The sequence below is a fragment of the Vulpes vulpes genome, chromosome 11 (genome assembly GCF_048418805.1).
Source record: "Vulpes vulpes isolate BD-2025 chromosome 11, VulVul3, whole genome shotgun sequence".
Taxonomy (NCBI): Eukaryota; Metazoa; Chordata; class Mammalia; order Carnivora; family Canidae; genus Vulpes; species Vulpes vulpes.
In genome coordinates, this window is record NC_132790.1 from 19,514,909 (window position 1) to 19,586,997 (window position 72,089).

At 38.7% G+C, this 72,089-nt stretch overlaps 4 protein-coding genes and 1 pseudogene across 5 annotated transcripts; 2 read left to right on the top strand and 3 right to left on the bottom strand.

The window, feature by feature from the left end:
- Positions 1–12,527: 12,527 nt before the first annotated feature.
- Positions 12,528–13,475, top strand: LOC112910898 (olfactory receptor 2D2). Its single transcript, XM_072725311.1, has one exon. It carries the CDS (start codon positions 12,528–12,530, stop codon positions 13,473–13,475), a length of 948 nt encoding a protein of 315 aa, XP_072581412.1.
- A 2,277-nt stretch (positions 13,476–15,752) lies between these two features.
- LOC112910887 (olfactory receptor 10A4) lies at positions 15,753–16,700 on the bottom strand. The gene has a single exon (XM_025987205.2). The coding sequence runs from the start codon at positions 16,698–16,700 to the stop codon at positions 15,753–15,755; it is 948 nt and encodes a 315-aa protein (XP_025842990.2).
- Positions 16,701–24,873: 8,173 nt separating this feature from the next.
- Positions 24,874–27,987, bottom strand: LOC112910886 (olfactory receptor 10A2-like). 2 transcript variants are annotated; one of them, XM_072727437.1, is made up of 2 exons: positions 27,064–27,987; positions 24,874–24,897 (listed from the first exon to the last, which is right to left on the bottom strand). In XM_072727437.1, exons 1-2 carry the CDS (start codon positions 27,985–27,987, stop codon positions 24,874–24,876), a joined length of 948 nt encoding a protein of 315 aa, XP_072583538.1. The 2 variants fall into 2 exon arrangements, with proteins under 2 accessions (XP_072583538.1, XP_025842989.2); XM_025987204.2 differs by lacking the exon at positions 24,874–24,897 and having other exon boundaries at positions 27,034–27,987.
- A 20,323-nt stretch (positions 27,988–48,310) lies between these two features.
- LOC112910888 (olfactory receptor 10A2) lies at positions 48,311–49,249 on the bottom strand. Its single transcript, XM_025987206.2, has one exon. The coding sequence runs from the start codon at positions 49,247–49,249 to the stop codon at positions 48,311–48,313; it is 939 nt and encodes a 312-aa protein (XP_025842991.2).
- Positions 49,250–66,413: 17,164 nt separating this feature from the next.
- Positions 66,414–70,189, top strand: LOC112910899 (uncharacterized; annotated as a pseudogene).
- The last annotated feature ends 1,900 nt before the right edge of the window (positions 70,190–72,089 follow it).

Consider the following 72,089-nt stretch of genomic DNA (forward strand, 5'->3'; position numbering starts at 1 on the left):
ATGGAGGTTAAAGACCATCCAGCTTTAGAATGGAGGGTCAACCAGGAAATTAGAGAAGAATTAAAAAGATTCATGGAAACTAATGAGAATGAAGATAAAACCTTCAAAATCTTTGGGATACAGCAAAAGCAGTCCTGAGAGGGAAATACATCACAATACAAGCATCCCTCAAAAGATTGGAAAGAACTCAAATACACAAGCTCACCTTGCACCTAAAGGAAGTGGAGAAAGGACAGCAAATAGATCCTACACTCAGCAGAAGAAGAGAGTTAATAAAGATTCGAGCAGAACTCAATGAAATAGAGACCAGAAGAACTGTATAACAGATCAACTAAATCAGGAGTTGGTTCTTTGAAAGAATTAATAAGATAGATAAACCATTAGGCAGCCTTATTAAAAAGAAGAGAGAAAATACTCAATTAATAAAATCATGAATGAAAAAGGAGAAATCACCACCAATACCAAGGAAATAACAAATGATTTTAAAAACTTATTATGATCAGCTATATTCCAAAAAATTAAGCAATCTAGAAGAAATGGACTCATTTCTGGGAAACCACAAGCTACCAATACTGGAACAGGAAGAAATAGAAAACCTGAACAGGTTGATAACCAGGGAGAAAATTGAAGCAGTCATCAAAACTTCCCAAGACACAAAAGTCCAGGGCCAGATGGCTTCCCAGGGGAATTCTATCAAACGTTTAAAGAAACAATACTATTCTACCAAAGCTGTTCCAACAGAAAGGGATGGAATACTTCCAAACTCGTTCTATGAAGCCAGCATCACCTTAATTCCAAAACCAGGCAAAGACCCCACCAAAAAGGAGAATTACAGACCAATATCCCTGATGAACATGGATGCAAAAATTCCCAACAAGATACTAGACAAGAGGATACAACAATACATTAAGAAGATTATTCACCATGACTAAGTGGAATTTATCCCCGGATGCAAGACTGGTTCAACATTCATAAAGCAATCAATGGGATAGATCATATCAGCAAGAGAAAAACCAAGAACCATAGGATCTTCTCAATATGTGGAGAAAGCATTTGACAAAATACAGCATCCATTCCTTATCAAAACTTTCAGATGTAGGGATAGAGGGAACTTTCCTCGACATCTTAAAAGCCATCTACGAAAAGCCCACAGCAAATATCATTCGCAATCAGGAACAAGACAAGGATGTCCACTCTCACCACTGCTATGCAACATAGTACTAGAAGTCCTCGCCTCAGCAATCAGACAACAAAAAGACATTAAAGGCATTCAAATTGGCAAAGAAGAAGTCACTCTCCCTCTTCGCAGATGACATGATACTCTACATAGAAAACCCAAAAGCCTCCACCCCAAGATTGCTAGAACTCATACAGCAATTCGGCAGTGTAGCAGGATACAAAATCAATGCCCAAAATCAGTGGCATTGCTAAACACTAACAATGAGACTGAAGAGAGAGAAATTAAGGAGTCAATCCCATTTACAATTGTACCCAAAAGCATGAGATACCTAGGAATAAACCTAACCAAAGAGGTAAAGGATCTATACCCTAAAAACTATAGAACACTTCTGAAAGAAATTGAGGAAGACACAAAGAGATGGAAAAATATTCCATGCTCATGGATTGGAAGAATTAATATTGCGAAAATGTCAATGTTACCCAGGGCAATTTACACGTTTAAGGCAATCCCTATCAAAATACCATGGACTTTCTTCAGAGAGTTAGAACAAATTATTTTAAGATTTGTGTGGAATCAGAAAAAAACCCGAATAGCCAGGGGAATTTTAAGAAAGAAAACTGTAGCTGGGGGCATCACAATGCCAGATTTCAGGTTGTACTACAAAGCTGTGGTCATCAAGACAGTGTGGTACTGGCACAAAAACAGACACATAAATCAATGGAACAGAATAGAGAACCCAGAAGTGGACCCTGAACTTTATGGTCAACTAATATTCGATAAAGGAGGAAAGACTATCCATTGGAAGAAAGACAGTCTCTTCAATAAATGGTGCTGGGAAAATTGGACATCCACATGCAGAAGAATGAAACTGGACCACTCTCTTTCACCATACACAAAGATAAACTCAAAATGGATGAAAGATCTTAATGTGAGACAAGATTCCATCAAAATCCTAGAGGAGAACACAGGCAACACCCTTTTTGAACTTGATCACCTTCTATTCTTATAGGCCTTTAATGTTAATTTTCGTGAATTCCCTTCTATATACTCTGTGGTTTCTTTTTTCTATTGGAGGTTTCTTTCTTTTCTTATTTCTAGTGTAATGAATGCCTGATATTAAGGTCTTATTTCTTATTTCTTTCACATATTGCAAATATCTCCTCCATTTTCTCCTCTTTTTTACTTTGTTCATAATGTTCTTCATTGATGACAAGTCTCAATTTTTGAGGAAATCAAATTCATCAATTTTTTCATTATGGTCTGTGCTTTGGAGGTTCCTTGCTCTAGGTCAGAAAGATGTTACCTTATGTTTTCTTGCATAATGTCACTGTTTTATTTTAAATTTTAGTTATTTAATCCATTTAGAGTCTACCTTCTGTGTCATATTAGGTAGAAATCAGGTTTTATTTTTCTCTAGATAGTAAGCTAGTATTTAGCAACACTTTTTACTACACTATTTGTCCTCTTCCCAAGGATTATTGGAATTACCTTTGTTGGACCTTAAATTTCAAATAAGTTTATCTATGAACTCTCAATTCTGTTCCACTTATTAGCCTTTTGTTGTTGTTTATCCCCAGCACCATCTGGTTTTTATTTTCGAGGCTTGGCAATATTGCCAATAGAAAAGGTAGAGGTTCTATTTCTAACTGTGGTTTTAATTTGCAATTCCTGAAATGCCTGGTGATGTGCAGCATCCTTTCCTGTTCCTGTCAGCCATTTGTTTATCTTCCTTGGAGATATACCTTTTCAAGTCCTTTGTTCATTTTTAAATTGTGTTGTTCTTCTTTTTTGTTTTTGAGTTGCAGTTCTTTATATATTCTGGATCCTAGATGCTTCTCGGATATATGATTTGCAAATATTTTCCCCCATTCTGTGAGATGTCACTTCAACTTCATGAGGAAACTAAGGTAAACACAAACATGGTTTCAGTAGTCTTTTTCTTGATTGAACATTCAATTGGTTGCTGTAAACTTTTATTTTCCAAAAACCTGATAAAGTTAGTACTTGTCGTGTTTTTTGTATTTCTTTGGTGGGAGGGCCACTTGCAGTTCCCTACTTTAGCATTTTCCCTCTTATATAGAATTTTTGATATGGTTTGACTATTTGGTAATTATTATCAAGAAATATTTGGTATTGTGTTGAAACTATCATATTTATATTTTGGTTTTTTCATTTCATTGATTTCTACCTTTGATCTTTATTATTTACCTGTTTGAGCCTCTGGATTAGCTCTGCTTTTCACGCTCCTGTCCCCAGAAATTTGAATTAAATGCCTAGCTTCAGTTTTTCAAAACTTTGTCTCCCTCTTTTAATGAGGTATTACTGATATACAGAATGTGCACCAATCTACAGTATAACTCAACAAAATCTTATGTATGTATATATGTGTAACTATTATATACATCAGAATGTAGAACCCTCACAGCCACCAAAAGGCTCTCAGTCAACTCCAAATCAAAATCTCTTAAAGGTAACCATTATTTGGAATTCTAAAATTATAAATTAATTTTGTCTGTACTTTAACTTCAAAGAAATGGAATCCAAAGGATATACTTCTTAGTGGCACCTGAGTGGCTCAGTGGGTTAAGCATCTGCCTTCTGCTCAGGGTCCTGGGTTGTAATTCCACATAGGGCTCCCTGCTTAGCAGGGAGAATGCTTTTCCGTCTCACTCTGCCCCTCCCCTACTTATGCAATCTCTCAAAAAATAAATAAATATAATCTTTTTAGAAAAAGAATATACTCCTTAATGTCTGGTTTCTTCTACAAAATATCTTTGTATCTACCTGGTTGCAAATAGTAGCATATTCTTTGAAGAATATTCAATGGTATGGCACTACATGACTGTATTCACAATTTTACCTTCTTTTTGTCGTGGAAATTTATATTGTTTCCACATCCACCTATTATGAGTAATACGGCTGTTATAAAAATCCTTGTACGTACTTCTGATGGATATAAATACTCATATCCACAAGGCATGTATATCACAGAGGAGTGAAAAAACAGGATTGTAGGACGAAAACCATATATTTAAGGTAAGTTTTTAGATGCCTGCAAATGGAATTTTTGAATTGATTGTACCAAGTTAAGTTCCCATCAGCAATGAAAAGTGTTACAAACCTCAGACATTTTAATCCATCCTTATTAGACTTAGTGGTATTTCATGATGGTTTTAATTTATGTATTCTGGTGACTAATTCTGTTGTGTAACTTTTTATATGCTTATTAGCTATTTGTATTCAAAATGCAGTAAAGACATGTTCTAGGCATTTGCCCATTTTATTTATTTATTTTTAAAATTTTTATTTATTTATTTATAAGAGACACAGAGATAGAGAGGCAGAGACACAGGCAGAGGGAGAAGCAGGCTCCATGCAGGGAGCCCAACGTGGGACTCAATCCCAGGTCTCCAGGATCACACCCTGGGCTAAAGGCAGCACTAAGCCGCTGAGCCCCCTGGCTGCCCCTTTTACCCATTTAAATCTGGAATTATCTGAGCATTCCTACTTGTGGCAGTTCCTTATTTATTTTGGGCAGTAAGTTTACAATTTAGCATCAAGTTATTAAAATAACTACGGGTATAAGGAGAGACAAAGAAAATAGGGTTAAATGTTAGTGATTGAAGAATCTATTATTATCTAGGGCACATCATATTCACATTCTACAAATTATGAATTTCTTAAAAATCATATGTAGAATATGTAATACAAGTGAGTTGCAACGTAGAACCTAGAAACCCAGTACTTAATTCCAACAATACAACACCTTTCAAAAAAGAAGACAGGTAAGCAGAACTGATAATGGGGCCCATAAATGGAGATGTGAGTGCTAACTGCATGTTATTTTATGTTCTCCTTCTAATCATTTGGGAACCTCTGAAAAGAAACAGAGCTCAAGATCCACCCTAATGATTCAGAATTCTCCTGAGCACTTCACCCACTTCAGAGACTGCTCCAGTATCCTTCTGGTGACATCATTTAAAGGGAACTATTGTTGCACAGTATGCCTTGATGTCAGTAACACCTTTGGAAGCAACAGGACAGCAGAGTTGTGTGGATTCCCCTTTCTGCCTTGTCTTTGATCTTGGCTTCAGAGATTTTACAGAATTCTTTGACTGAGATGACTTATGACAAGATGCTCACACTCTTGCACTCTCCTCCACCCTGCCCACTAACATGCTAATGTGATCCTTTTTCCTTCCTCAGATGAGAAAATGGTGGTAAGATTATTAAAGGGATGGAAAGAGAAGGCACAAGGTGAACAAAGGTAATAACCTGGTAATAACCTGAGAGAGAACTAGAATTTGGCCTTTAAAATTCAACTAAATTTTTCCAAACAATCAGATCCTGGTAATAACCTGAGAGAGAACTAGAATTTGGCCTTTAAAATTCAACTAAATTTTTCCAAACAATCAGATCCTTACGGGTAAATCTCTTTCATATATCTATCCAAGGTGTTTTCCACAGTGGATCTTCCTTATCAAACCACAACTACAATGCCAAATTCCTTGTGAAGAGGAACCGTGGTCCTCACCTAGAGTGGACATAAGCAGAACTTCCATGGAATCAGTATTGATCCTCTGAGTGGTGACATTGATGCCTTTTTGGGCTGGGCTTGAAAGTGGGTATGGAGGATAGCAACCAGGTGATTTTGAGCACAAAAGATCTTGAAATCAGAACTGAAATTTAGTATTTTCTCTTGATTCCTATGGATTCCTTCAGAATCTTCTTCCTAAAAGGAACATCAGATGAGAATGTACATGGCTCCATGACCCTATCATCTTGTTTGATCATCATCTAATGCATTTTTAGAGAAATGAACTTAAAGTTGATGTCCAAGCTAGGGTAAGGGCAGAATGATGGGAGAGAAAGGTTGGCAGTGCACATGATTTCCTTTCAGAAGCTTCCTGACTCTGGGGGCAGGTTCACAGTCACTTGGGGGAACATTTTCTCCTCCAGGGTTTGCATTAGAGAATAATATGGTTTTAAAAACAAATCAGGAGAGGCCAGGGGTGTAGTCTTCACTATTGTGCCAGAGTTGGTGAGAGCTCCTATCATCTGACAGATCACAAGTCACACTCATCTCTGATTCACATTGATCTCTCTGTCTTCAGTATTCTGGCTCAGGTCAAATCAGCTCAAAAACCGTGTATTGTACACTTATTCTGTCTCTGCTTATTCTTTGCTGAATTAAATTTGAGTCAGATGCAGTTCTTGCCCTTGAAAATCTTACTGTCATGGGAAAAGAAAATAATTTCAATGTAATGTTATCAGCTATAATAAAATTAGGTACACAATGCTGAAGGTATACTAATGTATCTAGTCTCTAGATGTGTGCGAATGTGTTTACTTGTATATGTATATACGTGTTGGAGTGGATGGGAGTGGGGAATGGGGAACATGTCGGGTCAGGAAAGAAAGTGTTCCTGGCAATATATTTCCTAAATGGAATCTTTAAAAACCTGTAGTTATTAGTCAGTTGAAGGTATAGAAATCAGCAAAATCCTCAGCTGCCCTTCATTAAGTTAGCCACTGATTACAGGCATCACTTAAAACTTTGAGACAAGTGTTCAGTTTTATATTTTCTATTTCTTGTCATCAAAACATGCATTAATTTCTACTCTGGATATGGTGTGAACTGTGGTAGGTTAGTAGCAAAGTCTCAAGGACTTGGGGATACTTTAAGAACTAACCAGGTAATACCTTCTGCTAGATGGATGGTAATTCCCAAAGTACCTAAATTAAAATAGAATGTGGTCTCAAAATTTATTTTTATGTCAGGTTTTGAGCAATAGACTATATTTTTCTTTAGAAACTATTCTTTTTTAGTTTGATTTAAGTAATTGTTAGGTCATATGGACTCACTTGAGTCAGTACATTCATTAATTTTACTATTATTTGCCTTGAATCTATGATGTTCTTGGGACCACACTGATATTGAGGATGAAACTTAACTATAGTTTTTCCTTGAGATCCTTTGGTCTCAGTAGCTGGGTCTTTTTTCAATATCTCTAGTACCAAACACATGCTTGGCCAATGACATTTGATCCACAAATAAGCCAAGTGAATATTCAAAGTGTCGTGAATGTTCAAGAAATTGATACTAAATCTAGTAATGGGCACATCTCTGAATAAAGGGATTTTGCCCAGCAAAAATCAGTGGAATATATAAATACAATGTGTCCTAGCTATGTGAAAATGCCTGGAAAGGTGGCCTGCGGTCAGATAAGAGAACCATCAATGATGGTTGGCCAGAGGTATGATTGATTATATTAATATTTTATTTAGTCATGCATTCTTTCATAATGAATTGGAACCTTTCATCACTTTAACTCATAGACCTATCAGGTGACTAAGACTCCATTATCAGATTACATAGAATGTGACAATGTCTTTTGAAGAAAAGTGGGCATTTCTTTAGCCTAGGAGTTCTTTTTTTTTTCAGATTTTATTTATTTGAGAAAGAGAGAGAAAGAGCTAGTAAGAGAGCAGGGGCAGGAAAGAGAGGAGAAGCAGTCTCCCTGATCTGCATGGAGCCTGATGTGGGGCTGGATCTCATGACCCTGGATCATGACATGAGCTAAGGCAGACGCTTAACTGACTGAACCACCGAGGTCCCCCTAGCCTAGGAGTCTTAAGTTGAACTTCAGAGTGCTCTTCAATTAAGTTGTGAATGCCACTTTTTTATTTATTCTTTACTCTAACTGGAATTCAAAATATCCTTCTTGTTTGAATGTTGTTAGCCAAGCCAAACTATCATTAGCATTATCTATGACTTTATCATATCACCAACAGAAATCACGGGCATTTTTATATCATATTGTAGTTGTTGAAGATATCTAAAAAATATCCCTTAAGCTAAATAATTTTCCAGTCAACGTGGTTATTAGGCTTGCCACAACATTTAATGTGGCAACATTTAATGAAATTTAATGTGTTAATAAAGAATCACATGTATCATTATATATATCTGCTTCCTAAAACTATTGTAATAAACTGTATGTTAATATGACTGGTCTCCTTGGTAATCCTATACATTCTATATGCTGCATTTAAACCATTATTTTGAGGCAACTTTACCAAGCAGATAAAAGCTCAAATGCCTAAACTTTGCATAGGGCCTTAATCTTTAGACTTTAAATTTTTCTCCCTTCTTTTTGAACGAAATTTTATTATTACTCTCAGAGTCTTGCAAATCTCTCTAGGCATAATGACAGTCTTCCATCCTCTACCCACTCAGTTTTATTGAGAAATGATTGACATATATCACTATATAAGTTCAAGGAATATAACATGATGGCCTGATTTACATATATTGTGATATGATTACCATTACCATAATAGGCTCAACTAATATCCATCTTCTTTTACAGAAACAAGAAAAAAAAGGAAAAAACAAAAAATTTTCCTTCTGATGAGAACTTAGAATGTACTCTCTTAACTTTCTAATATACTATAAAGCAGTCTTAGCTATAGACATGTTCTATATTCTATCCCTAGTATATATCTATCTTATAACTGGAAGTTGTACCTTCTGGTCCCCTTCTGCCAAATTTCCTCCCCACACCTCTGCCTCTGGTAACAAGTTTAATCACTTTTTTACATTGTTTTTTGTTTTTTATTTGTTGTGTTTCAGGAAACATTTAAGTCTAATCCATTGGAAGTTAATTTTTGATAGTGGTACAAAAGATGAGTCTGGTTTCAGTCTATTGCATGTGACTATCCAATTACGCCAACACCATTTATTGAACAGACCATCTTTCCTCCGTTGAGCATTCTTTGTTCCCCTGTCCGATATTATTTGTCTCTATATGTTCGAATTTATTTATGCTTTCTCCATTCTGTTCCATTGGTTTATTTGTTTGTATTTATGCCAATATCATACTGTTTTGATGACTATAGCTTTATAATATAGCTAGAAACCAGGAAGTGTGATGCCTCCCACTTTGTTCTTTCTCAGATTTCTTTGGCTATTTGTGGTTTTTCATGGTTCGATATAAACTTTAGGAGTGTTTCATTCACTTTTGTAAAAATACCATTGGACTCTTGATAAGGATAGTTTTGAATCTATAGCCAGCGTTTGTTGGTATTGACATTCTAACTGTTAAAATTCTTCTAAACATGAACATAAGATAGCTTTCCATTTCTTTGTGTCTTGGATTTCTTTCATCAATGTCTTGTAGTTTTCATCGTAGAGAACTTACATCTCCTTAAATTTATTCCAAAGTATTTATTGTTTTTGATGCTACTACAAATGGGATTGATTTGTTTTTTAGAAACTGTTATGATGGTGTATAGAAATGCTACTGATTTTGTATGTTGATTTTGGATCCTGCAACTGTACTGAATCCATTAATTAGATCTAACAGGTTTTCTTCTTTTGATTGAGTCTTTAGGATTTGCTATTTATAAAACCATATCACATGTAAATACAATTTACTTCTTCCTTTCCAATTGTGATATATTTTATGTATTTTTCTTGCCTGATTACTCTAGTTAGGACTTTGAATATTATGTTGACTAGCAGTGGTGAAAGTGGGCACTTTTGTCTTGTTCTTGATCCTAGAGGAATAGCGTTCAACTGTTTGCCATTAACTATGACAATAATTGTGTGCTTCTCACATATGGCCTTTATACTGAGATATGTTCCTTCTATGCATGACATGTTGAATTTTTATCACAAATGGGTGTTGAATTTGGTCAAATCTTTATTTTTTTTCTGTGCCTATTGAGATGATCATATGATTCTTTTCTTTCATTCTATTTATGTGATGGGAGGTGTGCCACTGGCCAAGAACATTTGGGTAGGACATCTATCTGTCTTAGTTTCATACTGAAGTGAGGTTGTAGGATGGGCTCTGTGGCTGCCTGGATTCTCTGGTCAGACTTAGAGGATCAAGGCTGGGTACTATATTTAGTAATAATATATGAAATTATTATTAAAATTAAATTATTCCTCTGGCAGGACAGCAAGACAGAACACAAAGCCTGTACAGCTCATTGTTTAAGGACCCCAATCCATCCTTCAGAGGGTTCACTGAATTCCCTGGCCAAGTGATGTCATCAGTTTTGCTCTGCAGATGAGGGACGCTACAGTTGTGCTCTCTGCTCTAGTGCCACCATACATAGGGCCATTGGATGGGCTAGGCAGCTTTCAGTGTTCTCTGGTTAGGTTCTTTGGTTGCACAAGCTGAAGGCTGTATTCAGTGATGAGTAGAGCTACACAAGATTTCTTGCCTAAGCACAGTGAGAAAGCAGCTCTAAAGCTGGCTAATCTCTTTGTTGTTTTGTCTTGACACACCCCAAGTTTCCTGACGGAACAGAGCCACTGGCTTTGCTCTGCAAACTTTCAGTTCTGTGCACCTGCTTCTTAGCTTGAGTGTCCCTGGGATGCACTGCTTCTAGGAGCTGTCACCAGCCCTTCTAATCAGATGGGGCCAGGAGACACTCCTGATAGTAGGTGGAGCTACTATGCCCTAGCTTCCTTGCCTGGGTGGGAGGGAGTTGAGTCACTTCAGGCTACTCTCAATTTCCCAGGCAGATTCTCCAGTTGGGAGGGGCTGGGATTTACCTTCAGTCTAGGCTATGAATTATTGCCTCTGCCTGTATGTAGCACAGGAATGTTCCTCTGGTACTGGCTTTGCTCTGGGTGCAATCAGCTCTGCCCACTGACCTATCAGCTAGAGCTCTGCTGGGCTCTACTGCTTCTAGGAGTTGTCCTCAGCCATCTGGTCAGATGGGGCCAGAAGACACTCTTCACAGCATGCAGGGTTGTGATTCACCCCCCTGCCTGAGCCTGGGCAAACCAGTCTCTGAGGTCAGCAAAACTCCTTTGAAGATCTGAATCAAGCAACTCTGCACCCCATCTGTTCCCTGGCCAGAGTACATCTGAGCTAGTCCTGCAGATGAGCAAAGCTACAGGTTGGGATTAGTCCTTGGACACAGCAGGTATGAATTTGGTCTGCCAAGATCTGTGTACCGATTGTTGCAAGCCTCTCTCCCTTCTCTATCACAACCAGATTCCAGTGGTAGAGCCCCATTGTTTCCCCTGCAGTCCCTATGGTATGGGATCAGAGCAGGGGCTCCTACAAAGCACCCACAATGTTAGGGCAGTACAGATCATCTCCCCTGGGTTTTCTTTTCCTATTAGAGGAATAGGAGGCTCAGGGAAGACCTCACCACATGGTGTTGCTATGGTCTGGGGGAAGGACAATGCATTCAACATGTAGCTACTTCTTTTACCTTTCTAATGCCATCTCTCTTGGTCTCTGTGGTGCAGGTTGCTTCTCAGTGATGTTTTATTCTGGAATAGTTGTTGGTTGTTCTTGTGAGGGTGAACAAAGTCAGAAACAACCAATGTTGCCTCCTTAGTGACGTCAGAATCTGGTAGGCTTTTTAAGCAACTCTACTAAACCATATGATCAAATTGTTTTTTTAATTTGACTTAGTTAATGATAATTGATCAAATAACTTCCTGTACCATGTTTATAAAAGGTCACAAAAAGGAAAAAGATATAGATTTCAAGAGGTTTTAATCTCTGGCAAGAATAGACAAATAATGCAAGGCAGTGAGAGACGATGGGCTAGAAGTGGTGGATTAGTGCTGTGTAATCTGCACACAGAAAACTAGTCAAAGTATGCTGAAGAACTGACATTTTTGCTGGATAAAATAACCTGCCAATTCTCCAAGGCCCTTTTTGATTTCTTATATCTTAGTGACTGTCTTTTCAGGGAAGAGACAACAGTCATATGCCCAAAGAATAGAAAAAAATCTATGCCATTATAAAATAAGGAGATGTGGCAAAAACAGCATAAGACTCAAGAGTTTTAGTTGATAATAAAGTGAAATAAATACCATGATTTATAGATTAATTGAATCTTTTTTATTATTAGATGTTTGGTATTTGGATTAAGGAAGATGATACTTTTGATCTACTCTACACTTACAGATGACACTAAATATGAAGGCGCCATCTTAAAAGTATGTTTTACAACACTGAAAATACTCCAACTAAAGCAGCATATCATCTTTTATATAAAGGGGAATTTTGGAATGGTTGATAGTGATTGAGAGCGATTCAAAAGCCCTCCAAGGAATCCCTGGATGGCTCAGCGGTTGAGTGCCTGCCTTCAGCCCAGGGCATGATCCTGGAGTCCCGGGATCGAGTCCCACATCAGACTTCTGCATGGAGCCTGCTTCTGCCTCTGCCTATGTCTCTGCCTCTCTCTCTTTGTCTCTCATTAATAAACGAATGAAATCTTAAAAAAGAAAAAAAGAAAGCCCTCCAAATCTGAGGTTCTATGGACCTATGTTTAACATGTTGACTTCTTCCACAAACAACAAAGTATGAGAGAGGCAAATCAGACGCAGGTGACAGAGTTCCTCCTCCTGGGACTCTCTGATGACCCCCATACTCAGAAGCTCCTATTTATTTTATTCCTGGTTGTCTACCTGGTTACTGTGCTTGCAAATCTGCTTCTCATGCACCTTGTTCAGGCTGACTCTCGGCTTCACACACCCATGTATTTTTTCCTCTGCAACTTATCTTTGGCTGACCTCTGTTTTTCTACCAACATCGTTCCTCAGGCCCTGGTTCATCTGCTATCCAGGAAGAAGATCATTTCATTCACACGTTGTGCAGCTCAGCTTTTACTCTTCCTCATTTTTGGGGGTACACAGTGTGCCTTTCTGGCAGTGATGTCCTATGATCGATACGTGGCCATCTGCAACCCTTTGCATTACCCTAGAATCATGACTTGGAGGGTGTGTGTTCAGCTGGCTGCGGGATCATGGACCAGCGGCATTCTGGTGTCTGTGGTAGATACCACTTTTACACTAAGGCTACCCTACCAAGGCAGCAATAGTATCGCTCATTTCTTTTGTGAGGCCCCTGCACTGTTGATCCTGGCATCCACAGACACCCACACTTCAGAGATGGCCATTTTCCTCATGGGTGTCATGATTCTCCTCATACCTGTCTCCCTAATTCTGGTATCCTATGGCCACATCATAGTGACTGTGTTCAGGATGAAGTCAGCCATTGGTAGGCGCAAGGCATTCTCTACCTGTGGTTCCCACCTCATGGTGGTCATCCTCTTTTATGGGTCAGCAATTTTCACTTACATGACACCAAAGTCTTCCAAAGAACAGGAAAAACTGGTGTCTGTGTTCTATGCAGTGATGACACCCATGCTCAATCCCCTCATCTATAGCTTGAGGAACAAGGATGTGAAGGGAGCTCTGAGGAAAGTGGCCACAAGGAATTTCCCATGCAGGCTTGAAATCTGCCCCTGACTGTGAGACTTTAGCTCCCTGCATATAAGATTTGCTGAGTAGTTTTCCTCAGCAAGGTTGGAATATGGCAAGATCCTCATCCTGGGACCTTGTTGAGACCTACCCTCCATCCTTCATCCAACACTTCCTTTGTAAAAGAAGAAGGATAATAATTCATGGACCAATAGAAGGAGGGTCTGCTTCCTTCTTGTTGGTTTTTGGCACCTAAGAGTTTGGAAATCCTGAAAAAACATTTACATTTTATAAACCCTGGAGTCTGTAAATCTATCTTTTTTTTCTTACCATGTTATGTATTATTATCAATCTATCCCAGATCCTACTCTAATTCTTTTATCTCTTTGTATTTCTGAATCTCTTTGCAACATTAAATAATAAATAAATTTACAAACATTACTTAATCACTTAGGTGAGCAAGGGGCTACATGCATGTTTACTGGCACATGCATTCTGTATATGTATTTGAAGTGGGTAGTGAAGGGCGTGGGTACAATGAAGACATATATATGGTGTCTGCTGTCCTCACACTCTTATTAGGGACATGGATATTTTATCTACCAGATAAGAGTAAAGACTGTATTTTGGAAACTAAGAACAAATAGTGACATTCCAGGGCTAGCAAGAGTGAGGAAAATGCTGATACTAAGCCTGGGCCTAAAGGACAACTAGGACTTGGAGAGGGTAGGTCTATATAGAAAGCAGAAGACAGTAGTTGTGGACTTAGGTGTATAGAGGCAAGAAAGCTACAGAAATAAATATTTCAGGTTCATTCTGTACATACTTTCTGATTACCTATTACTGTATTAAAAAACAATCAAGGATAACCTCCCCATCTGAAGTTATTTATTTTAATTCTGTCTACAGAGTCCTCTTTCCTGTATAAGGTAACGTATTTATAGGTCCTGGGGATTAGGACATGGACATCTTTATTCTGCCTACCATATAAGGACAAATAAAATGAATGTGAAGGAGTGATTAAAGTTTGGCTAAAATTGGAGATTATAAATGTATAATGGTGCCAATACAGTTAGTTGTGTGATTGCTATCACTGAAACAGAACCTCATGATCTACCTTTTAATATGCAAATTCTTATAGTGATAATTAGAATGTGCTGCCTTTCTAGGTCCTTGGTACAGGAGAGCTGAAGGATACACAGTGTGGGAGACTGAACTGGTTGATACCTCTATGGCACACAGAGAGTTATTTATAGAGTTTGTGGAGAAAACATGCCTATGCAGTAGATGTGATTTTACTCTGTTAATTATCAATAAATTCTTATGAATAGTTTACACAAAGCTATGGTGCCCACATCCCAAGTCTGCTATTTTTTCAAGAGTCCACAGTTGGTCTATATTCACTAGACAAAATCCTAAAGATGTGCTACTACACTGGTTGAGCGATAGGCAAAATTATAAGAACAGTTGATATCATCTAGTCACAATATGATTACATAAAAATCTAGTAAACAAAGAATCTTGGAATATTAACAGCCGTTTCCTATATTTTTTGTCCACTTAACTTAGGACATTCTTTCTGTCAAACGACTCTCAGATCCAACGTGACTAATTTGAGATTGAGGCAGTGTCCATGTGGAGTAGTCATTCTCCATACGAGGCACATACCAATTATAGTAGCAGAGGAAGAAGTTATCATTTGCCAACCTAATAGTACATGGGTACTTTATAAGCCAGTGGAAGTTATTAAGTATTGCTTTATTATATCTCTTCTTCACTAGAATATATATTCCACAGGGAAAGAAATCACCTATTATATTCAGCACTGTGTCAAAATGTGTTGAAATTTTGAGTTCCAAAAAAAAAAAATAATGAAGAATGAAACAAAACTCTATTTATTTTCACCATCATCAAAACTTTACTTTGAAAGGAGAAAGATCCTGGAAAGTTGCACCCAGAGTTTTTGGACAAATAGAAAATATAAAGGAGGAGATCATACAAAGATATGGATGAAGAAGTTCAAGAAGAATTAAAATAAGTAAAGAATGGTGAGTTGTAGTGTTGTTACTACAACAATTGTAAACTTTCCCAATCTGTGTAATCTAGCAGCATCCTCAGATACATCGGTCCCACAGAATCATGGGCCTACAGAAGTTCTCCTTTATCACTCATGTTCTTTCATTCAGAAACAGACCCTACTAAGTCCAAAATCCTAATGGGTATATCACAGCTCTTAGAATAAGTAGGGACCAAAACCCATGGGAGGAGTTATTTTTTCTTTCCTTTGTCCTTGCATTTCATCCCTTAGGTTTGCATCTCACTCGGTTAGATTTTCTGAGGGCCCAGGGTCCTCTGGAGGACTCGCCTCAGTGCAGCCTTCACTTCACTATTCCTTAAGCTGTAGATGATGGGGTTCAACATGGGAGTCACCACGGTGTAGGAGAGGGATAGCAGTTTCTTGCTCTCAGGAGAGGTACTCGATCGGGGCCGGAAGTATGTGAGGATGGCAGTGCTGTAGAAGAGGGAGACAACCAGGAGGTGGGAGGAACAGGTAGAGAAGGCCTTACGTTTCCCCTCAGCTGAGGGCATCCTGAAGATAGTGGAGAGGATGCGGACATAGGACCCCAGGATCAGCAAGAATGGGAAGAGGATAAATAGGACAGTGGCTGTCAGAGCCTCCAGTTCAAACAGAGAGGTATCGGCACAGACCAGTGCAATGACAGGGGGGCTGTCACAGAAAAAGTGGTTCACTCTGTTGGGGCCACAAAAAGGGAAGCTAAAAATCCATGTGGTTTGCACAGTGGCCACTGGAAATCCTGAGAACCAAGAGGCAGCTGCTAGCTGGGCACAGGCTCTGCGGTTCATAATGATTGGGTAACGCAAAGGGTCACAGATGGCCACATAGTGGTCATATGCCATTGTGGCCAGGAGACAGCACTCAGCAGCCCCAAAGAAGAAGAAGAAATACATCTGAGTGGCACAGCCAAGGAAGGAGATGGTTGTGTCTTGGATGATCAGAGTATCCAGCATCTTGGGCACAATGACTAAGTTGAAGCCTATCTCCAAGAAGGACAAGTTCCTGAGGAAGAAGTACATAGGATTTTGTAGAGCAGAGTCAGCTGTAGTGACCAGGATGATGAGAACATTGCCCATTAGAGTAACCAAGTAAATAGTCAAAAACAGGAAAAAGAGCAGAGCTTGAATCTCAGAGGACAAAGTTGAAAAGCTCACAAGAACAAACTCACTGACAACTGTCCAGTTTCCCCACGTCATTCTTCTGCCCAGGATTTCACTGAGCATTCATGTTCCAGGAAGGCAGAAGGCTCCATATGTTATTTAGACCTCTAATACACACTGGGAAAGAAAAGCCCCTATGGACTCATTCTCTACCTTTTTTATTCTAGTTGTTGCAAATCAGAAGCTGTACCTTCCAAAATGTAAAACAAAAAACAAGAACAAAACAAACAAACAAAAACCCGCTGGTCTATGGGATTCACAATTTTTGGGAAGAATACTAACCTAATTTTTTCAGACTGAAATGAGGCACATCATATATATCTATACATCATCCCTTGACTTTTCTTTGCTCTATAGATAATGTTCAGTATCACATCTTCATTTATGGACTCCTACTCTCTTTCTTCACCAGTAATTGGTACTAAAAAAGAAGCCAGGTCAAACACTTCTGAAGAGAGGGTTTTCAATGCACAATGAAAGGTGGTGAGGTCAGCCATCATATGACTTCTGAAAAATGAAAGGGCAGGAAAGGGAAAATCAAGGAAAGTGAACCAGCAGTTACCAATGATCCCTGAGGAAGAGACCTGAATATGTCCTAACCTCAAGCAGCCCACACTCATGATGATTTTAGTAGATGCCAGGAGGAAAACCTATTCAGTCATTGTTGTATCTTTTGCAACTAGCAGAATGCTTAACTCCAAGTGCTTGGTAAATGATGTAGCCTAAGGTTTTATTTTTACAGCAGTTTGAGGATGCTAAACAGTCTATATAGTTAAGCTTACAGTTAAGTAAAACCTCTAAAGTATGTGTGTTTGCGTTTGTGCATATTATAGGTGGTACATTCAGTTTTGTCTTCCAATATATATTTATTTTAAGTGTTTTGCTATGTTCTGAGAAGATATTTTAAAAGCTTTGTTATAAAAGCTCTGTCACTCACTATGCCACAGATGTCCATTCCCCTCAAATATTTAATCAATGTTTCCTAGGACAGAGCCTCGACTCTGGGGCAGATCACTTAAGCCATATCCCAAAATGAGTTGGCATCAATTTTTTAATCTCTAACTTTTTGGGCTATTTATCAAAGTGATCTATTTTTTTTTATCTGTGACTTTAAATCATTTGAGACCTGGGTTGTGTATCAATAAACAGTTATATGTACTATTACATGGAATATATCTTAATGTAATAACAAATATCTCAGGAAAGTGTTCATTAAATGCCTTAGTGAAAGGCCGATAAACCATATCAAATGCTCATTCTTTTATCTAAGATCTAATGTCAACTTCCTTGTGAAGCTTTTTCTATCTCCAACCCCAATCAGTTTAAGTTACTTTCTCCATTGTGTTCCCCATAGCATATTTTTTAAGAGAGAAAGAGAAAGCGCACGCGATTGGGTGAGGGATAGAGGGGAAGAGAGAAAGAGAATCTTAAGCCGTCTCCATTCCATGCTCGGCAAGGAGCCCAATGCCAGGCTTAACACAGGGCTCAGTCTCAGAACCCTGACATCATGACCTGGGACACAATCGAGTCAGAAGCTTAACTGACTGAGCCTCCCACGTGCCCTATTCCTCATAGCATTTTAAAATATCCTTATTGTAATAATGGTTTTGTCATAGTTATTTTTATATTTGTCCTCTCCTACAAATTGTGTATTCCTTGAAGACACAAACCAAATGATATACATCATTCTATCCATATTATATTGCCTGCTGCTTATGAAGTAACAATAAATGTTTGTTGAATTACTAACATTTATCTTAACAACATCAGTTCATTGACTTAAGATGCTAATATTTATCTTTAAAAAGTAATGAAGTTCTTATTCATGAAATTCTTAGTGAATCCATGATGGAGGCATCACTATTATTTTTTAAGTGTTTGTTAAAAAAGTTAAACATTGTCTCTACCAACAAACAAATGTTTTAAATTATCATCTGCTAAGAGATGTGGAAATAAATGTACAATTGTAAAACATGGCACAAATTTAAATTCTGCTTGTTATTGTCATTATCATCAATATTATTATAGTTTTTATAGTTTCAAAAAGACTCTAACCCAAACCTTTTGGTAAAGCAGTAGATAGAAAAGAATCCAATAAAGTGTAGCTGAGAACCCATGATAGTAGAAACTAGAGGAACACCATGTAACAAAAGTCTAGGGCAGAAAAGATTCTTTTTTTAATAAATTTATTTTTTTGTGGTGTTCAATTTGCCAACATATAGAATAACACCCAGTGCCTCATCCAGTCAAGTGCCCACCTCAGTGCCGGTCACCCAGTCGCCGCCACCACCACCCCCCGCCCACCTCCCCTTCCACCACCCCTAGTTTGTTTCCCAGAGTTAGGAGTCTTTCATGTTATGTCTCCGTTTCTGATGTTTCACACTTATTTTTTCTCCTTTCCCCCTAATTCCCTTTCACTATTTTTTATATTCCCCAAATGAATGAGACCATATAATGTTTGTCCTTCTCCGATTGACTTATTTCACTAAGCATAATACCCTCCAGTTCCATCCATGTCGAAGGGACAGAAAAGATTCTTGGGCAAAAAGTTCAGATGTTATCAAAGAAAATCTCAGCTAAGGAAGCAGAGATGACTTTCCTTTTTCTTTCAAACCACATCCTGCAGAGAGTCTCCACACTAAGTCCAATGAAGATGAATAAGGGGATGGGCAGAGGCTCAGATTCCCACTTACTTGGCTTTCACTTTTCTCCTGTCCCCTGAAACAGCCCCTTCATGCTTCCTAGGCTCACAAAAACAACTTGCCCCCCTCCCACAATTGTAATTCCACATTTTCCATCATCTGTCTTGATCCTTCTCCAATCATCCCTTTATATTGCCTTCTTTTGTTCTAGCCTTTCTTGTTTTTTTCTTCCATCTTTCACCTTTCCCTTTGGTTTTTTAATTTTGTTTTTTTAATAATAAATTTATTTTTTATTGGTGTTCAATTTGCCAACATGCAGAATAACACCCAGTGCTCATCCCGTCAAGTGCTCCCCTCAGTGCCCATCACCCATTCTCTCCCACCCCCCGCCCGCCTCCCCTTCCACCACCCCTAGTTCGTTTCCGAGAGTTAGGAGTCTTCATGTTCTGTCTCCCTTTCTGATATTTCCTACCCATTTCTTCTCCCTTCTCTTCTATTCCCTTTCACTATTATTACTCAGCCATTAGAAATTACAAATACCCACCATTTGCTTCGACGTGGATGGAACTGGAGTGTATTATGCTGAGTGAAATAAGTCAATCAGAGAAGGACAAACATAAGGTCTCATTCATTTGGGGAATATAAATATAAATAATGGTTTTTTAATTTTTATAAGTTTTCCTCTCCTAAGCAAGGAAGAGATGGTGGAGGGGATGTTGCTAGGATGATATTCTGAAGAACTGATCTTCCTGTAGCTGCCTGCATGCAATTGTGGTTATCAGGATGTTATGGATGAATATAATCCAGCTGCTTTTTTACTACTGGTCTTGCAACCACAGAGCCTCAGATAAATGGAGCTGTGTTTGCAGCCATCAGAGAGAATCTTATGGAAAGGGAACTTATGCAGAAACTTAGCTGAGGTCGTCTGGTCAGCTACACTTCTACCCAGAGTATCTCCTTTCTGAGGTAACATCTTAGAGATTCCATGCACTGTTTGAACAAGAAAGAACTAGGTAACATACTTAAGAAAACTTTATGAAACTGGGGGGCGGGGTGTGTCTAGGTGGCGCAGTGTGTTGAGCTTCTAACTCTTTGGCTTCAGGATTGTGGGATGGAGTTTGGTCTTGGGCTCCCTGCTCAGTAGGCAGTCTGCTTAAGATTGTCCCCTTCACACTGCTGCTGGCATTTTATATGCAGTAGTGGATGAGTGAAGGACTATAATCATAGCTCACTACTTGCTATTGTTTTTGTTTTAATATTCAACTATAGCAGTGTTTTAAAAGTTAAATGAAGAATAAACTCGAATATAAAAGCTCTGAAAAAAAAAAGATTGTCCCCTCCTCCGTCTGCCCCTCTCATTCTTCTCTCGCTCTCTCTTAAATAAATAAATAAATAAATAAATAAATAAATAAATAAATAATTAGAAAACTTTGTTATACTCTCACATAAATAATAGTTTCAGGCCACATAGTTATAAGGCAAAGACTTCAGAGTCATAAAATCAGAGTTAAAGTACTGATTATTTTTTAGCTGTGAGAAACACAGCTACTGACATGATATTTTCTGAATTATGGTTTTTCTCAACTATAAAATGACTATGATTATGGTGCCCAAATCATGTGGAATGAGATAATACATATGTAAATGCTTCAAATATTCTAAAGCCCAGTACATACATTATCATTGTTTTCATCCTTTCCCAGATTAGTTAATTTGTCCAGTCTTATAAAACTACATGTTTTTTTGTTTGAGACCTCTGATATCCCTTTTTATTTCCTAGAAATGTGTCAGAGAAAACATGTTTTCATGGTAATAAGCCATCATCCTCTTTACAAATGAGTTCACATCTGTGCTCTGTCCACTTTGCTCTTTACTTACCTCCTGTGAGTGATATTTGTATCACATTCCAGAGAATCTCTGGTCTGTGTTAGCCACTGTAGAGTACCCTGAGACTCTGTCCAAATGAGCGAGTCCAGGGGAGCCCTAAAATATGACTATTTGTGCAAATCCTTTCAGAAAAGCCCTGAATTATATCTGTGCCAGTCATTTCAAAGGTACTCTCAGTCCTCATTGCTGGTGAACTCTGGGTTTCCACCTTGTCACATTCTCAAAGAAGCTTTGTCCAGGGTTGTGCCAGACACCCCGGGTAAAACCTAAACTGTGGCTGAGTCAGTCCCTGTAAAGGAGCTCTGAGCTGGGCAATCACTCTAGAGGAGTGTCAATCACTCTAGAGGATTCCAGGCTGAGTCTCAGGACTATTTTTGGTCCCTGCTGTTTACTGTAAGGGAATGATTCTCCCAATGCTTCCTCTTCCTCAAGTCAAGTCATAAGTTCACTTACTGACAGGTGTGAGTTTTGAGGAATTCCTAAAAGTGCAGAAATTCATAAAGATTCTGCAATCTCATAAATGGAGGAGATCTTTGCTGCAGCTCCAACTTTTCCTGCACTCATGAGGCTACAAGAGCAAAGGGGGGAAAAAAAAAAACCAACCTTAGCAGTCTGTCTATTCTCCAAGGTTTGCACCAGAGAGAGATTAGAAGAACATGCTAGCATTCTTTTTTTCCCTCGGCTTTATTGAGACAAAATTGACATCTAACATTGTGTAAATTTAAGGTATATAATGTGATGATTCGATACATGTATTTATATTCAACTAATTAGCACAATAGTTAACATGTCTATTACTGCACATAATTACCTTTTTGTATATGTGTGTGGTGAAAACACTTAAAATCTACTCTTCTAGCAATTTTAAAGTATATAATACAATATTGTTAATGATAGTCACTATGTTGTACATTTGATCCCCAGAACTTATTCATCTTATAACTGCGTTTGTACCCTCTGACGAATATTACTCTACCCCAGCCCCCAATACCCACTATTCCACTCTTTTTCTTTGATTCCACATATAAGTGAGAGTCCACAAATAAGTGAGATCAAACAGTATTTGTCTTTCACTGTCTGACTTATTTCACTTAGCATAATGCCCTTGAAGTCCATCCATGTCGTCAAAATGGCAGAGTTTCCTTCTTTGTTATGGCTGATTAATATCTCATTGTATGTATCTATACAAATGCCACATTTTCTTTATCCATTCATCTGTAAATGGGCACTTAGGTTGTTACCATGTCTTGGCTATTGTGAAAAAATGCTACAATGAACTTGGAAGTGCAAGCATCTCTATAAGTCAGTGATTTCACTTGTATCATGTCAGCATCCTTTTACATCTCCCCTCCCTTTTGATTATCATTGGGCTGCTTCTTTGGGAGTGTTTCTAGCCTGGGCTCAGAAGTTTTCAGGCATGGAGAGGAGAACTCATTAATTATTGTCTAAGCCAACTGAAGAATATTAATGAAAACCACAATAAATTGGTTGGGGAGCTAATAACTCCTGGTTATGATGAAAAGAAGAAAATCTGACTAACAGTCTCAGAATGCTAACCCTTCTGGAATAAGAATTGATGTTGAGGGAGTAAGATGATGTCTATGCTTGTCTATGCTTTGAGATAAATTTCTCCAAGCTGATTCTAATGTACATCTGAACATTTCTTATAGAGCTTCTGAAACAGGAATTTTATTGCATGTTTCTTTTTTTTTCTTTTTTTAAATAATAAATTTATTTTTTATTGGTGTTCAATTTGGCAACATACAGAATAACACCCAGTGCTCATCCCGTCAAGTGCCCCCCTCAGTGCCCGCCACCCAGTCACCCCCAGCCCCCGCCCTCCTCCCCTTCCACCACCCCTAGTTCATTTCCCAGAGTTAGGAGTCTTTATGTTCTGTCTCCCTTTCTGATATTTCCTACCCATTTCTTCTCCCTTCCTATTCTTCCCCTTGAGAATAATTCTTCAAACTTTTCTCTTTGTTTAGTATATAATATAAATTCCTGTTCCCATATTTACTCGGGATTATAACCAAAAGCAGTGAGAGAATAGAAATAGCTACATGACCTCTCTCTGCTATTCTTCCTCTCATCCTTTCTCTTCTCAAATGCTGCATATTTGCATTTGGAAGAGGAACAATTGTATTACGGGCTCCAATGGCCAATGAACAAATGCACAAAATCCACTTGAATGTTCATTTATTCATTTAACAAATAATTCTTGGATACCTAACATGATCCAGGCACTGAAGTTTCAGTAGGAAATTTTATAAACATTGTTCCTGGCCTCATAGAACATACAGTTTAAGTGGGAAGACAAATATTAAAGAATTATATAAAAATGTGAAATTACAACTGTATTGAATATGTAATTGGAAGAAAATGATGTAGCTGCAAAAATAGTACCACCATTCCCATTTCTTTGGATGTAATTGACTTGGATTACAGTTTAATAAAGTTAAATAAAGCAGCAATCCCAAAGTTTCAGCCATGTCTTTGCCTAAAACAAAAGCCTTAAAATATAAATTAATCATCTTGAGCTATTTTCTCAGTCCCAGCAATCTCAAAGGGGCCCCTGTATAAATGGGAGATGAAGTAAAGTACTATCATTGCCCTATATAATGATTTGTGGTTCTGAGTCCATTGTGAAAAACAAAGATGCCTTTATGCATTAAAAAAGAAAGTATTTATTTCATACTTCTGTGTTTAGCTCCTTTGTTTCTGATGATCAATGCTTTTGGATTTGTCTGTTTGATTCAAACTACTCCTCTGGAAAAATAAATTATCAGAACTCACACTGCTGGGCAGGTGTTGAATTTGGAGAGATTGCGGTATGTTGAACTGAGCTCTAGATTTAGAGTTTCAGCAGTTATTTTTTCAATGACCACTTTTTAATGTTCTGATTAAAGACTTGGGGGTTTTTCTTGACTCAAACACTCCAATGATGAAAAGCACTTCTGAAGGGCAGACTGTAGTAGAGACTATTGAAGTTTTTCCTCAATCCTCCTCAGTCATTTTGACTAGCTCTGAGCATCCTTTGTCAGTTTCTGCAAGGTTTACTTCTAATAGCTTGGACCAGAGAACTTCAGAAGAATGCCCTAGGGCACTGGGAGACAGTGGTGCCTGGGAGTTTTAATTCCCCTTCTTCTCTACCCCACAGTCTGCCAATAGCCAGTGGATGAGTGAAAGGGAAATACAAAAGCCTACATCTTATGGATGAAGCAGAACAAACTAAGCTTTATTTATGCTCTGGAGTTTCCTGCTGGATCAAGCTGAGTCTGGGATTGCACCTCAAATTATATTTTTGCTTAGCTTCTCCTCCATTCCAACTCTACTTTGGTCATTCATTTAATGGTTCTCCTTAATAATTCACTTGCACTTGAGTCCTTGGCTCTATATCCAGTTCTGGGATAACCTAATGAAAGTGGCTGGTCCCAAGGCAAGGTCAGTTACTCCAAGTTTGGGAAGATGTTTCCCCAAATGATAAAAAGAGATTCATAACAGGGATGTGAAGGAAAAGGCTTGACCTTTCTAAAAAAAAAGTCTCTTTCATACCTCTTTTACGGATCTCCTCCAGACTTTCAGAACACCTACACTCTACTACAGGAATTGGTTTTGCTCTAGAATCAAGTCCTTTCTCTTGAGCACAAGCAATCTACCATCAAGTCCTATCAATTATTCCTCTAAAAATTATTTAAAATTAATTTCTACTGATACTTGATAAATTACTCTCTATTCCAAGTCACCAGCATTTCTCAATTGGATTATCCATTCATTTATTCATCTTTCATAGACTATTGAAAAACTGGAGAATAATTTCATTATAATGTAAAGTTTGTACCAGGCAAAGCAAACCAGAATAGATAAAGTGATAACTTTCAACAATGAAATAAATATCATAAGACCTTAGCACTTCTTAGCTGTTTTAAAGAAATTTCAGAAGTATGCCTGTACTTGAGGTTCCATTCACAAAGAGAAGCATCCCTTGTTTTCTGCAGCTTTTGGCTCCAGTAAAGTGTCACTGACTCTCATGACCAGATAAGGGCAGCTCCATCTGGTTCAGAGCATCACATCCTCTGCATTATCTCAGCACCACATACCCATTTACTAAATAAGCCATTATTAACATTTTCATTCTACTGTTACTATGCATGTTTAATACTTACTCTGGCAACCTCTGCTATCACCAGACTGCATGTCTGAGCCGTCTATGTTGTCTCTCTAAGTACTATCTGTGTTTCTGTTAATGCTCTGGCTTCAGATTTGCATATATTCGGGGTGGTCTGCCCTAACCCTATTTTCCCATAGTATTTTCAGTGCAGAATTTTTCAGAACATGTTTTTCAGGAATGCTTATGTCATATAAAACAGAAATACTTGTGCAGCTTCCATTTTCAAAGAGTTACAGATACATTGGGGGAAGAAAACATGTAAAAGCAAGCACAGCATAGTATATACAAAAATTAACTTATCTGTTGATAAAATTGGAATAGATACATATAGGAAATAATAATTTATGCTCCTTGAGGGATCACAGTGGGACCTTGAAAGATGAGATGGATCTGTCTAAAATAAAGATGGAAAGAACCTCTCAAGTAGAGAAAACAAAGTATCAAACATCACCAGCTGCTAATCTAAACTATTAACTCCAAAGCCTCAATGAAACTTACAATTTTCTCTAATTTACTCAATTATTTTTCCATATTCTTCAAAATTTATTTCCTTCAAATTAAAATTTAAGTTATTTTTCTACCTATTAGTTAAGCAAAATTTCAAACGTTTGATAACAATTCTTATTGATGTAGCTGTGAGGAAACAAGAACCCTTGTAAACTGCTGGTGAGAATGTAAAATGGTACAATCAACTTGGAGGGAAGTTTGCCAATATATAACAACATGTTACACATATTTACCCTTTGCCCAATTTCTAGATTTCCATTTGTCAGATATCCTGGCAAAAATATGAAAATGCTGATATATAAAGCTATTTTTATAACATGATTTGTAATTGTAAACACTTGTTAAGTAAGCTATGGTATACCTAGAAAAAGAGTACTATGAAATTATAAAAAGAATAAGAAAATTTTTGTGGGTAAAGAAGAGCTGTGCTGAAGTTAGCTAGATCCATTTTAAATTTTGATGAAAACAGAATCACAATAGAAATTTATAATATTATCTCAATGAAGTTTAAGAACCTGAATATGGGATAGAGAGGGAGCCCAAGAAACCTCATCTCATTCTTCCTGGAAAACATTGAGTAAGGAATAAAATAATTGTAGGGCTATAAAGGTGTAAGTATGGGAATTATCAATACACTTTTCTATATTCATACCACATACCAGTGAGCTTCCAAGAACTGCTTTAAGGCCATGTAAACAGAGGTAAGACAGTGATGAAAGTTGTGCATTGGGAGGGGTCATAGGATTTTCTATCGGATAAATAGAGTTAGATCTGCCCAAAGGAAGAAAAAGTGACATGAGGATTTTTGCTGATTTTGCTCTGTTATTAAATGTATTCCCACATTAGGATTATAAGCGGTTTCATGCTGTTCATAATGTGGACACAGGAAAGCAAATACCTGGAATTACTTGGCACAAAATTGTGAAATGCTAATACAAATTATTTTATTTTTCATAAAATAAGCCTACAATGAGCACAGGAGTTTTTCAGGTGGTAGCAATAGTTCTAATCTACTTCTGTGCTCTATTCCCACCACTGAGTTTTCCCGGTAGTCATTTCAGCAGCTGGGTTTCATCCCAACAGAGATGAGAAGAGAATCAGAGGAAGCCCAGATAGGAAACTGATTGCTCCCCATTCAGTACACTTTATTCTCATTTCTCAATGCCTATGGGATGCAGTTTCTAAGGCCTAAAGCCTTACGGAAGGTCCGGCCAAGGGCATTCTTCACTTCATTATTTCTCAGGCTATAAATGATGGGGTTCAACATGGGAGTCACAACAGTGTAGGACAATGACAGCAGCTTTTTGCTTTCAGGAGAATTATTGGATTTAGGCCGGAAGTAGGTGAGGCTTAAAGATACATAGAACAGGCACACAACAAGGAGGTGAGAGGAACACGTAGAGAAGGCTTTATGCTTCCCTTTAGCTGATGGAATTTTGAGGATGGCAGCAGCAATGTGAGTATAGGAGCACAGGATCAGCAAGCAGGGTGTCATGACGACCAGAATAGTTCCAACAATTGCATAGATTTCAAACAGTGCTGTGTCTGCACAGACCAGCCTCAGCACAGGTGGACTGTCACAGAAGAAGTGGTTCACCTTGTTGGTGCCACAGAATGGAAAACTGAAGAGCCACGTGGTCTGCACGGTAGCAACAGGAAAGCCTGGAAACCAAGAAGCGACAGCCAATTTGGCACGTGTCCTTTGGTTCATGATGACTGGATAGTGCAAGGGACTACAGATGGCTACACAGCGGTCATATGCCATGGTGGCCAGGAGGAAGCATTCATCAACTCCAAAGAAGAAGGAGAAATACATCTGCGTGGCACAGCCAAGAAAGGAGATGGTTCTGTCCCAGGCAAGCAGAGTCCCCAGCATCTTGGGCACAATGACTAGGTTGAAGCCAATCTCCATGAAGGACAAGTTCCTGAGGAAGAAGTACATGGGACTGTGCAGCATGGGATCAGCCAAAGTAACAAGAATGATGAGGGTGTTTCCCATCAGGGTGGCCAGGTAGATGATTAAGAATGTCAGGAAGAGCAAGGACTGTATTTCAGTAGGTAGAGAAGAAAAGCTTATGAGGATAAACTCCTCAACTTTTGTCCAGTTTCCTCCAGCCATAGATATAAAAGTGAATCCCAGCTGTGGTCATGGAGAGAGATTTTTGTTTGGAAGTGTCAGAATCTGGGTTTGTTTTTCAGACTCATTTTTAGTGTCAGGACAAAAGGCAAGGTCAGGATCTCAGTTGGAAGAGGAAGGGCCTGTGTTGTCTAAAAGTAAAGACACAAAGAAGAATGGCCAGAGATTAAACTCAGAGATTAGGCATGGGCCAACTTCTAGAGGATTTGATATTTCTCTATTTGTACATTAACATATCTGGAAAAGTCATACCAAATCAGAACCATAAGTCCCTGAAGGGGCCACCAAATGTCACATTTTAGGAGGGAGAAGTAATATTCATGAAAACAACTAAACTTTTGAGAAACAAGCCCAATATTCATGATTTCATTAAACACACATACACGTGAATTTATCAAAGTTTAGAAATATACTGATTATAATGCAGAATGATGCATCTAATAATTTTTCTACTCATCATGAATCTTTCTTACTCATTAAAATTTGGGAGGTGAATAGCCAAACTGTGGAAGGAGCCTCGGTGTCCATCGAAAGATGAATGGATAAAGAAGATGTGGTTTATGTATACAATGGAATATTACTCAGCGATTAGAAACGACAAATACCCACCATTTGCTTCAACGTGGATGGAACTGGAGGGTATTATGCTGAGTGAAATAAGTCAATCGGAGAAGGACAAGCAGTGTATGTTCTCATTCATTTGGGGAATATAAATAATAGTGAAAGGGAATATAAAGGAAGGGAGAAGAAATGTTGGGAAATATCAGGAAGGGAGACAGAACATAAAGACTCCTAACTCGGGGAAACGAACTAGGGGTGGTGGAAGGGGGGAGGAGGGCGGGTGTTGGAGGGGAATGGGTGACGGGCACTGAGGTGGACACTTGACGGGATGAGCACTGGGTGTTTTTCTGTATGTTGGTCAATTGAACACCAATAAAAATTAATTTAAAAAAAATAAATAAATAAAATTTGGGAGGTGAGTATGTACTGAGGACAGTTAACACATGCCTGTGTTTTGTCCTTTTACAATGCATTTTATAGGTGAGGAAACTGATCTTTAAGAAGTAAAAGAACATGAATTAAAGCGGTAAATCTCAAAAGCAAACAAATTTGTTGGATTCCAGAGTTCTCAGATTTCCACTGGACCATGCTTCATCAGACTAGTCTGCCTTGATCTGAGGACTAACTCAATGCTTAAGAAAATTAAAACACAAATTTCTGCAAAATCATGTTTTGTATTATTTGTTTCTAATTTGCAACTTTTTTTTTTACTTTTTATTTATGATAGGCACACAGTGAGAGAGAGAGGCAGAGACATAGGCAGAGGGAGAAGCAGGCTCCATGCCATGGGAGCCTGACATGGGATTCGATCCCGGGTCCCCAGGATCGCGCCCTGGGCCAAAGGCAGGCGCTAAACCACTGCACCACCCAGGGATCCCTGCAACTTACTTTCATATGCACTTCTTGTTATCTTGGTAATCAGAATATTGAATTCTAATGGAAGAATTATTAGATAAAATTGGAAAATAAATTAAAAAGGAATTGGATGTGGATAGGGAATTACTGTACAAAAAATACAAGCTCAACAACAGAAATAAAAACATTTATTAAGAGCAGTAGAAACCAGAATTAAAACAAAGTAGAAGAGAAACAAACATGTGGTCCTTGTTTTGGATACATTCCATCAATAGACTTTTATTCTATACTGAGGAATTTGGACCTTATCCTCTAAAGACAGCCACTTGAATATTGGAAGAACAGGAGTGAGATGGTTATATATGTCATGTAGAAAGATTACTATGACATTGAGAATGGATGGTATATCAAAATCCTAGAGGAGAACACAGGCAACACCCTTTTTGAACTTGGCCACAGTAACTTCTTGCAAGATACATCCATAAAGGCAAGGGAAACAAAAGCAAAAATGAGCTATTGGGACTTCATCAAGATAAGTAGATTCTGTACAGCAAAAGAAACAGTCAACAAAATCAAAAGACAACCTACAGAATGGGAGAAGATATTTGCAAATGACATATCAGATAAAGGGCTAGTTTCCAAGATCTATAAAGAACTTATTAAACTCAACAGCAAAGAAACAAACAATCCAATCATGAAATGGGCAAAAGACATGAACAGAAATCTCACAGAGGAAGACATAGACGTGACCAACAAGCACATGAGAAAATGCTCTGCATCACTGGCCATCAGGGAAATACAAATCAAAACCACAATGAGATACCACCTCACACCAGTGAGAATGGGGAAAATTAACAAGGCAGGAAACCACAAATGTTGGAGAGGATGTGGAGAAAGGGGAACCCTCTTGCACTGTTGGTGGGAATGCAATATGGTACAGCCACTCTGGAAAACTGTGTGGAAGTTCCTCAAAGAGTTAAAATAGAACTGCCCTACGACCCAGCAAATGCACTGTTGGGGATTTACCCCAAAGATATTGATGCAGTGAAATGCCGGGACACCTGCACCGTGATGTTTCTAGCAGCAATGTCCACAATAGCCAAACTGTGGAAGGAGCCTCGGTGTCCATCGAAAGATGAATGGATAAAGAAGATGTGGTTTATGTATACAGTGGAATATTACTCAGCCATTAGAAATGATACATACCCACCATTTGCTTTGACGTGGACGGAACTGGAGGGTATTATGCTGGTGAAATAAGTCAATTGGAGAAGGACAAACATTATATGTTCTCATTCATTTGGGGAATATAAAAATTAATGAAGGGAAATAAAGGGAAAGGACAGAAAATGAGTGAAAATATCAGTGAGGGTGACAAAACATGAGAGACACCTAACTCTGGGAAACAAACAAGGGGTAGTGGAAGGGGAGGTGGGCAGAGGGTTGGGGTGATGGGTGATGGGCGCTGAGGGGGGCACTTGGTGGGATGAGCACTGGGTGTTATGTTATATGTTGGCAAATTGAACTCCAATTAAAAAAGGACAAAAAACAAAGAGAATGGATGGTATAGGGTGTAATTAGTGGAGCTATCAAATCTGTATACTTGGGATAAAAAAAACAGGTGGTATGCTCATCTTTCTTTTACATATATAATCCATTTTAAGAAGTAGACTAATGAAGAGAGGCTCAATATTAGTCAGGTCATGGTGAGTAATTTGGACTTCAAGGATGTATTTAAAACCCCAAAGTATCTATTTAAGAAGAGAAAATCATTCTTGACAAAGAATAATGATCAGACCAATCTAAGATTTCTCTGAAACACTAAAAATTAAATAAAACAATGTCTACAGTTTTGAGCTCAATTTCAGAAAACCAAATATACGTTTCAAATTAAAAAAAAGCCAACATGAAAGGATCATCGATGCAGCGAACATAGAATCTTAAGTAGAAACACCTACTGTCATTTAATACAGCCGAGCCCTGCGCTTTTAGAAAAAGTAAATTGAGAAAGTCATTAGAGCTATGAAGACAATTCAAATTAATGGGATAAATCCAAGACATCAGAACAGTTGTTTCCTTTCTTTAAAAAGAATCTGAAAAAAAAATAAAAAGAATCTGAAACAAATGGAAGACACATTGAATTGTTTTTAATATGTACTCTCAAAAAGGCTCTATGAAATATTAAACAGTGAACAAGTATTTATTAAAATGACAGTCTTAGGTCAGAAAAGACCATGGTGGCTGGGGTGGGGTGTGAGTGAGTATAGTGACCATGATTATCAAATTAAAAGGCAGTGGAGCATAGTGTTAGAAACTTAAGAAAACTGATTTGGTGAATTAGAGTACAAGTTTGAGAATTATACTCACATTACTGAGACAAATTTTGAAAATATGAAAATAATAATAAGAATAGTAAAGTACAGGAAATAAAATCAATTTGTTAGGCATTCCAGAATGACATGACAAAGAAAAGAGGGACAATACTCAAAGAATTACCAGGGAAAGAACAAACATCTCTGAGCTAAAGGAAGGCAAAGCTTTTTTAACTGAAAGAATCTCCACGTACAAAGCAAAATAAATTTTAAAAGTTTACACAAACCTTTCTTTATATTAGTGAAAGTTTTTTTTTAAAGAAAGAAATGCTGTTAGTTGGACTGGAAAATGATGAAAATAAAACAAAATGAATCTTAAACACCCCTATAAACCACAACCAAACAAAAACTTGAGCCCAACTGCAAAGGAAAAAAATACATCAGAGCACTCTATTTCTATGAAGATGGGAGAGATGTACTTTTCCTTATTCCTTCCTCTAAAACCCCTAGATATTATATGTAAAGAAGCACAAGAACATTCTGAAAGATGAACAGAAGTTAGAGGAGCTAGGTATCTCAGACCCAAGGAAGATCATGGTAGTAAGTCCCTTGGGATTTCATTTTGCTTCATATAACTCAGACTACTTTCTCAGTACAACCTGAATATCTATGTAAAAATAACAGCCAATACTACACTTACAAGTAAAACACTAGAGCAGAGATTCTTAAATTTGGGGGATCATGCGATCTTTTGAGAATCTGACAAAAACTATGAATTCTTTGTCCTTTAAAAATTATATAATATTGAAGAACCACCTGTGGATCCCTCACACAAGGAGCTCATGTCTAGAGCAGGATAAACAGTTGACTATTCACATGGCGATATATACTGCAGTAAAACTGGACCTGAATGGGCACATTCCAAGCCAGGAAGTGACAGAGAAGTCACCATGCTTGGCAGCAGGTGGATGGAGGTTTGGGTCTCAGAAAGAAGGAAGGAGCTGGGGAGGCGCCTGAACCCGAGCTGGCATGGCTGCACTGAGCTGCACCTGTATGTTTAGGTCTGTGATGAACATGATAGAGGTGAGAGAGATTGGGGATCTCTCGGTAAAGGAGTTGCCAATAAGCTAGAGAAGGAGAACAATCTATGTTCTTTCTATACTGTGTCTCTCATAGAACCCTAATTTCCTTTCCTCGGATGATCCTTCTCAGCACTCACCCTTGATGGCCCCAGTTTCATGGGGGCTCAGGAGGCTCATCAAGGTGTAGAGTCCCAGGACCAGCCCCCTACTGAGGACCATTGCCCTGGTGCTTTAACCAAATAAGTCTCTCACTGTGGGGCCAAGGCAGAAGGTAAAGAAAAGAAGAAGGAAACAGACTCTAGGATGGGGAAGACCCCTGCTGCAGAGTAGGAGTGATGAGGCCGTGAGGTTTTGGGAAGGTGGGCGATCAGAGATAGGATCCCACCATTGTGAACTTGATCATATGCTTTTTACCACTTTAGGTAATGAGCCTTCCGAGAAAGGATTGTGGGAAATGCTATATGGATTCCTTGCAAGTTTCTGACAGCCTTTGCATACTCAGTGCCTCAGTCTACTAAGCCTCAGTCTACTGTGCTGACTTTGGATGGGATCAAATCTGTGCTATAGGTCTCCTCTCTTAGACCTGGTACTCACTGCAGGACTGGTGGGGCAGCAGCTAGCTCCCCTTCCCACCCCTAACACGTACACACACTTACACACACACCTCTTTCTTGCTCTACCCAAAGCTCTGGTTTGTGGCAATAAATTTTTAAATGGTGAAAAAAATTATATAATATTATGCGTATTTTGGAGGAAGTCACAGATTCCCTGAAGTCCTTCTGGAGACTCCAATCTTAGTTTCATAGTAAGTTTTGGAGATTTTGGTCAATGTAATAAGAAGCAAATAATGTAAAGGAAAATATAACATTTTATTAGAAGAAGATGAGAAACTATCAACATTAAGAAATTAAATTGGTTGAAAAAAAAAGAAATTAAATTGGTTGGCTAGTTCTAGGATTGATATATCAAATAAGTGGTTTTCCAATATTCATTTTAAAAGAGCTAACAAGGGGAAAGTTTCATTAAAATATAAAGTACTTTAGAATAAGCATGTTAAAAATAGGCCTTTAGGGAATATAATGCACTTAAATAATGTTAGAATAATGCCTTGGACAAATTGAGAGCCATATTGTATTTACAAAGAAAACAATAGTATTGTAAAGATGTCAATAACCAACAAATTAAAAAGTAAATTTAATGTAATTCCAAAAACATTAAGAAAAGTAGAACAAGAAGTATATACACCATCAGATTTTTAAACATGTTATAATTCTACTTTATAATGCTTTATTATATTGTCTCAATATTAAAATGTGTTATTATATTTATTTGTATTTTCTTTGAAGTATTGTACTTTAGGCAAATAATTGAAACTGAATCCTAGCAGCAGTGCATATATAAGACAAATTCAATAATCAGCTCTAGAGCAACCTGAGGGGAAAATAAATGTTATATTCTCACCTTAAGTAATACAACAAAATACATCAAATATGGATGATTTAAATGTAAATAGGGAGTGGTAATTGAGTTTGAAAAAAATGTATGTTAATATTTACATTAGCTTTCAGAAGGTCTTTCTCAGCATAAACTCTAAAACAGAATCTAAAAAAGATTCATTGATTTTGAACATATGAAATTAAATGATTGAACATTAAAAGCCTAACATAGAAATTATAAATTTCTTTTTTTGTTGTTTTTTTGTTTTGTTTTCAATTGATTGTTGCAGTTTATCCAAGAAAAAACTAGGTAAAGCTATAATCATTCAATTCATATCAGAAATCAAATGTCAAAAAAACCATGAAAAGTTTTCAAAGTCATCAGAAATCAAATACAATTTTTTTAAAAAAAAAAGATTATTTTTCTTAAAAATTTAAATTATTATGTATTTATTTTGGGAAAAGTGAAAGAATATAAACATTTGAACACCATAGGTCCAAATGATAGGTGGATTTCACAGTATGTATCAGAGACTCTTTGAACTAGGAATTCAATGTCTACAACTATAGATGAGGATTATATGTAAATTTTATCTACTCAAGTGAGATGCCCCTCTCAGTTCTATTTACAATAGAGTAATTGAAACAAACAATAAAGGTTAGTCTAACTATATAAAAATGTATCAGTGAAATAAATTGTACTACATCTGTACTATGGAATGATATGAAGTATTTTTTTTCATTAGTTTCAGAGGTAGAATTTAGTGACTCATTAGTTGCATATAACCCCCAGCATAAATGTCCTCCTTAAAGCCCACCTCATAATACCTTCCTGATCTCCGCCACCATCTTCCTCTCTAACAACCCTCAGTTTGTTTCCTAGAGTTCAGCATCTCTTATGGTTTGCTCCCCTCTCAATTTTCATTTTATTTTGCTTTTCCTTCCCTTCCTCTATGCTCATTTGTTTTGTTTTTAAATTCCACATATGAGTGAAATCATATGATATGAAGTAATTTTAAAGTATGTTGTAAGAATATCAAATGGCATAGGAATATATTCAATATGTTTCACTAAGTTGATAAATTAGGCTACAAAATAGTATGCTAAATGTAAGATATTTATTTCAAAATGAAAATTTATATATATACATACATACATACATGCATAAATATACATATAGAAACCTTCAGTCTTATTCCTCTGTTAATATCTTAGTGGTACAATTACAAGTGCTTCAAATTTCTTCTTTGTATTTATTTTTTTATACTCTCTACAGTGAAATATATATATTTTTAAAATTTTAATTTATTTATTCATGAGAGATGCAGAGAGAGAGAGAGAGAGAGAGAGAGAGAGAGGCAGAGACATAGGAAGAGGAAGAAGCAGGCTCCCCTGCAGGGAGCCTAATGCGGAACTTGATCTCAAGACCCTGAGATCACGACCTGAGCCAAAGGCAGACACTCAACCACTGAGCCACCCAGGTGCCCCAAAAATATATTGGCTTTTATTTGCAGAACAAATACTTGGACATAATAAAGAATAAAATACTTATAATACAAAATAACCCATAAACAAAAGGGAAAGATAAGTGAAAAATAGGAAAATATTTGTAATAATGGCAAGAAATAAAAAGCATTTGACTACTTAATAAATAAATGAGTCATATAAATAATTTTTTAAAAGACATGATCTCCCCAAAAGATAAATAGAACACACAAAAATTTATTTCACCAAAAGGTGTCAATGGCCAATAAACATATAAAAATTGTCCTATTTTGCTTGTAATAAAATTAAAAATTAATTGAAATTCAATTTTTTCATCAAATTTGAAAAACTGAAAAATATTCAGTGCTAGTCAGGGGTCATGTAGTAAGCAATATCTTATTTTGTTTAGGGCTGTGTGAATTTGTTTAATATCTCTAAAAATCAACCTGGCGCAATTGTGTGAGAATCTTTGACTATTCATACATTTTGATGCAAGAACTCCTGTGCTAGAAGAGATGGAGGCACAGATTTTACATGTAAGTTTGTTGAGTGCCAATCATTATAGTGATAACTTGAAAATAACCATTAATAGGTAAATGAATGAATGGCTCAGTTATAAAGAATGAATTTAAGGAAACATCATACAATCATTTAAGTAATTTTGAAGACTATTTAATGCTGTCATGCAATAATCACCATATAATATTAAATGAAAAAAGTCAGCGCTGCACACATATGATTAATTTTTAATTTTGTAAATATAGGCCTATAGAAAGAGGCTGAAAGGTTATATGCAAAATTTAAAAGTTATCTACTTCAACTGGTAAGAAGTGAGCATTTATTTTATTTTTATTTCTTGTATTTCTAAATTTTCTATAGTGATTTACATTTGTCATATAATAGCAATAAAAACATTACAAATGAAAGTGTTGATAATCATACTGATGACCAATTTGGAAATGTTGACTGAGCATCTAATAGATTCATGCTTTGTGCTTTACATTCATTCTCTCATTTACTTTTTACAACTATGATTTAAATACCATCATTATCCTTATCATATCAGAGATGAGAAAATGTAAATTTAAAAACAGATTAATAATTTTGTAGTTAGGAAACTTTGTAATTGGGTGGAAATTAAGCAACAGAGCCACAATCCGAAAAATTTACGATGGAGCAATGATGGGGTTTTCAACAAAGCATACAGAATGAACATAACCTGAACTTTAAGTGTCACCTCTGGTCCCTCATATCCATCCATCCTTCCTCTGCTTCGCTGTTGAGCTTCTTACCACTTATTTGACAAGTCAATTCCCTCTGTCTCTGGGCCTTTGCATTTGACACCATTTCTGCCCACACACAGTCCCTTCTCCACCTGGATGAACTTCCTTCTGATCCTCAAAATTCAGCTCTGTCTTTTGTGTGATGCTTACAAAGGAACTAGTCATCTTCTCTACTTCCCTATGCCCTCTAAAAAATTTCAATTATTCAGATATTATAATTACCTATTTACATCTCTATCTGTAAACTCCTTCAGAAAATTAACTGTCTTAGTCATCAATACAGGAAGAAGTCCAGTGTCTAGCCAGGTACATTATTAATATGTGCTTTGGGATGACTGGATGAATGAAAACCTGAATCTGACACAGTTCATTCTCCCCAGAGTTTCCATTCATCATTGAAATTCCTACTTTTCTCAATGACTCTTCTCCCTTTAGTCAGAACTCTACTTTCGGTAGAAGCTTTATTTCAGGACAAAGTGTAGTGTTTGGTGCTGGTAAAGAGGTTTGGAAAGGTAGAGGGAGGAGAGATGAAAAGGCCATTAGGTTCCCATAGAAATTCTGGAAACTACTAAAGAAAAAGAGATGGTACTCTGGCTCAAGAGTAGGAGACATCAGAGAACCTGGTGGCTCATGGTTGGCCCACAGCTCTGTCCCACCCAATGCCTCCAGAACTTGTGCAGGTACATCACCTTGTTAATCATTTGACTGAGTGCAGAAAAGTAGAAACCCACTCTTCCAGGCCTTCTGCAACCATAAAATTGCCCTAAATAAGTAGTATACTGTGATGTGCTCTGCCTCATCTATGTTCCATTAAGACAAGTCTTCCTTGAGTTAGTCAGAGGAAAGTCAAACTTGGAGGTGTATATGTCCTGTAGAGGCTGCAGGGCTGGGTCAGAAAGCTTTAGAGGATAGAACTAGGGGGGAAAAACTAGTAACTTCAATCTTTTTTGTGGTCTCAGATCTCATTTATGACATAGCAAGAGAGGAACTGATAAGATCTTCCCAATGTGGACACAGGAATAGAACGAGGTGTCCCCCCAGCCCTGCTATATACATGGTCCAGTTGAGCACCGGTTGGAGAGGGGTCCTTGGCTAATCTGACCCTTGGTAGAAACCTTACCTGTGTCCAGTAGGGAGATCTGCCTTGTTCAGCTCTGCCTGACACCCATACTTCATGCCTGCCCTTGAGTTTTGGAAAGCTCTGGCTCTGTTAGAAGAAACAGAAGAGGAACCAGGGAAGTCTTATTCTCTATCTTGGATGAACCATTAGTGGCTGGACTCAACGCCAGGTCCCTACTACTTTCTTTGTCGGACACAAGTGAGCCCACTACATGGGTTGGCCATATACCCAGTCCTGATTTAGGAGAATTATTCCCAGCTATGCCTCTTTTGTCCTCAGAGCCAGGTAAAGGGCTGGCACTTGTATTTTCCCTTAGGTGTTATTGGGCTCACCTTAGTTCCTCTTTCTTCCCTTCCTCAGCGGTGCCTGACCTTTCTTGAATCTATTGTCCTTTGAGACCACAATGAATTTTAGATGACAACAGGATGAATTTCAAGAAAGAAAAAAAAAACCCAAAAGCCCAAAATCTCTTGGTTAGAGGAAGCAGCATTTTGTAGAATAAAGCACTAAATTTGAAGTCAGAATGACCTAAATTTAATCCTAGCACTGGAGCTCTCTGGTTTATGATGCTTAGCAATTTTTATTTATTTATTTATTTTTAAAAGATTTTATTTTTAAGCAATCTCTGCACCCAAGTTGGGGCTCAAACCCACAACCCCAAGATCAAGAGTTGTAAGCTCCACTGAGTGAACTGGCCAGGCTCCCCGATACTAAGCAGTTTTAAAAGTGTATTTTAAAAATTAATATGAAGAATATAATATACACGTGAAACTGCATATATTTTATAAAAAGAAAATTTCAAATTTATAAATAAAATTTATCATAGAAATTTTCTATAAAGATATAGAGAAAATTGATAGTAGTTGCCTCTTAGCAGGGAAATAGGGTACCAGAGGTCAGTATTGAGGCAAATATCTCGTTCTGATTGTATATAATTTTATACTGGTTGAATTTTTTACTTAAAGAGTTGCAAAGATAGTAAGAATTCTTTTTTATACTCCATACAGACTTCTTTAGTTTTAACATCTTAAATGACCATGGATCATTTCTCAGAACTTAAAAAATTACATTGGTACAATACTATTTAGTGGACTATAGCCCTTATTTGAATTTGATCAGTTTCCCACAAATGTTTTTTTTCTTTACCAGGATTCATTCTGGGATACTACTTTGCATTTATTTGTCATATCTGTGTTATCCTCCTGTTTTTTCATGATTATATATATATATATATATATATATATATATATATATATTTGTTTGTATGTTTGTTTGTTTTTTGGTTTCATTGGGTTGGGTCAGGTTGGGTTTGGATAGGTGGGAATAATACACAGAGTGAACTGCCTTTCTCATCACATAACATTGGAATGTGCATAATATAAACATGACTTATCACTACCGCTTTTCCACAGTCTATTCCTTAGAAGTGAGTTGCTAAGTCTGAGCCGCATGCAAGAAAGGGAAATTTATCTCCACCTATAAAAGGAAGAAATTTGGTTGACTTTTTATTCTGTTCAAGTATTGGGTTGTTTTTTTTTAATAGAAAAGAGATATCTGAAACAAAGCAAAACTGTTTCCTCCACTGATTCCTGACCTTGTGACCTGGAGAAATTTATTCTATGTCTCAGTTTCATATGTAAGATGCCCAGTAACTGTTGTGAGAAGGAAATGAGATAAAGTATACAAAATATGGTAAGCCCTGACAAATGTCATATTATGGTAAGATTCTATTAAGATGCTATTGGACCTGGGACTTGAAAGTTGCCATCAAAGATGGGAAGGAGCATTCCAATTGACTATATGATGAACGTCACTACTAATATTGCCACTAACACCATTCCTGCAATTACTGACTTAGATTTTGTAAATACAAACCATTTTGCTTTGCGTATTAGTCCTCTTTATTTTTACTTGGTTAACTCCTATACACCCTCTTGGTACCAGTTTAAATGGTACCAAGAGGGTGTGCAATAACATGGATGGAAATAGAGAATATTCTTCTAATTGAAAATCTAATCTTAACGCAAACCCAAACTGTTAACCACTGATGGCTAGCCACTAACCCTTAACCCTGATCATAACCCTTGCCCTAAATGTATCTCTCTGGAGAGGTTCTGAACTGTAGGATAACAGGCCTATTATCCTACTGGCAATAACCCTAACCCTAACCCTATTCTAGCCATAAATTGAACTCTAATCCTAGATCTGAGGTGGGGAAATATATATATATATATATATATATATATATATATATATATATATACACACACACACACACACACACACACACAATGGAATATTACTTAGCTATAAAAAAGAATGAAATCTTGCCATTTACAATGACAGAGATAGAGCAAAAGAATATTATTCTAAGTAGAGTAGGTCTGTCAGAGAAAGACAAATACCATATGATTTCACTCACATGTGGGATTTAAGAAACAAACCAGCAAAAGGGGGAAAAAGGGAGAGAGGCCAATCAAGAAACAGACTCTTAACTATAGAGAACACATCGATGATTACCAGAGGGAGGATCAGTTAAATAGGTGATAGGGACTAAGAAATACACTTGTGAGGAGCGCTGGGCATTGTATGGAGGTGCTGAATTACTATATTGCACACCAGAATCTAATATTACTATATATTAATTAACTGGAATTAAAATAAAAACTTAAGAAAAAGTCACTTTCTTGCCACAGTCTCTAATCCAAATGCAAATTAGGACTCCCTCCTTTTATTCTTTCTCAGAGCACTGTGTTCTTTTCCTTCATAGCAATGATATCAATTTGTAATTATATACTTATTTGTGCATTGCTTTGTTTGATATCTCTCCTTTCCATTGGACTATAATGTCCCCAAAGGCAAGGATTCTGTTTTGCTCATCTTTGTAAGTCCTGTACTTAGCAGTGGATGTAAAGGAGGATTAGGAAGTGAGGATGGGAGCAATGAGAGCAATGATAAGACTCATAATAATAGTTTAGAATTAAGGGCCTGGCTTATGATATGTAATGGCAGGGACAATGAACATGGAAATTGAGCTAAGGTTCGAATAAGAATTTTGCCAAGAAAGAGTGAGCATGATTAGGAGACCAGTTGAACATTTCTATGATAGCATTTATCAAAGTGAAGAATTATGACATAATGCATTTTCATTTCTTTTTATTTTTGTTCTACAGCTGTTTGTATATTTGTCTACTTCTATATAGCTGTGTTATGTAGTTGTCAAGAGCTCTGTGAGGGAAGCACCTTGTTCATTCTTATATTTTCAAGATTCAGCAGGTAAAAATTCACTGATTAAATGAAAGAATGTCAATGAATAGTGGGGTTAAAAGGGAGAAGAAGTAACAAGAATTTTTTTTTCAAGATTTGAAGATTGAGAGAATAAGTTTGTCTAGAATCATAATGCTAGACATATGCCTTGATACCCAGGCATAAGTGTCTCAGAAGAAGCAGTTGGAAATATGGAACTCACATTTCAGTGAGAGGAGAGGGTTATGGAAATCCTTTAGGGATTGTGCATTCATATGTTCATTTATTTTGCACTTACTGTATACCAGGCACTGAATTAGGCCTCAGAAATACAAACATGAATGATAAATTGTCCTTACTGTGGAAAATACACTATCACTGCCTTTAATGCTAAACGGTGATATATGCAAGACACCATATGTGTACAAAGGGGAATGAACTTGGATTTGCCTAGAGGAATCAGGGAGAGACTCATAGAAGAGAAAATGTCCAAGCTGAATCTTAAATGTACATAGAAGTTAACTTAGTATGAGAAGTAGGGGGTGAGGGGCAAGAATTGTAGACAGAGAAAGTGAGTAGAGATATAAGGATATAATAATAATGTCTACCTTTACTTGAAGACTTATTTCCAAGTAGCTTTCTTTAGAGAATAAAAATAACTTCATTAGTGCTTTCAGTGAGTTCAAAGAAATAGTTCACCATATACACAGTATATCCTCTATTTATATATATTGGACTCAAAGGTTTTTTTCTCTTATGATCTTGGAACCTCTTGGCTTTCCATGTTACCTATTATTCTTTTCTTTCCTACTAACTTCTGTATAGTTTCTGCCTTTTTATTTTGGAGAAGGCATATGCTATACTGAAAAGAACATGACATTTTGGGTACAGGTAGACCTAGATTCACACATAAGCTCCAACACTTATCAGTTGTTCCTTTGTGCTATTCTATACATCCTGATAATACCTGTGAAGAGTAAATGATATTTTATTTATAAATAGGTAACTCATATTTGACAGTAAATACATGGTAATTCCTTTCTTTGCTTTCTGGGAAAAGGAGGGAACCTAACAATTTACCTATGTTACAATTAGTAGCAAACTAATTGAGAATTCTGCATGATTGATATCCTACTTTAAACTGCAAGAAATACTAAGGAATAAACTCATAAACCTATGCAAGTAGATGTGGTTGCCTGCATGATGACTCTGCTGCCACAGGATGATTGGTTTTAACACCTTCACAGTAGGTTTCATTGTTCTCATTGTCATCTTTGTATCAAATCCATGTCTTAGGTATTATCACATCATTCACAAATGAGGAGGCAATGGGGTAGAAATTTAGAGTGATTTGCATAAACAGACATAGCTGGTAAATAGCAGACATGAAATTTGAACTGAGGTTTTTCAAAATGCAAATTCTAGGGAATAGACTAAATTTAGAGAAAGTAGAAACACATTGTGTAGGGGGAAGAGAAAATATTTCAAGAGGGCAGTAGTTGACTATCCATGCAACCATATGGTTGAGTTATGGTAAGAACCAAAGTGGGAAAATAAGCTAGAGCTGAACTATGTAAAGCTGAAATATAAGGGGGCTTGTATGATAAAAAATTAAATTTAATTCTAATGATGAGGGTGAATTGTTGGGATTTTAAGCATGAAAATGACAGATTTTCACATGTACACTTAGAACTCTAGAGACAGTAAGAAGGATGAATTAGAATGAGGTGCATATGTGAGTCTGCAGTATAACTAGAGGCTGGTGATCAGTTAGGAGGCTCCAGCAATAATCCCAGTGGGAGATGTAAGCCACTACCCAAGCTTCATCTCTGCAAGGAGGCTTCATCTCCACAGGATTTGTTGAAACCCTGGCAATGGATGGGATGTCTAAGGAAGACAGAAGAAGAGGGCCAACCTCTGAACTCCCAAAGTATAGTTCAAAAGGACTTGAGAAATAATAGGAAAGAATCTGCACTTGCATATGTGGGGGGGGGGGGGTTGGTGGGACAGCAAGGAAATTCATGGTTATGGAAAGCAAGAGGACAAAAAGTTCCAAGGACAATATTCCATTTACACAAGCATCAAAGAAAACCTGAAGAGCATTTGATTTCCTCAAGAATCTCTGGCCTGAGTCTGGGATCACTGGACTCTGTTGTCATTCTTCCTCTCTAAGGCCTGGGTCCCTCTGGACCTCTATCTGCAGAATCAGTCTCTGAGGGCCAGAGGAGACCCTGGGGACCTGAGAGTGAAAGCTTAGGAGTCTCTGCTAAAGAGGGTTAGCTCTCTCTCCCTCTGATGCAGCTCTGATGCAGGCTGAGCTCTGTTCTCCCTGGCTTCCATCCTCACTCTCCCCCACCCCTGGGGTTGCAGACTAACCAGCCTATTAATGAGCAGTCACAGCCTGTGACTCATTAAAAAGTTGTTAATGAGGCACACTGCTGCTCAGGGAGCACAACTGACTGAGGCTCCCAGTGGCCTGCCCTGGGGCCTGGAGGGAAAGCTTAGGTGAATAGGTAGCATCAGATCCAGGGAGAGGGCTAATGAACTCAGGCTGCAGAGCCACACCTCCTGATGAACTTCTCTGGGCAAGCAGGTCAGCTTTGAAGCTCAAATCCCTGTTGGCCTGCCAGCTAACAGGAGTGGATGCAGTCCAGAGCAGCAGTGATTTCATTTTGATCTTTCAGCTCTGCTGCATGCCTGCTCTGCTAACCGTTCATGGAGGACTTCTAGTTCTTAGACGAAGAGGTGGTTTTCCTTGCACTGAATTTTGGTTTTATAATCTCTTTACTCCCCAATTACAGAGGTCTTTTGACTGGTGTCTCTTTTATAGGTTGTGTTCCTTTACTACCCATTTTCCTCACCACTGCCAAGTAATATTTCCAAAGTACAGAGTTGACTGTTTCTTCATGCTGGGAACCATTCAACAGATCTATATTGTGCATAAAATAGTGTTCAAACTCTTTGGCATGGAAGACTTTTCAAGGTTTGACTCCTACTAACACCTCCACCTTCATCTTCCTCCAGTTTTTCCTACATGTCATAATTTCTATTATTCTCATCATCATCATCACTACCCAGCCCAATAATCAAATCATTATAATGGCTAACCTTTCTATAGAAACTACTATGTGCCCAGGACTCTTCCACAGTAATTTACATATATTAACTCATTTAATCCTCTCAACTAAAATGAAAAAGGAGAAATAGATGTTATGATGATCTTCACTTTATGGAAGAGGCAAGTAAAGCACACAGGTAAACAATAACCTGACCAATATTATCAAGCTATCAAGTGACAGAACCAGAATAAAATGTAGGCATTTTAGCTTCAGAGCTTGCTTTTACCCACATGTCAGCAAACTATAACCTATGGACCAAATCCCTCTCCACTGATCTTTATATAGTTCATGAGTTAAGAATGGTTTTTATATTTTTAAATGGTTAGAAAAAAGCAGAAGAATATTTCTTGACACATGAAAAGTATATGAAATTCGAATTCCGATATCCAGAATTGTTTTATCAAAACACAGCCATGCAAATTCATTTACACATTATGGCTGCTTTCATACTACAAGAGCAAAGCTAAGAAGCTGTGTAGAACTCGTACATTAGTTGTACTACCATCTGCTGCTTGGGAGTATTAAATATCACAGTGATGCCCAAGAAGAAAACACTGTAACAATGTGAAGTAATAGGTGGTAACTGAACTTATTGTGGTAATTATTTTGAAATATATATATATAGAGGGAGTCATTACATTGTACACTTGAAAAATGTTCTGTGCCAATTACAAACCAATAAAACTGAAAAAAGAAATTTCCAAGAGTCAGGATTAGTGAATATCGGAGAGAAATGGTCACAATTTTATCAGCCAGTCTTGTTGTAGCTTTCTTCAGGTTATGAGTGTGGACATGGCCCTGCCTGCTGCTAACAATAGGTATTAAATTTAAAAATGTTACAATAATGCAGTTATTACTTGACAGCAATTAGAGTGTCATGGGTATCTCTGCACTTCAATATTTTATTCATTTATTTTATTACCAGTGTATGTCCATCATATTAAAATGGGAAAAGGAACTAAACTCCAAACATCACATTTTAGAATATTTTCAAAAGATTTTATTATTTATTTTGAGAGACAGCGTGCAAGTGGAGGCAGGGGGCAGAGACAGAGGGAGAGAGATAATCTCCAACAGACTCCATGCTGAGCATAGAGCCTGACTGGGGGCTTGATCTCACGACCCTGAGATCATGACCTGAAGCAAAATCAAGAGGGGATACCCAACCAACTGAGCCACCCAGGTGCTTCACATTGTATTTTATTTTTTTAATTAAAAAAAAACTTTTATCTGTATCTTTGCTTCGACGTGGATGGAACTGGAGGGTATTATGCTGAGTGGAATAAGTCAATCAGAGAAGGACAAACATTATATGGTCTCATTCATTTGGGGAATATTAAAAAAAGTGAAAGTGAATAAAGGGGAAAGGAGAAAAAAGGAGTGTGAAATATCAGAAAGGGAGACAGAACATGAAAGACTCCTAACTCTGGGAAACGAACTAGGAGTGGTGGAAGGGGAGGTGGGCAGGGAGTGGTGGTGACTGGGTGACGGGCACTGAGGTGGGCACTTGAAGGGATGAGGACTGGGTGTTATTCTATATGTTGGCAAATTGAACACCAATAAAAAATAAATTTATAAAAAAATTTTTAAGAGAGAGAGAGCTAGCACATGATCAGAGGGCAGGGTGGAGGGAGAGGGAGAGGGAAAGAGAGAATCTCTTTTTTGTTAAAGATTTTATTTATTTATTTATTTATTTATTTATTTATTTATTTACTTAGAGTGCACAAAAGTTGGGGGAGGGACAAAGGGAGCTGGAGAAAGGAAATCTCAAGCTGACCCTGTGCTAAGCATGGAGCCTGATGTGGGTCTCCATCACACGACCCTAAGGCCATGACCTGAGATAAATCAAGAGTTGGACATTTAACTGACTGAGTCACTGAGGAGGCTCTCAAATGTCACATTTTAAAGTAGACTGGAGTGTTACTAAGTATTTATTCAAAGAATACAAAAAAATAGTTTATAGGGATTTGTACCCCTATGTTTACAGCAGCATTGTTTACAATAGCCAAATTATGGAAGCAGCCCAAGTGTTCACAACTGATGAATGAATAAAGAAGATATATATATATATAAATTCACACACATAAAATATATAGATAATTATTATAATTATTAATAATATATTATATTATATATTATTATATGTAATATATTATACAATAATCTTCCATTTTCACCATATCAGTGAGAGCTTTTCAATATAATATTTTTCTTCATTTTCAGCATCCAGCACTGAAAATTTGCTTGACTCTGATTCTGTCATTCCACGATGATGTCTGTGATGTTCTTCAGAACCATGGTCATGCTCTTCATGGCAATGGTTGCAGTGGTAGAAGATAAATGTCAGCAAACAAATGAGGCAAAATTTTGTGTGCATATATGTACCTTCATTTCTATTTTTCCTCACACTTGAGTGCCATGTGCATCTTCTCTCTGCTCGGTACCAAACCCATGTATTCACCAAAGCTGCATAAATATATATTTAATTCAGCCACAAGAAAGAACTAAATCATCTTGTCATTTGCAATGACATGGATGGAGCAAGAGAATATAACGCTAAGTGAAATAAGTTAGTCAGAGAGACAAATACCATATGGTTTAACCATATATGAAATTTAAGAAACAAAACAAATGTGCAAAGGGGAAAAAAGAGAGACACATAATTAAGTACCAGAATTTTAATTATAGAGAACCATTTGATGGTTACTGAAGGGGAGGAGCGGGGGAGGGAGATGGGTTAAACAGGTGATGTGGATTAGGAAGCTCACTTGTGATGAGCACCAAAGGATCTTTAGAATTGTTGAATCACTATATTGTACACCTGCAATTAATATAACACTATATGCTAACTAAATGAAATTAAAATTAAAAACTTTTAAAAAGTGCAGTGGAGTGTAGCTCACTCTATTATCAAATTAGATGGTAAATCATTGTGTTTATTATTTTACGAAACTCCATGCTAAAGAATACGATATATGTAGACATATCTAGGTTAAATACTTATCAAAATTATCTCCAACTCACAAAAAAGCAACAGAAAAATCTGAAAATATTAAATGGAATATCTCAAGTAGAATTTCTTCACAAAAATAAAAAATGACTATGAGGCTTCAAGCAAAGTACGTTTATTTGTCAGCAAAGTAGATTATTTGTCAGCCAAATAAGGAAAGTCTTTACTGGTGTTGAGTTGATAATATTGAGTATATTTTTTTGCAATACAATATTACCTGGGAAAAATAGCCTGAGGAAGGGACTGATTAAGGTTCTTGGGGTTATAAAGGAATATGCACGAGATTACTTTCCACTTTCCACTATGCATATTAAATACCAACTAGCCTTAAATACTAGTACGGCCTCAGAAGTGGACAAAATGAAATGAATACATTATGTAAACAGGACTATAGGTTTTTTTTTTCCCAAAGGAATGAAATTGAACTGATCCAAAACAAGATAAAGTGTCAAAATGACTTTACTGTCTCCAAGTTCATACCATAAGCAGTTTCATTTTATCCCAGTGTATGTCACATTGGCACATATTAACAAGGTAAAAATATGTAGAATGGATTGCTGATAGAAATGTCAAAACATCACTGTATCAATAAGAAAACTAATGCACAGGAGTTTTTCAGGTGGTAACAATAGTTCTAATCTACTACTGTGCTCTCTTCCCCACCACTGAGATTCCGCAGCTGAGTTTCATCCCAACAGAGTTGGGAAGAGAGACAGAGGAAGCCCAGATAGGAAACTGATTGCTCCCCATTCAGTACACTTTATTCTCATTTCTTAATGCCTATGAGATGCAGTTTCTAAGGCCTAAAAGCCTTACGGAAGGTCCGGCCGAAGGCATTCTTCACTTCATTATTTCTCAGGCTATAAATGATGGGGTTCAACATGGGAGTCACAACAGTGTAGGACAAAGACAGCAGCTTTTTGCTTTCAGGAGAATTATTGGATTTAGGCCGGAAGTAGGTGAGGCTTAAAGATACATAGAACAGGCACACAACAAGGAGGTGAGAGGAGCATGTAGAGAAGGCTTTATGCTTCCCTTTAGCTGATGGAATTTTGAGGATGGCAGCAGCAATGCGAGTATAGGAGCACAGGATCAGCAAGCAAGGTGTCATGACAAACAGAATGGTTCCAACAATTGCATAGATCTCAAACAGTGCTGTGTCTGCACAGACCAGTCTCAGCACAGGTGGGCTGTCACAGAAGAAGTGGTTCACTTTGTTGGTGCCACAGAATGGAAAACTGAAGAGCCACGTGGTCTGCACGGTAGCAACAGGAAAGCCTGGAAACCAAGAAGCGACAGCCAATTTGGCACGTGTCCTTTGGTTCATGATGACTGGGTAGTGCAAGGGACTGCAGATGGCTACATAGCGGTCATATGCCATGGTGGCCAGGAGGAAGCATTCATCAACTCCAAAGAAGAAGAAGAAATACATCTGTGTGGCACAGCCAAGAAAGGAGATGGTTGTGTCCCAGGCAAGCAGGGTCCCCAGCATCTTGGGCACAATGACTAGGTTGAAGCCAATCTCCAAGAAGGACAAGTTCCTGAGGAAGAAGTACATGGGACTGTGCAGCATGGGATCAGCCAAAGTAACAAGAATGATGAGGGTGTTTCCCATAAGGGTGACCAGGTAGATGATTAGGAATGTCAGGAAGAGTAACGACTGTATTTCAGTAGGTAGAGAAGAGAAGCTCATGAGGATAAATTCCTCAACTCTTGTCCAGTTTCCTCCAGCCATAGAAATGAATCCCGGCTGTGGTCTTGGAGAGAGATTCTTGATTGTGTCAGAATCTGGGTTTGTTTTTCAGTCTCCTTTTTAGTGTCAGGAAAAGAGGCAAGGTCAGGATCTTCGCTGGTGTGTTGTCTAAGAATAAAGACACTAGGAAGAATGGCCAGAGCCTGAGTCTGGAATGTGTAATAGTTCATCACTTCCTATTGTTACTCTTTTTATGACATATTTTCTGTTTTTTTTTATCATATTTGCTGAAACAAATCAGACTATATCTACTCACACCCATTTACTACTGCACACTTAATAACTTTGCGGTGGGGTTGATATCTACTCTCCCATGTTCATTGTGGCATTATTCACCATAGCTAAGTCATGGAAACAACTTAAATGTATCAGTGGATGAATGGATAAAGAAAATGTCACACACACACACACACACACACACACACACACACACACAGGAATATTATTCACCACAGCGAAGGAAATAATCCTGCCATTTGCAGCAAACAACATGGATAGATCTTGAAGGCATTATGCTAAGTAAAATAAGTGAGACAAAGAAAGATACTATATGATCTCACTATATGTATAGTCTAAGAGCCAAACTAATGGAAACAGAGAATGGATTCATGGTGGTCAGGACCTAGGAGTTGGGGGAAATGGTGATTACTAAAAGGCACAAATTTCCAGTTATAAAACAAATAAGGGGATATATGTACACCATGGTGACAGTAGTTAGCAATATTGCAGTATATACTTGAAAGATGCCAAGAGTAGTTTTTAAATGTCTTTACACACACACATACGCACTCAGAAGGTAATTATGTGAAGCGAAGGATATGTTAATTAATCTAAATGTGGTAATCATTTCACAATACATTCATGTATCAAATCATCATATTGTATACCCTACACAATGTTAAGTATCAGTTATATCCTGATGAAGCAATAAATAAAGGAATTTGGAAAAACAGCAGATTCCTGCTGATAACAAATATGACAAAACACAGTATATGCAGTTTAAACATTTTTGGAGGAAAAAATTAAGACTTATTATTATGCCATAATAAATAACTAAAATAAATTAACTGGGTTTTCAAATAAGCTAGAAAGCAAAATAGATACAGAAGGGAGGGAATCGAATTAAAAGCAGAAATTAATTTAGAGATTGTAAATTAGTAAATAGACCAAAGTTTGTCCTTTGAAAAGTTAAAAAGTGGAGATAAACTGTTGAAAAATCTAATAAAGAGAGAAGACAGAAATATGCAATCTTAAGATTATGAAAAATACCCTTAGAAACAGAATAACAATGTTTAGAATATAAGAACACAATTATATTTTTAGAATATAAGAACACAGGGGATCCTTTGGTGGCTCAGCAGTTTAGCACCTGCCTTTGGCCCAGAGCCCAAGTCCCAGGATCGAGTCCCACCTAGGGCTCCCAGCATGGAGCCTGATTTTCCCTCTGCCTGTGTCTCTGCCTCTCTCTCTCTCTCTCTCTTTCTCTCCATCATTAATAAATAAATAAAATATTTAAAAAAAGAATATAAGAACACAAAAATGCAGATTTTAAAAATGAAATTAGTGGTTTTCAACTAATAGGTAAAGTTCACTTTGATTTTTAAAAAAAGAGATAAAATATGAGTGGGTTAAGTAATTTTATCAAAACTTTACCAAATAGGCCATGAACTGGGATAGTTTAATGCACATAGTAATTGAGTCCTCAAGGACAGTAAGTCTTGTGATTTATCAGAACGAAGAAAAAGATGCAGTGTTTCCCAACTAACATTATGACAATTACGTATACCTGTTTTCAAATTTGCAAGTATAATACACACTCAAAAAAGCCCAAAGATCAATCTTACTTAATTATTTACAGTGCAAAAATATCAAATAAATTGAGATATTTGTTAATCAAAAATTATCTGTAGGGACAAGTAGCATTTATTCTAAGAATGCAAGTTGGTTTGTAATTTTAAAATAATCAAATATAATTAATACCATCAACATTCAAGTGAGAGGGATGCCCAGGTGGCTCAGTGGTTGAACATCTGCCTTCTGCTCAGTGCGTGTTCTCAGAGTCCAGGCATTGGGCTCCTGGTGAGGAGCCTGCTTCTCCCTCTGCCTGTGTCTCAGCCTCTCTTTTTGTGTCTCTCATGAATAAATGAATAGGTGACAAAACATGAGAGACTCCTTACTCTGGGAGGCGACAAACTGCTAGTGGAAGGGAAGGCGGGCAGGGGAATGGGATAACCGGGTGACAGGCGCTGAGGAGGACACTTGATGGGATGAGTACTAGGTGTTATACTATATGTGGGAAATTGATCTCCAATAAAAAAATAATTATAAGGACAAAAAAAATTTAATAAATAAATTAATAAAAATAATTCTTCAGTTAATAAAAATAATAGCCAATTCTGAGCATAAGGATATATTAGAGTGATATTCTAGACATCTGCTTTGCAATGTGTGCTTGTAGTTACTAATACTGTACTGTGTAAATAAAAAATAAAGGTATATCTCATATTAAGTGTTTTTATCATGATAAAAAATGTTTTTAATACATGGGGGGGGGAAGCAGGCAAAGGATATAATTATACCTTTAAAATCAGAGTGTCTATAAGCATGGTAAAAATGTTAGAAGTTACCAGAAAGTGAATGGAAATTAAAAACAGGATTTTTAGTCAGACTGAGAAAGACAAATAAATACCATATGATTCCACTCATAGATGGAATCTAAAAAAAGTGAATAAACAAAAAGTAGAATCAGAACTATAAATTCAGAGAACAAATTGATGGTTGTCAGAGGGGAGGGGATGGGGTGTTGGGCAAAATGGGTGAAGGAGGGGTGGGAAATATAGGCCTCCAATGATGGAATGAGTAAATCATGGGGATAACAGGCAGAGCATGAGTAATACAGTCAATGAAATGATAATAGTGATATAATGGGACAGATGTAGCTACACTTGTGTTGAAGATAGCATAATGTATACTATGTACTTGTCAAGTCACTAACTTGTAGCCCTCAACCTAACATAGCATTGTGTGTCAACTATACTCAAACTTAAAAACATAAGATTTTAGGGGTGTCTGGGTGGCTCAGTGGGTTAAGCATCTGCCTTCAGCTCAGGTCATCATCCTGGGATCCTGAGATTGAGCCCCATGTCCTGGAGGGGGGTTTCCTCTGCAGTGGGGAGCTTGCTTCTTCCTCTGCCCCACCCTACCTGCCCAGTTTGTGCCCGTCTTGCCCTCTCTCTCTCTCGGAGAAGAAATAAATTTAAAACTTTCTAAAAAAAATAAGATTCTAGGTTCATCCATGTCACATAATTCTTTGATAACTCATTTCTCTTTATCATTGAATAGATGTACCACATTAATTTACCTATTCATCTTTTAACTTGTACTTTCTTCTAGTTCGGGGTGATTATAAATAAAACTTCTATAAACATTTGAGTCCAGGATTTGTGTAGACATATGTTTTTAATCAATTAGACAAATGATAGGGATGTGATTGCTGAATGATATGGTAACATTATGTTTATTTCTGTAGAAAAACTGCTAAACCATGTCCCAAAGTGGTTAATTTTGCACTTTCACTATCAATGAATGTGAGTTCCTGCTGCTTCATACTTTGTCAGGTGTTTTGTTTGTTTGGCTGGTTGGTTTTTGGCTTTTGGTTTTGGATTTTGGCCATTCTTATCAATGTATCTCATTCTGGTTTTAATTTGAAATGTTCTAGTGACAAGTGAGGTTGATCATCTTTTCATATGTTACTTGCCATTGATACATCATCTTTGTTGAGATGTCTATACAGATGTTCCACCCATTTTTTTACTGAGTTCATTTCTTATTGTTGACTTCTAAGGTGTTCTTTGCATATTTTGGATACAAATCCTTTGTCATATGTGTTTTGCAGATATTTCTCCCAGTCTGTATCTTGTATTTTCATCACATTAACAGTGTCTCACAGAGTAGAAGTTTTAAATTTATTAACTAATCTAGTTTTTTATAAAGTAAATGAATCAGATTTTTAAAAATTATGGTACTCACTTATGTTAAAAGTGAATGAAGGGGCACATGGGTAGCTCAGTTGGTTAAGTGTATGCCTTCGGCTTGGGTCATGATCCCAGAGTCCCTGGATGGAGACACAAGTCAGGCTCCCTACTTAGCAGGGAGTCTGCCTCTCCCTCTCTCCCTTTGCCTCTCCTCCCCACTCATGCTCTTTCTCGCTCTCTCTCTCAAAAAGATAAATAAAATCTTTTTTAAAAAATGAAGGGAAATATACATGATAAGCCAAAATGACACATAGACTTCACAAAATATATCAAAGATATTTGCACAATACCAAATCTATAATTTTAGATTAAGTTTGAGTGCAAATTGTATTTAACAGAATGCTCCTCTCAACTTCATGGTAATGTAGCAGGAAACAAATGAACAAAAAGAATGAAAATTAAAAATTAGTTAAATAGTGTTCTATCTCTGCTATGGAGTTCTGCAGTGAGCATGAGAAATATTCAATATACTTAGCTAATAGATGGTGTAATTTACAAAATAGTATGTTCAGTGGGAAGATATTTACTTTAAAATATTACATTATATCCATACATAGAAAAACTGAAGCTGTATTCATATAAATGTCACAGTCTTAGTACTGTGATAAGTGTTTCAAATTTCTTCTTTGTATTTCATATATTCCACATTATTCATTTTGATGATGTATTATTTTGTATGGAGATAAACACATATATTATTGAGAATACAATACTTTTGTAACTCAAACAACTCTTTCTTTAGGTTTCTTTCTTTCTTTCTTTCTTTTTTTTTTTTTGAAGTACACTCTATGCCCAACATGGGGTTTGAAATTATGAACCTGAGATCAAGAGTCACATGCTCTCCCAACTGAAACACCCAAGTGCCCCTGTAACTCAAAATGAACTCTTAAAATGTTTAAATACAATACCCACCATTTGCTTCAACGTGGATGGAACTGGAGGGTATTATGCTGAGTGAAGTAAGTCAATCAGAGAAGGACAAACAGTGTATGTTCTCATTCATTTGGGGAATATAAATAATAGTGAAAGGGAATAGAAGGGAAGGGAGAAGAAATGTGTGGGAAATATCAGAAAGGGAGACAGAACATAAAGACTCCTAACTCTGGGAAATGAACTAAGGGTGGTGGAAGGGGAGGAGGGCGGGGGATGGGGGAAAAGGGTGCCGGGCACTGAGGGGGGCACTTGACGGGATGAGCACTGGGTGTTATTCTGTATGTTGGTAAATTGAACACCAATAAAAAATTAATTTATTAAAAAAATTTTAAAAAATAAAAAAACAAATGATAAACTTGGGATGGTATTTGTAGTTATTGAACAACAAATTAAAAACTTCTAGTGATTTGTAAACATGTCATACACCTCATTAAAGAAAAACATTATCTCAGGATGCCTGGGTGGCTCAGTGGTTAAACGTCTGCCTTCAGCTCAGGGCGTGATCCTGGAGTCCCAGGATTTAGTCCCACCTCCAGCTCCCTGCATGGAGCCTGCTTCTCCCTCTGCCTATGTCTCTGCCACTCTCTCTCTGTTATCTCTCATGAAAAAATAAATAAAATCTTTAAAAAAAAAAACATTATCGCTGGACACAAAAACTAGAGGCCACAAAGATTCAGTTTGCCAATAATGCCAATAAGGAAGAAGCACATAGGGATGCCTGGGTGGCTCAGTGGTTAAGACTGCCTTAGGCTCAGGGCATGACCCTGGAGTTCCAGGATTGAGTCCCACATCGGGCTCCCTACATAGAGCCTGCTTCTACCACTGCCTGTGTCTCTGCCTCTCTTTTTCTGTGTCTCTCATGAATAAATAAATAAAATATTTTTTAACTCTGGGAAATGAACTAGGGGTGGTGGAAGGGGAGGAGGGCAGGGGGTGGGGGTGAATGGGTGACGGGCACTGAGGGGGGCACTTAACGGGATGAGCACTGGGTGTTATTCTGTATGTTGGCAAGTTGAACACCAATAAAAAATTAATTTATTATTAAAAAGTAAAAAATAAAAAAGGAAGAAGCATATAAAGTAATTCAATTTTCCCAGTAGTAGAAAGAAATAAAAATTAAACAATTCTGTGAATAACACAGAAATTCAGTTTTTCTCATCAAACTTAGAAGAGTGAAAATAATCATAAAACTCAATGCTAAGGAGAGGGATAGTATAGATTTGGCTGTAAATCAACATATTTTTTTCTAAAAAGCAACAGTTGGATTTTCAGCAAGACACACAATACAAATACAGAACAGTTCTTAGCTCTTACCTTTTGTCTCCTCATCATCCAGGTAACTTGATCTCCACCAATGCTGAGTTTCTTATCATTTATTGATAACTACTTTGTTTCATGGTTCTACACCAGAGGTCAACACAGTTTTTCTGTAAAGGGCCAGATATAAAATATTTTAGGCTTTGTGGATCATGTGTTCTCTGTGGCAGCTGCTCAATATCTAAACAAATGCACGTTCTCTCGCACACACACACACTCACACACACACACACACACACACACTTAAAATACCTAATCCACAGGTAAACAAATAGGCATTGGGCATACATACTAATATTCACAATACCCAAACAAATGAGCATACCTGAATTCTAATAAAATAGATTTATAGTCATCAAAATTTGAATTTCATGTAATTTTCAGATGTTATACGCTATTCTTTGTTTATTTCACCACTTAATAAATGTAAACGTCTAGGGGCATCTGAGTGGCTTAGGGGGTTAAGAGTCTGCCTTCAAATTTAAAAAAAAAAAAAAAAAGAGTCTGCCTTCAATGTAGGTCATGATTCCAGGGTCCTGGGACCAAACCCCACATCGAATCCCTGCTCTGCAGGGAACTTGCTTCTCCCTCTCCCTCTGCCTACAACTCCCCCTGCTTATGCTCTATCTCTGTCAAATAAATAAATGAAATGTTTAAAAACAATGTAAAAGTCCATTTTAGATCTGCGCCATGTAAAACAGGGGACTAGTTGGATTTTGCCCATGGGTTGTAGTTGGCCAATCTCTTCTCTAATGTCTCTGCATATAACATCATCTGGGTTTATTCATGCCACCTCTTCTACCTAGCAAACTTCTTCCTTCCCATTGTCAAAACTCAGATACGTTTCCTCTGTGATGTTTCCAAATAGGCTTATCCCTGGGTACTTGTTAAAATACTTGTTATTCAGTATGTTTTAATTAGCTATTGATACCAGAATTTCCCAGTTTAATCTGCAAGGTCCTTCTGGCCAGAAACTGCTCACTATGTACAGGCATAAGCCCAATGCATATCCAGATTTAGCTATTCACATGTACTTTTGGATAAATGGATAGAAACATGAATACAAGAATATGAGAAAGTTTATTATTCCTGGAGTTTCCATTGGATTCCACATCTACTCACACTCTACACTAAAACCGCTTTCATTAGAAACTTCATTTCAGGACAAAGTGGAGTGTTTGGTGCTGGTGAAGAGGATTTGAAAGAAGAGGGAGGAGAGGTGGAATGGCCCATTGGATTCCCATAGAACTTTTGGAAACTACTGAGGAAGAAGAGATGGCACACTGGCTCTTGACTGCAAGGCATCAGAGAACCTGGTGGCTCATGATGATCCCACAGGATCCCATCCCACCCATTCCCTCCAGGACTTCTTCAGGTACATCACCCTGCTAATCATTTGAGTGCCCAAGAATAGGGATCCACTCCTCCAGGCCTTTTGCACCCATAAAGTTGCCCTAAGTAAGTAGTATACACTGATGTGCTCTGCTTAATGAATGTTCCATTGAGGCAAGTCTTCCCTGAGTTAATCAGAGGAGAGTCAAATTTGGAGGAATTATATGTCCTGTGGAGGCTGCAGAGCTTGGAACCTTTCTGACCCAGAAAGTTTTAGAGGGAAGATTTGGAAAACTGGTAATCTCAATCTTTTTGTTGTCTTTCATCTCATTTATGATGTAGAAAGAGGAAATTGAGGTCTAGGGAAGAGAGAAACTGATGAGATCTTACCAGTGTGGATGCAAGAATAGAATGAGGTGCCCCTCCAAACCTTGCCAAACTTGGTCCAGGTGAATATCTGAACATGGAGAAGAGCCCTTGACTGACCTGGTCCTTGAAGGGAGGCTTACCTGTACCCACCCATCTCTAGGGAGATCTGCTGTGTTCAGCTCTGCCTGACACCCATACTTCATGCTTGACCTTGACTATTTGAAGAGCTCTGGTTCTGCTGTCAGAAGAACCAGAAGAAGAACCAGGAAAATCATATTCTCTATCCTGGAGGAGCCATTAATGGCTGGACCTGAAGCCAGGTTTTTACTGCCTTCTTTGTCAGGCCCAAGTGAGCCAATTACTTGGGTTGGCCATACTCCCAGTCCTGACTTCGGGGAGTTATTCTCAACTGTGTATTTTTTGTACTCAGGGCCAGCTGAAGGGCTGGCATCTGTATTTCCCCCCAGGTATAATTGGGCTCACCTTGGCTCCTTTTCCTTCCCTTCCTCAAGGGTGCATGAACTTTCTTGGATCCACTGTCCTTTGGGGCCCTAAGGAATATCAGATGCCAATAGGATAAAGTGCAAGGAATAACATCTATACTCTGGGAATGCAGCATTGTGTAGAGAAAAGCAGAAAAGTTTTGGATTCTGAGCGACTTCAGTTTAATTCAGGCACTACATCTCTCTGATTTGTGATGCTTACCAATTTTGTTAAGCTCTCTAAATTTCACTTTCTATATTGATAAAACAAAGATAATATGTTATTTTATAGCATTGATATAATTAGATGGATATATTATTAGCTTTAATGCTAGTAAATTATACTACAGTATGTGTATTCATATCTTCCATGAATATAATGTTACAACAGCCTTTTATATAGCCAATAATTGTTCATCAGCAAATATTTATTGAGTGGTTACTACATGCTGGAATTGTTCTAGACACTGAGAAAGATAAATGAACAAAACAACATCTCTATGCTCCTAAAGTTTTCATTGGAATGGGGGAAGCCAGCCATTGAACAAATAAGCAAGTAAGCATATAAGAATAAGTAGTTGCAAAAAAACAAGATCCAGGTGGGAAGAAATAAGAAACTGCTGAGAAAAAGGACTCAGTCAAGTAGACTGCCTTTATTATTTTTTTAGACCTCCTGTAATATAACATGTTTTTGTTTGTATATTTTTGTTTTGCTTTTGCTGTTTTTGCTAATACTAGGCTTGGCAAGGAAGATGAAAAAACTGAGGATGTATCCTTTGTCCAAAGACTGATCAAGTGAATTGAAGCTATTTGTTTTTGAAAGGGCCAGTGAGCAAAATAAGATAGACATAGTAGTCCAAACAGTTTTAGGCACAAGAAAGTTTATAACTTTTATTGTAGCACAAGTTTTACCATTAAAATTATGAGAAAATTATCTTAATTCTACCAATAGGGGGTTGATTAAAAATAAAAAATCTCGCTTGGTAATAGTGAATAATCTTCTTAATGTACTGTTGGATCCTATTGGCTAGTATCTTGGTGAGAATTTTTGCATCTGTGCTCATCAGGAATATTGGTCTATAATTCCCCTTTTTGGTGAGATCTTTGTCCGGTTTTGGAAGAAAGGTGATGCTGGCCTCATAGAACGAGTTTGGAAGTATTCCATCCTTTTCTATCTGTTGGAACAGCTTTAGTAGAATAGGTATTGTTTCTTCTTTAAACGTGTGATAGATTTCCTCGGGGAAGCCATCTGGCCCTGGAGTTTGTGTTTTGGGAGGTTTTTCATGACTGCTTCAATTTCCTCCCTGCTTATTGGCCTGTTCAGGTTTTCTATTTCTTCCTGTTCCAGTTTTGGTAGTTTGTGGTTTTTCAGAAATGCACCCATTTCTTCTAGATTGCCTAATTGATTGGCGTATAGCTGCTCATAATATGTCTTAAAAATCATTAATAGCTCCTTGGTATTGGTTGCAATCTCTCCTTTTTCATTCGTGATTTTATTAATTATAGTCTTTTCTCTTTTGCTTTTAATAAGGCCGGCTAATAGTTTATCTATCTTATTAATTATTTCAAAGAACCAACTCATGGTTTTGTTGATCTGTTCCACAGTTCTTCTAGTCTCTATTTCATTGAGTTCTGCTGGAATCTTTATTAATTCTCTTCTTCTGCTGGGTGTAGGATCTATTTGCTTCTCTTTCTCCAGTTCCTTTAGGTGAAAGATTAGCTTGTGCATTTGAGTTATTTCCAATTTTTTGAGGGATGCTTGTATTGTGATGTATTTCCCTCTCAGGGCTGTTTTTGCTGTATCCCAAAGATTTTGAATGGTTGTATCTTCATTCTCATGAGTTTCCATGAATCTTTTTAATTCCTCTCCAATTACCTGGTTGACCCTTTCATCTTTTGGCAGGATGGTCTTTAACCTCCATGTGTTTGAATTTCTTTTAAATTTCTTCTTGTGATTGAGTTCAAGTTTCAAAGTATTATGGTCTGAAAATATGCAGGGGACAATCCCAATCTTTTGGTATTGGTTAAGACCTGATTTGTGACCCAGTATGTGGTCTATTCCAGAGAAAGTTTCATGTGCACTTGAGAAGAATGTGTATTCAGTAGCATTTGGATGTAAAGTTCTGTAAATAACTGTGACATCCATCTGGTCCAGTGTATCCTCTAAAGCTCTTGTTTCTTTGGAGATGTTGTACTTAGAAGATATGTCATTTGCAGAAAGCGCCGTGAAGTCTCCCAGTATAAGTGTATTATTATCTAAGTATATCTTTACTTTGATTATTAATTAATTGATATACTTGGCAGCTCCCACATTCAGGGTATAAATATTCATGATTGTTAGGTCCTCTTGTTGGATAGACCCTTTAAGTATGATATAGTGTCCCTCTTATCCCTTACTACAGTCTTTGGGATAAACTTTAAGTTATCTGATATGAGGATTGCTACCCCTGCTTTATTTGAGGACCATTTGAATGGTAAATGGTTCTCCAACCTTTTGTTTTCAGCCTGTAGGTATCCTTAGGTCTAAAATGAGTTTCTTATAGATAGAAAATAGATGGGTCTTGCTTTTTTATACAATCTGAAATCCTGCACCTTTTGATGGGATCATTAAGCCCATTAACGTTCAGAGTTACTATTGAAAGATATGAATTTAGTGTCATCATAATACCTATTCATTCCCTGTTTTTGTGGATTATTTCTTGGACTTCATCTTTCTTTTATGCAGACTCCCTTAATATTTTTTGCAGAGCTGGTTTGGTGGTCACATATTCTTTCAGTTTCTGCCTATCTTCTGCCTATCTCTCCTTCTACTCTGAATGAGAGCCGTGCTGGATAGAGTATTCTTGGCTGCATGTTCTTCTCATTTAGGACCCTGAATATATCCTGCCAGCCCTTTCTGGCCTGCCAGCCAGGTCTCTGTGGAGAGGTCTGCTGTTAATCTCATATTTCTCCCCATATACATTAGGGATTTATTGTCTCTTGCTGCTTTAAGGATTTTCTCTTTATCTTTGGACCTATTTTTTTAATTTTTTAAAATAAATTTATTTTTTATTGGTGTTCTCTTTATCTTTGGAATTTGCAAGTTTCACTATTAAATGTCGGGGTATAGAGTGTTTTTTATTGATTTGGGGGGGGGCGGGAATCTCTCTATCTCCCGGATCTGAATGCCTGTTTCCCTCCCCAAGTTAGGGAAGTTGTCAGCTATGATTTGTTCAAATATGCTTTCTGGTCTTCTGTCCTTTTGGTGCCTTCTGAAACCCCAATTAAACATAGATTTTTCCTTCTGAGGCTTCATTTATTTCCCTTAACCTCTACTAATGGTCTTTTAATTGTTTTTCTCTTTTTTCCTCAGCTTCCTTCCTTGCCATCAACTTGTCTTCTATGTCTCTCACTCTTTCATCTACCTCATTAACCCTCATTGTTAGGACCTCCAGGTTGGACTGCATCTCATTTAATTGATTTTTAATTTTAGCCTGATTTGATCTAAATTCTGTAGTCATGATGTCTCTTGAATCCTTTATGCTTTTTTCTAGAGCCACCAGTAGCTTTATAATTATGCTTTTGAACTGCCTCTCGGACATCAAGTTGTAAATCAAATTTTGTAACTCTGTCACAAAGAGTTATTATTCTCAGTACAAAGTGGCTAAAAATAAGTTGTACTGGAAAAATGAAGAAAAAAAAGAAAAATAAACATGGAGGGGTATCCTCTGATTTCATATACTGTAAATTCCTTGACTTCCCCTGGAGCTTTCCAGCACTGCTCGACCAAGACTTGCTCTTCCCCTGTCCTTCCAGCTGGTCTTCTGGGAGAGGGGCTGCTGTGTTGATTTTCAGGTGTGTGCCCAGCTCAGTGAGAGCTGTTTTCCCTGTGAGGCCCCTGTTCCCTGGCTGCTGAGCTCCATTCCAGGTACAGGGTGACACCAGGAGGAACAACACCACTGGTGGCGGCCTGCTCTCCAGCCCTGGATTCAGCTCCCACAGTAACTACCACAGTGTCCCAGTCCACAGCGGCCTGGATGCTCTGGGGGTGGAGGGTGCCTATCTGCACAGCTTGGGGCCTCCACTGGATTCTTTTTTATTTTATTATTTTTTTGCTTCCGTCTTCCCACCTTGATAGAAGCACAAACTCTTTTCTCTGTAGCATTCCAGCTGCTCTCTCTTTAGATCTCAGGTCTAATTTGTAGGTTTTCAGGATGATTTGAATGTTATCTAGGTAAGTTGGTGGGGACAGGTGACTTGGGGACCCTACTCCTCTGCCATCTTGCCCTGCCCCAAGACGCAAGAAATTGATAGTAATCCTTGCTTTTGGGGAAGAAAACTGGGGAAGTACATTGGTGAGGATTGAGAGGTAAATCTTTTGATTGTATTTTATTTTATACTTGACTAATTTTACCATGTATATATATTAAATTTTTAATAAAAATGAAAGACACTGAAACAAAATAACACTTTCATTCTGGTTTCACCCTTATGAATTTCTAGCCTTATGATCTAGAGAAAGATATCTAAATTACTCCAAGTTCCAGTCTCTTGTGAGAAGGAAATGAAATTAAGTGTATAAAACATGCCAAATCCTGGTAAATGTCATATAAGGAAAACTTTCATCAAGATACTATTCGGCCTGAGACTGGAAGGTGGGCAGAAAGGAGGGAAAGAGGCATTCTAGTTGACTATATCATAGCAAACATCGCTGATATTACTGCTACCAACACTGTTTCCACATTACACTTAACTGTTCAGATTGGCTGCTTTCTTTCTCATGTAGGAAATGCACCAAAATCTTTCCTGCAGTAGGATCTTTGCACAGATTAATCCATTTGTTTCTAATGTTTTCCTCCGAATCTCCACCTGGTTGATTCCTACTCCATTACCTGGTACGGTACCATTTTCTGATTTCCTGATGTTACTTATTCAGAAAGGCGTTCCCTGACTCCCTTGTATCATTCCTCAAAGAATCTTGTCTTTTGCTTCACAGCAATAATAGCATTATACGATTTAACATTTATCTATGAATTCTTTGTTAATTCACTTTTAATTGGACTGTAGTGTCGTTGAGGGCAGGGACTGTGTAAATCCAGTACTTAATAGTGAGTGTAAAAGGGGGGATTGGGAAATAAGCATGGAAACTGTGAGAACAGTGAGAAGCCTTATATACTAATAATTCAGGAATAAAGGCCTGGCCAGGCCAATAGCAGTGGCAAATGAGAACATGGGAGTAGAAACAAAGAATGAGGAAGAATTTTGCCAGGTACGAATTAGCATGTAGAGACTGATTGAAAACCAATTCTGTTGGCAGAATTAAATGTAGAATTGTAACATAGTTAAGCAGTTTGAATGGCACTTTTTGTTCTGTAGCTGTTTATTTACTTGTCTGTCTCACTTAAGGAGCTAAGAGGTCCTACAGGGCAACACCTTGTTCATTGTTGTAGGATCAGAATTCAGCATATAAATGTTTGCTTATTAAGTGAAAGAATATGTCAATGAAGGTGGAATCAAAAATAGGAATAAGTAACAAGGCCAATGGCAATGACAACAGAAATGGGAATTAACACTAAGGGATGAGGAAAAAGTGTATTGCCAAGAAACAATGTACAGGAGTCAAAGACTGGTTAAATGCTTCTATTAAAACAATGATCAAGGTGTGGTATTATAACATGTTAAAGCACACTGAATATTCCCTTTCACTATTATTTATATTCCCCAAATGAATGAGAACATATAATGTTTGTCCTCCTCTGATTGACTTATTTCCTCAGCATAATACCCTCCAGTTCCATCCACGTCAAAGCAAATGGTGGGTATTTATCATTTATAATGGCTGAGGAACATTCCATTGTATACATATACCACAGCTTCTTTATCCATTCATCTTTCAATGGACACCAAGGCTCCTTCCACAGTTTGGCTATTGTGGACATTGCTGCTAGAAACATCGGGGTGCAGGTGTCCTGGCGTTTCACTGCATCTGTATCTTTGTGGTAAATCCCCAGCAGTGCAATTGCTGGGTAGGGCAGATCTATTTTTAATTCTTTGAGGAACCTCCACACAGTTTTCCAGAGTGGCCACACCAGTTCACATTCCCACCAACAGTGTAAGAGGGTTCCCCTTTCTCCACATCCTCTCCAACATTTGTGGTTTCCTGCTTTGTTAATTTTCCCCATTCTCACTGGTGTGAGGTGGTATCTCATTGTGGTTTTGATTTGTATTTCCCAGATGGCTGGTGATGCAGAGCCTTTTCTCATGTGCATGTTGGCCATGTCTATGTCTTCCTCTGTGAGATTTCTGTTCATGTCTTTTGCCCATTTCAAGATTGGATTGTTTGTTTCTTTGGTGTTGAGTTTAATAAGTTCTTTATAGATCTTGGAAACTAGCCCTTTATCTGATATGTCATTTGCAAATATCTTCTCCCATTCTGTAGGTTGTCTTTTAGTTTTGTTGACTGTGTCCTTTGCTGTGCAGAAGTTTCTTATCTTCTTGAAGTCCCAATAATTCATTTTTGCTTTTGTTTCTCTTGCCTTCATGGATGTATCTTGCAAGAAGTTGCTGTGGCCGAGTTCAAAAAGGGTGTTGCCTTTGTTCTTCTCTAGAATTTTGATGGAATCTTGTCTCACATTTAGATCTTTCATCCACTTTGAGTTTATCTTTGTGTGTGGTGTAAAAAAAATGGTCTAGTTTCATTCTTCTGCACATGTATTTCCAACTTTCCCAGCACCATTTATTGAACAGACTGTCTTTTTTCCAGTGGATAGTCTTTCCTGCTTTGTCAAATATTAGTTGACTATAAAGTTTAGGGTCCACTTCTGGATTCTCTATTCTGTTCCATTGATCTATGTGTCTGTTTTTGTGCCAGTACCATACTGTCTTGATGACCACAGCTTTATAGTACAACCTGAAATCTGGTGGTGTGATGCCCCCAGCTATGGTGTTCTAACATTACAGTTTATAATTACTTCTCTGACCCATTTACTGAAAGAGCACCAACTAAATAGCAGCACCTCATTCCCATTATTCTCTCAGGTCTAATTCGACATGTTCCTTGATGGAAGGTAAATAATTCAATGAAGAATCAAAAAGAAAGGTTATTTAATAAGAAATAGTGTTCAGGTTTGGTGATTAGAAGAACACATTTGTGCTTAATATATACTGCTATATGCAGAAATGGTTATATACAAGCCTAATGTAACTGTGGGGCCCAGGAAATTTAACAAAATCCCCTACCCCTGGACAAGGAGAGCAGGACTGACTCTATTTTGGGCTGCACCTGCCTTGTGCTGACCTGCTTATTACTTAGGGCACTGCCCCGCCCTAATCAAAGACCAGGACACACCCTAACCGGAAATCCAGCTCAGCGGACCAGCATAACTGTGCAACTTTCTGCGTATCCCATTGGCCACTGGTCCCTATAAAGTTGCTAAGCCTCTTAGTCTTGGGGTCCAAGTCCCTGCTCTGCTGGGTCAGGTATACTTGATCCCAGGCTCAAGCTTGTAATAAATCCTCGTGTGATTCCATCGATGTCGGCTCCTTGACAGTTTCTCGGATTCGCGATCTTGGGCACAACATTTGGGGGCTCCTCCGGGATCCAAGAAACCTCCAGGACCCCATCCGGAGGGTTTCACGCGTGGTGAGTGCACTCAACTTTTTCCACCTTTTGCGCGCATATTTTCTGAGAGCTCTAAACTGTAGTGTACCTGTAGGAATTCCAATCTGTATTGGGTCGGCATTGGCTTAGGCGGACGCGCTGGTGGGCCGTCGACCGGGGGTCTTGAGGAGAGGTCCCTTGCCCCTGCCTGGAGGACGGGGTCCTCATCTGTAAGGAGGATGGAGGTCCTCGTCTGTAGGAGGACAGGAGTCCTCGTCTGTAAGGAGGGCCGGCTGCCAGCCCTTCAGGTTACTTTCTGTTTTGTCTCCGCGGCCACACGGAACGTTTGTCTGTTACCGTGTTCTTGTTAACTGTTGGCACGTTTGTCTGTGTTACCATGTCCTTGCTAACTGTCTCTGTTGTTGTGTACTTGTTAATCGTCTTTACTGTCTGTGTCTCCGTGTGGATTGGGGACATAATGGGGGAGACAGAAACCACTCCCCTATCTCTTATGCTCTCCCACTTCTCGGATGTTAGGGAAAGAGCTCGTATTCTGAGCATAGACATACGGAGAGAGAGATTCCAAATTTATTGTATATCAGAATGGCCAACTTTTGACGTAGGATGGCCCCAGGAAGGAACTTTTCACCTACCTATCATCTTACAGGTTAAGACCGTGATCTTCAGGGATGAACCGGACGGCCACTCTGACCAGGTTCCCTACATCCTGATCTGGCAGGACATGATGGAGAATCCTCCTCCTTGGCTAAAACCATTTTTACCCCCCAAAGCAGGACCCACGGAGAATCTAGCTCTGCAGAAAGCCAAAAAGAAGACCGACTCTATGCCCGAAGCACCCCTTTGTCCGGTTTTCCAGGATTCCTCTCCGGAGGACCTGATTCTCCCGCCGCCCTACTGGGCATCCCTCCCCACTTCCGCCCCTCCATTGGAGGCACTGGAGGCTGCAGAAGGGGCGCCACCCCTCCCTGACGACGGAGTCCCTGTGCGAGGGCCAGCAGCGGGGACATGCAGTCGGACCCACCAGATGGCCCCACTTCCAAATGTGGAGCGGCGGACTCCACCGCCCTTCCTCTCCCACCATGGGGCCCCCCAGTGAGACTGGTGAACAGCTAATGTTATATTGGCCGTTCTCCACCAGTGATTTATATAATTGGAAAACCCAAAATGCAAAGTTCTCTGATAATCCGAGAGGTCTAATCAGGCTTTTAGATACTGTTCTCTTTACCCACCAGCCTACTTGGGATGACTGCCAACAGCTCTTGAAGGTTCTCTTCACCACCAAGGAAAGAGAACGAATTCAGGTGGAAGCCCAGAAGTCTGTCCTAGGAGAGGACAGACAGCCGACTCAAAACCCAGACCTCATGAATGCTGCCTTCCCTTTATCCCGCCCCACCTGGGACTACAACTCAGCTGATCTACCGCCAGACTCTAATGGCAGGTCTCCAGGCTGCCGCGTGCAAGCCTACCAATCTGGCCAAGTCTATGATGTGAGGCAGGGTAAGGATGAGAGTCCAGCAGCCTTCTTAGAGAGAGTCATAGAGGCTTTTAGACAGTACACCCCTATGAATCCAGAAGCCCCGGAAACAAAGGCTGCAATTATCATGGCTTTTGTTAACCAGGCCACTCTGGATATTAAAAAGAAGTTACAAAGAGTAGAGAGACTGGGAGAGAAGAGCTTTCTGGACTTAGTGATAGTGGCAGAACGAGTCTATAATAATAGAGACAGTCCGGGAAGAACAACAAACCAAACTAAGTGACTGGCAGACCCGAAATCTGGCCAAGATCCTGCTGGCCACAACCATGGACGACCCACAGAAAAGACGAAGGCACTTCAAGAAGCTGGCTTCAGGGACAGGTAAGGAGGATGGCCCTGGTCCCCCTTGGGAGCACCCTAAGATGAACAAAAACCAATGTGCCTATTGCAAAGAGGAGGGCCATTGGGTGAAAAGCTGCCCTAACAAAAGATCTAAGGCCCCTGCCAAGATCTTAGAAATGGAGGACCTGGACAATTAGGGGAGTCAGGGTTCGGCACCCCTCCCCGAGCCCAGGGTAACTCTTAAAGTGGAGGGGCAACCTGTTAAATTCCTAGTGGACACTGGGGCACAACATTCGGTTTTATTACAACCCCAAGGGAAATTGGCAAGCAAAACTTCATGGGTGCAAGGGGCCATGGGCACCAAACAATACTCATGGACTACCCGAAGAACTGTGGATCTCAGCACGGGCCAGGTGTCCCACTCCTTCATGGTCATCCCTGAGTGTCTCTACCTGTTGTTAGGTTGGGATTTGCTCACCAAGATGGGGGCACAAATTTGCTTCCACCATGAAGGGGCAAAAGTTTTAAACAAGAAGGGGCACCCGATTCAGGTGCTTGTCCTGAGTTTAGAAGACGAATATCATCTCCACCAAATGCTCTCAGCACCAATGACTGACATTGACCGTTGGCTGCGGGAATTTCCCCCAAGCATGGGCAGAAACTGGGGGAATTGGACTGGCCCAGCATCGACCGGCCATATACATAGAACTAAAGCCGGGGGCAGACCCTGTCAGGGTCCGCCAATACCCCATGCCTCTAGTAGCACAAAAGGGAATCACACCCCACATACGGCGACTACTGGACTCGGGCATATCAAGGCCCTGCCAATCGGCATGGAACACTCCCTTGCTGCCGGTTCAGAATCCGCACTCTAATGATTACAGGCCAGTCCAGGACTTGAGGGAAGTCAACCGGTGAGTAGAGGATATGCACCCTATGGTCCCAAAACCATACACCCTCCTCTCCACCCTGCCTCCAGACAAAACTTGGTATACGGTATTAGATTTAAAAGATGCCTTTTTCAACCTGCCTTTAGTGGCCAAGAGCCAAGACCTCTTCGCCTTTGAATGGACGGACACTGAGAAAGGCATCAATGGCCAGCTCACCTGGACTCGACTACCACAGGATTCAAAAATTCACTGACCATCTTCAATGAGGCCTTACACGAAGACTTGGGTGAGTTCCATTCCGAGCACCCTCATTTGACTTTATTACAATATGTAGATGATATCCTGTTGCCAACAGAGGACCAGGACACATGCCTGCAAGACTTGCTCCAGACCATAGCAGCCCTAGGATACCAGGCCTCAGCTGAAAAAGCCCAGATGTGCAGAACAGAGGTGAGCTACTTTGGGTACAAATTAAAAGATGAACAAAGATGGATTGACAGATACACGGAAGGAAACCGTCTTAAGAATCCCACAGCCACAAACCGTCTGCCAGGTGCACGGAATCAGAACTGATCTCCAGGACCAGCCACTGCTGAATGCGGATGCCACCTGGTACACGGACGACAGCAGTTTTGTCCAAGAAGGACTCAGATATGCGGGGGCAGCCGTAACCACAGAGACGGAGACTATCTGGGCAGAGCCACTGGCAGCCGGAACGTCGGCTCAATGTGCAGAACTGACCACACTGGCCAAGGCGCTGACCGTGGGGGAAGGTAAACAAATAAACATCTACACCGGCAGCAGGTACGCCTTTGCCACCGCTCACATCCACAGCAGAGGGAAAGACTGTTAAAAACAAAACGGAGATTCTTGAACTCCTAAAGGCCCTCTGGCTGCCCAAGGCCCTAGCCATCATCCACTGTCTGGGGCACCAAAAGGCAGACACGCCAGTAGCCAGGGGAAATGGCGAGCTGATTTAAAAGCAAAAGAGGCAGCCCCTCTGGTGACCCAGGTCTTAGCTACCACGCTACCTGATCCGGGAACACCGACCCTGCCTGACACCGCCAACTATACTGATGCTGACTTACACTGGATCAAATGCTAGCCAATGACCCAGTGCTTGTGTGGCTGGTGGAGGGTCGCAGACTCCAGCATCATCTTGCCAGAGGAACTAGGACGGTGAGTCCTATCCAAAATGCATCGGAATACTCACATGGGAACAAGGAAGATGGAAGACCTCATACGACATGCAAAGATCACTATTAAAGACTCTGGAACAAAGATCGAACAGATTGTGGCAAGCTGCTGCACATGCCAATTAACAAATGCCTCCTCCCATGGATCTAACCCGGGCACCCGGCTCCAAGGAGACCACCCAGGAGCCTCCTGGGAAATGGACTTCACTGAGGTGAAACCTGGAAAATACGGGTATAGGTATTTACTAATGTTTGTAGATACTTTTTCAGGATGGACAGAGGCATTTCCCACCAAACATGAAATGGCACAGATCGTGACCAAGAAACTGCTGGAAGACATGGTACCGAGGTATGGTTTTCCTGTTAGAATTGAGTCAGACAATGGCCCAGGATTCATATCTAAGGTAACACAGGGAATGGCACTAGTACTTGGGGCAGATTAGAAATTATATTGTGCACCCAGGCCCCAGAGCTCAGGACAGGTAGAGAGGATGAATAGAACATTAAAGGAGACCTTAACTAAATTAGCCCTGGAGACTGGTGGGGACTGGGTGACTCTCTTCCCCTTCGCCCTATATAGGGTGAGGAACTCCCCATATAAGATGGGACTGACTCCCTACGAAATCATGCTCAGTCTTCCTCCACCTGTTATCCCCAATTTAAAACCTGAGGTACTTGCTGAATTTGATGACCACCAACTTCTTTTCTCCCTCCAAATGTTACAACAAACCCATGAGCAGGTGTGGCCTAAGCTGAGGGCCCTCTACGAGACTGGGCCACCCCCGGACCCCCATCAATATCGGCCAGGTGACTGGGTATATGTGTGGAGATACCAACACCAGACACTTCAGCCTTGCTGGAAGGGACCCTACCTCATGATCCTGACCACTCCTACTGTTCTCAAGGTCGACGGGATTACTCCCTGGGTCCACTACACACACCCGGCCAGCTGACCAGCCAGCTGACCCACACTCCGTTCTCACGGACTTTGTTACAGAATGGAAAAGCCAACCAGACAAGGACAATCCCCTAAAGCTAAGACTGCGCCATTCTCACTTATCTCCCACCTCCAAGACTCCCTGGTCTGAGGTTGTCCTTCAAAATAGAAGGGGATTAGAATTAGTCTTCTTACAACAAAGGGTGGGTGGGGGGGTTATGTGCTGCCTTAACTGTAAATAAGAGCAAGAATAGCAACAAGGTTGGTAAAAATCCTGGTTTAATCATTCCCCTGGCTCACTCTGAGAGCAACCTGGACCCATGATTGGGTCCTGTATAGGATCCTCTGAAAAAGGGGGAATGTGGGGCCCAGGAAATTTAACAAAATCTCCTACCCCTGGACAAGCAGAGCAGGACTGACTCTATTTTGGGCTGCACCCGCCTTGTGCTGACCTGCTTATTACTTAGGGCACTGTCCCACCCTAATCAAAGACCAGGACACACCCTAATCGGAAATCCGGCCCAGTGATACTGCCCCGCCCTAGTCAAAGACCAGGGCACATCCTAACTGGAAATCCAGCACAGCGGACCAGCATGACTGTGCAACTTTCTGCCTATCCCATTGGCCACTAGCCCCTATAAAGTTGCTAAGCCTCTTAGTCTCAGGGTCCAAGTCCCTGCTCCGCTGTGTCACGTATACTTGGTCCCAGGCTGGAGCTTGTAATAAACCCTCGTGTGATTGCATCAGTGTCGGCTCCTTGGCAGTTTCTCGGATTCGCGATCTTGGGCACAACATAACCATATATCAAGAAACACTAATAAAAATGCAAAGAATAAAGAGAAAGAAATCCAAATATATGACTAAATTAAATCAACAAAACATGAAAGAGAGAGTGACAAGAAAGGATCAGAGAAAATCTTCAGAAACAACAAAAAAAGAAGTAATAAAATGGCAACAAGTACATTTCTATCAGTAATCACTTTGAATGTAAATGGAGTAAATGCTCCAATCAGAATATATAGGGTGACAGAATGGAAAAACAAACAAGACCCATGTAGGGGCACCTGGTTGGCTCAATTGGTTAAGCATTCTACTCTTGATCTCGTTTTGGGTCTTGATCTTAGGGTTGTGAGTTCAAGTCTTACATTGGGCTCCACCAGAATGGAGTCTACTTAAACAAAACCAAACCAAACAAAAACAAAAACAAAATTAGACCCATCTAATTTTGCTGCCTTTCGGAAACTCATTTTAACCCTAAGGAAATCTGCAAATGAGAGAAGAGAAATAACAAACAACCTCAGAAATACAATTGTAAGAGAATACTTCAAAAAACTATATGATTTAAAAATTAGACAACCTAGGGATCCCTGGGTGGCGCAGCGGTTTAGCGCCTGCCTTTGGCCCAGGGCGCAATCCTGGAGACCCAGGATGGAATCCCACATCAGGCTCCCGGTGCATGGAGCCTGCTTCTCCCTCTGCCTGTGTCTCTGCCTCTGTGTGTGTGTATGTGTGTGTGTGTGTGTGTGTGTGACTATCATAAATAAAAAAAAAATTAGACAACCTAGAAGAAATGGATAATTACTAGAATTATATAAACTACCAAAACTTAAACAGGAAGAAAGAGAAACTTGGAAAGACCAATAACTGGCAAAGAAATTGAATCAGTAATCAAAAAGTTCTCCAAAAATAAAAGGCCAGGACCACATGGTTTTCCAGGGGGAATTCTTTCAAACATTTAAAGAAGAGTTAATATCTATTCTTCTCAAACTATTCCCAAAAATAGAAAAGAAAGGTAATTTCCAAATTTATTCTATGAGGTCAGTGTTACTCTGATACCCAGATCCAAAAGACACATGACCAAAAAAGACAACTACTGGCCAATATCTCTGGTAAACAGAGATGCAAAAATCCTCAAT

Coding starts and splice junctions, on each gene's coding strand:
- LOC112910887 (XM_025987205.2), bottom strand. CDS start 16,700: ATGACGTGGGGAAACTGGACAGTTGTCAGTGAGTTTGTTCTTGTGAGC.
- LOC112910898 (XM_072725311.1), top strand. CDS start 12,528: ATGAGAGAGGCAAATCAGACGCAGGTGACAGAGTTCCTCCTCCTGGGA.
- LOC112910886 (XM_025987204.2), bottom strand. CDS start 27,987: ATGGCTGGAGGAAACTGGACAAAAGTTGAGGAGTTTATCCTCATAAGC.
- LOC112910888 (XM_025987206.2), bottom strand. CDS start 49,249: ATGGCTGGAGGAAACTGGACAAGAGTTGAGGAATTTATCCTCATGAGC.